This window comes from Rhamphochromis longiceps, linkage group LG22 (assembly GCF_057381845.1).
Source record: "Rhamphochromis longiceps isolate RC_006_pf linkage group LG22, R_longiceps_female_GT1.1, whole genome shotgun sequence".
NCBI classification, from domain to species: domain Eukaryota; kingdom Metazoa; phylum Chordata; class Actinopteri; order Cichliformes; family Cichlidae; genus Rhamphochromis; species Rhamphochromis longiceps.
The window spans coordinates 33313100-33384833 of NC_140577.1; the positions used below are offsets into that span (position 1 = coordinate 33313100).

The following is a 71734-nucleotide window of genomic DNA, read 5'->3' on the forward strand; positions in this document are numbered from 1 at the left end:
CCCATAAATATTTGATTGTAAATAAGGTAAAAGAAGTCTCATTTAAAATTCTACATAAATGTTATCCAGCCAGTCACTACATGGTAAAATTTAAAAGGGACATAAATACTAATTGTACTTTCTGTGGGGATCATCCAGAAACTGTGACACATCTTTTTTGGTACTGTTCTTTTACACAGAGATTCTGGAAGGAATTTAGCGGGTTTGTTATTGTCCATATTTTAAGGGAGTTTTCTTTACGATGGGAAAATGTTTTATTCTGTTTCTTTAAGTTCCCCAAGAAGCATGATAAATGTTTTTTTATGATAAATTTGTTAATACTTTTAGCTAAATTTTATATCCATAAATGTAAGTTTACTAACAAAACACCATATTTCTGTCATTATTTTAAGGATGTGGAAATGTACATACAATCAATATCAGACTCCACCAACAAAAAGGCTCTCAAAACAATTTATGTATGTGAATTTTTGCGTGTATTCTTATAATTGTTACCTTTTTCTTTTACCCCTGGCTTTGTGTGTTCATGTTCTGTTGTTTTGTATACTTCATCTGTTCGTATGTTGTATACTCATTGTTTGTTAAATAAAGTTTATTTAAAAAAAAAAAAAAAAAAAAAAAAAAGGGTGGACGTGAAATGTAGTTAACAAAAAGCTTTTTACTTTATTGACTCTTAGTATGTGCCCTGAACGCCTCTCCAGGTCGCTAAACTCGTATTTACGGTAAATCGGACATGACATCAAAGTGTGGATAGTGGTGGTGTTTTCCGCATTCCCCAACTGCCTGCGAGCTTCAGGGCCAAGCACACGGCGAAACGGCATTTATGTTCCAGCCTTTCCAGGATCAGGGCAGGAACACATCCGCGAGATACACCGCTTTTCCTGGGAACGTCTTACCTGGAAGCCGGACGGTGAACCTGGGCAAGGAAGCGCTGTGTTGTTAAGGCTGCTTGCAATACGTGTCGATGGTTAGTGAGCCAACAAATTTCTCAGCTGATTTTTTTTTCTTTTTTAGTGGCATCTGTCTTCTTTGAAATATTGAAAGCATCTGTAGTTATTTTTAAACTGTGCCATTTCGTGGGACAAGGAAGTTTTGTGTTGTTTCCCTCCTTTAGAACGGATGGATTTTAGTCTGTTTTTCTACATAAAACATGTCCCAACAGGCTGAGGTCGTATAGTGCCTTAGGCTGTGCAGTCTACACATTTTTTTTATACTGTTACTTGCAAAGAAGTTATTCTGTAAATTAACCAATGGATAGTTTTTATCGGTTAACTTCCTACAAAATACATTTTAGTACATTCAAAGGGCGTCAGATCTCTGTACCCACAGCGTTTCAAACTGTTTGGCAGGTATCGGGCGGGTTCTCCAAAACCAGCCTGATCTTATGTATGTTCATTATTTATTGCAGATTCTAGCTTGAAGGTTTGGTTATCGCAGGGTGGATTTAGGATGAACTAAATAGGATTCTAAATATGTGGCGTTCCCAAAACCACAAAGGGTGTTCCCTTTCTTAAAAAAAAATCTGCTCTGGGGGGAAAAACACTTAAACTTTAAAAAAAAAAAAAGGGGGGGGGGGGGGGGGGGTATACAATTTTTGGCTCTTAGACTGTTTGTCACATTTGGTGACTTTGTTATTGTGGAAAAACTCATAGTGTACCCTTGGGAACGTTTGGACAAATCACATTCCTCGAGCAAAGGAGTCAGAAGTCACATCACTTGAACAAATGACCAGTTGACAGGAAAGAAAGATGTTGAGGAGATTCTTTAGGGATAGCTGTCTTACAGTTAATGTGCGTTGATAGGTTTTTTATACTAGCATGATTTATAGCACCTATGCATTCGTGTAAAGTCATCTTTAATCTGTGGTAGCTGGCTCACCTTAAGAGGTATTTGGGTTTTAGATAAACACTGTACTAACTGTACTTTGTTTGCTTGTATTTGGTGGTGGTGTTTGCCTGCAGTGCACTACAGAACATGACCTCACATCAGTGTACTTCTGGCAGTAGATCAAGAAAATACTGTACATTTTCTTTCTGCGAAGTTGTGGATTATTATTTAGAAAACTGCAGATGTTTATTGCAGATGATGCATGGCGTCACTGTGGGGGAGCAGAGGATCATCTACATAGCGGTTTATCATATTGTTATTACTCCGACTCAGTGTGACAGTTGTCCACACTGTCTCTCTCAGCCACTCTCTGCATTGACTCAATGTCCCAACCTTTGCTCCACTTCACACTCTTTTAGCTAGCCGTAACTACAGGCGATTTGTGTGTATGTGTCAGTTTGCAGTCCGCTTTTGCCTTTGTCGGGATCTCCTGACTGAGGTCCATATCTAAGTCTCTATCTGGGGAACTTTTCCTTTATGTATATCATCTAAGTAATCATCAGTGAATTGTGCTCTGAAAAAAAGGAAAAGAAAACAAATGAAATGATGAAACAATAATAACCACTTTGGTGTTTACCAGCTTGCTGAAATGCGCCGTCATTGTGGGAACTCCTAGAGCTTAACTTGCTGCTAAGTCATGTGCAGAGAGAGAATGACTCAAGCAAATGGTCCAGAATTGCAACGGGTTGGACTAGTTCTGCTTGGTCAGTTTAGGCAAGGCGCAGTGCGACAGAAGCATCACTGACAAATGGCAGTCAGTCTGCTTAGATATCGGCTGAGTACTAGGGCTGCCACAAACGATTATTTTGATAGTCGACTAGTCACCGATTATTTTTGCGATTAGTCGACTAATCAGATCATCATCCATTGGACTAAAACTACAGCTTATTGCACCAGCAGCATCTGCTCTTATATAACTATCATTAGCTTACAGCTTTAAGTGTTTCAGGTCTCTGCTAACTAAAAATAAAGACAAGATGATAGTTTATTAAATTTTAATGAAATTTGCAGATTGTTTCGGTGAAGTTTAATAAACTCCTTGCTATCTAAAATATAACAGGACACCGGAGTAAATTCTCGAGCATCTCACACTTCTGATAATCAGTTGTCTGCTTGACGTTTATTCAGCTGTGTAAAAACTATAACTTTAATCTCAGACAAACTGATTTACTCAGGAAATAAAATACTAAAAAAAAGCCAAACAATAACATTTTAAGTTATCTAAGTGACTCATATATATTTAACCCGAGTAGCGAAAGACGGCGGTGGGTTTGAAAACGATTTGCGGGGAGTCCGGTGTTCTCACTGCGCTAGTGAGCCTAGCCCCCGGCTCGCTAACGAGCTAGTGGGTAACAGACGTCTCCGAAAACGTCGGAGCGCTTTTGAAAATATGTGGTGTCCTGATAAACTGAGCAGATATTTGAGGTTTACACAGCTACATTCTCGCCTGAAAATATGTTAAACATTTATTTTGTGACCCAGAAAGAATAATAAGAGTAATATTAAAACTAACTAGCTGCCGCCATTGTTGGAAACTGCGCTGGGCCGCGCTATGAATTCTGGGACACAGCTGCTGCTTCTTCTTCTTCTTCTTCTTCTTCTTCGGGGTTTAACGGCAGCTGACATCCTTGTACATGCAATGCTGCCATCTTCTGTTTCAGTCCGTTATTACACTCTTAAATCCTGCTACTTATTCCAGCTTCAAACGAAGCGTCGACTATTAAATCAGTCGTCGACGATTTTGATAGTCGACGTAATCGTGACTAGTCGACAAATCGTGGCAGCCCTACTGAGTACCCAATCTATTTAATACCAAAGCTGTACAGCGTGAAACCGCTTTACTGCTTTGCTATGTTGCATCTGCCGTAGATTGTTTGGAATTATTTACAGATCAGTTAACCAGCTTAATGAACTGAAATGTATGCATGTCTGTTCCTTTTTGCAAAATCGTCACTACATTTTCCAGATCTGCATGTGCTTTTCTGCATCCACTTAAATAAAATAACAAAATTGCTGTCACAGAATTTCTAAGACTGTAGAAAAACAAAACAAGTTACAGCAACTTTCTTTAATTTTAGTTTAATTTTTTCATTTTTTTTTTTAAAATAACATAGAGAATATCACAAAAACGACCATAATTCAGACCCTGCGGATTGAGCCTGTTGGGACCATAAATGTATTTTCTGCAGTGAGTTTTGAATCTTGTGCCTGCAGTGACATTCCTGTAGCTATTACCGTTCTCGTCATGCTTGGTGAAATGACCAGGGTCGGACAACGTTTGAAAGATTGTGATTGTTTCTTTTAGCCAGGAGACATGATGCACAAACTGACATCCACATTTTATTCACCCTTCCCTGTATGTTTCTTTCATTCTGTATCATATGGGGAAGTACATCAAAGTGTGTAGAGAGAAGTTTGCGACATGCATCTGATGTCATGGTTTCTAGTACAGAGAGTTGTGAGAAGAGAATCAATGGAAGTGCCACAAGCAGACGAGAGAAGTCGTTATTATACAGCACCTAATAAGATAAAAATCCTCAAGCCCAGAAATCGAACCTGAAATGAGGAAGTGCCTCACGTGTGACTTGTGCTTCTGTGAAAGCTGGTGATGCCACTAAGAGGCTTTCATTTTCTCCAGTCTTTAATCAGTTTAAGCTTCTACGTACGTAAAGTTATTATGGGAAACTGCTAAATTGTTTCTTGCTGTGCTTCCATTTTATGTTAATACATTTTATTTTCTGAAATATTGTAAACATTTTTTAGAATTGCAAAAAGTATGATGGCAGTGTACTGAATGAACACGTAAAATACTAAAAATATACAGCTGTAACATTAAAACTACCGAGGGTGTGAGGCGAATGTCACTGAGCTCATTCTTCTACAACAATACAAAGAATTGTAATCCTACGAATCCATGGCATCTAGTATACTTGTCAATGTTATCACAACACATTCCACATATACAGATTGGCTCAAAACTGTCAAGAAAAGAGGGAGACACATGAGGTGGTAACTGAGAAAATATGCATATATTTTCTGAAAATGTCAGTAACACAATGGAGAAGTAAAATATTAATGTTTGTATCTTTGTGTAGTTTTGTTGTAGTTTTCTTGTGACAATCCATTATCCCTGAAAAAAATTGTTAATGAGCTTAGGAACGCAGCTTGTTAATATATGAAACTGTATTAATAACAAACAAGCATAGCTGAATTAAAAGGCTTGAGCAGTGCACGACATGGTTAACTGTCTCCACTGGTTTAAATATGTAAATATTAGAGATGGCATGATACCACTTTTTTATGTCTGATACCGATATCATAAATTTGGATATCTGCCGATACCGATATGAATCCAATATAGTGTTTTTAATCAATAAAACTGTTTTTTTTTAATATCTTGTTCATACTCAAGTTTTAAAAAACAAAACACCAAAGCTATTCTGTTAAACCTGTATGCAAGAAATACACTGCACCCAAAATATTTCATAGTTCAGCAATACTGAGCTAATAAACTTAAACCTGCTCCGTCCTCCCTATTCTGGTATTTTAAAGAGTATTTAGCAGAAATATTAAACAACCTAACTAATAGGGTTGCCAACTCCCAGCAAAAATAATAGGAAACCACCCCCCACCTCATGATGCTTAATTGACGTAATCAACCTTAATTTAATGCATGTGTTTAAAAAAAAAAAAAAAAAGGACAGAAGTCAATTATTTTTCAAGAAATATTAAATAGATTCAACATCTTTCTTCAACAGAACTGCAGACTGCACAGATGGTTCCCAAAGGAAAAAGTATTATAGCTTACTAGGGTATGTTAGACTTAACAGTTACTATATACAGTAATGGATTTCTACACATTTTACATCAGATTAAAACTTTGGTTGTATTATTCAGATAATTATTTATTAAAAGCTCGACATTTTAACTGAGAATAAGAAAGAAAAGTATGTCTTTGTGCCCCCTTTTCCCTGTTCATGCCCTATCGGCCCCCCTGGCTAAACTTTGCTAGACCCGCCCCTGCAAAGTTACCAGCCGTGTAACTGTGTGGACCAAAAACAAGCAAGAGAGACTCGCACAGAAAAGCCGATCAGCTGATCATTAATCAGTTTCACAATTGAAGTAGCAACAGGAGAGGGAGGGAGAGGCAGTCGCTCCATATATTGGTTGTTAAGCTTAACGCGGGAATGCTTTACAAACATTCAGAGATGAACTTACACACTTGCTTTACTTCTTTCTTGGATAACTTTCTTGGAGATGAAATGCTGGTTTGGTAGCGAGGCTACAAATGCTCAACTAGACCACCGACAGGTCTCGCACGCCACAGTCGCTCTATGACGAGACGCATACTGCTCCGACAAGCTAAGGTTATGAGCTGAGTTACGCCATGTCGCAAGTTTTGTGATGTGCTTTTTTGATATTTAATGGATTGGATTACATTTTTTATTTCTCTGATCCAGTCATTTAGGTCAGTATCGGACCGATACCGATACATAATATCGAATCGGTCCATCCCTAGTAAATATGTGTGAAAAATGAAGGCGTCTGGACCAAACAGCTAGTTAAACTTACTAGTGATTTCTCAGATATACTAATCTTAATGTGCTGGTTGAGCCTGTGCCTGTTCCACTTGCCTAAGGAAGTTATTAAAACTTTTCACACTGCACTCCAGCTTGTATACACGTTTGTCGGGTTGGTTTGTAAGAGGAAATGCTTGCTCGTAATGATCTGTTACGATGATAAATTCCAGAAGCTCATCTACTGGCTAATGCTGATTCTGTTTCCACACAAACTGGGAATCTCAGAACTTTGAATGCAGAGCCAGTGGCAGCATACCTTGCATGCTAATCTCCCATTGGTCTCCCATCAATGGGAGCTCCATCTCTCAGCTTGTCAAGCTTCAGGCATAGTTAACGGGACACAGATATGCTCATGAAATAGAAGCACACAGTTTTCAGTAGGATCCAAGACAAGTAAAGCTTCCAGTAACAAAAGCCAACTGCAGTCAGAAGATGGCAGTAATGTAAAGGATGGGTGGAAGTTTGATGGCAGAACGCTGTTTCAGATTAAAAAAGATCTTTCACATTAATTGTTTCTGATTTCTTGATTTGACCGGGCAGTCGCTGCTTAGTCTGCTTGTCTGTTGGAACACCGCTGCGTTACAGTTTTATTTATGAGTAGATAAAGTATTCATCTTGAACTAGATGACTGGGAAAAGTTCAGCATAAACACATATTGAAGAACCCTGGAGAAATTATTACGTCTGATTTTTTTTTTTTTTCTTGCTAGCAAAATGTCGGCTGTATGTATCAGATGTATGCACTGTGTTTGTGTAGTTGTCACAGTACAAGACATTGTGTGGTCTTTTGGAGAACATAATTTTCTGTAATATTTTCTCTTACTCAAACTCAGGTCCAGCTTTGATGTTAGAGTTTGGAGGATCATGAACCCCTTGAAGCTCCATATTAAATAGTTGGCAGTAGGCAAACCTATAACCAAGGTGACCAGTGTGAACCAAAGGAACATGGCTGTCTTCAAACCTGAGAATGTGGAAGACTTCTATGAGATTGGGGAAGTTCTGGGAAGGTATGGATGCAACTGTTTTATGCTCTAGTGTGTTCCAATAGGTGCTCCGCAGTACAGTGATGTATGGTGAGGACATGTACAGATTTGTTTCTTTTGAATACCAGCATATTGGATTTGAAATAAGCAGGATTTCAGCCTTAATTTGATGGTGCTGATACCCCAAAAAGCTCTCTGAGTAATAAGGTAAAACAAAGAAGAAACGATAATCCTATGTTAACTCACAGTCATACAAAGTGAACGATTTACATGCATTTAATGCAACCCATACCAGACTATTGCAAAATGACCACAGAAACCTCTGTGCTTGTGTGCTTAACAAACTTCCCATTTTGAGCAATTATACTGCAATTCCACTATAAATTATTAATCACAATAGGAATAAAAGCTCTCAGAGACATCAGTCTCCCAGTCATGCCCAGTATACTGTAACAAGAGCTGTGTCCTCTGCTTTTTTTAATGCCTGCCTACAATAACCTGCAGCCTTGTACCACGTATGGTTGGTCTGAAACCATATTAACGAGGTGATGCGTGTGAAAGTAAAATTCCCTGTTCCCATAGTAGCAATCACGGCAATATCGCACTATGGGATGCAATTCAACTCAGAATCATTTATCTCATTCCACCACTCCTGATTGGCTGGTGATTGCAACAACTACGTCAGGCAGAAACTCCCACCCTTCAGTAGCTTGTGCTATTACATAGCCATTATTGAAACACCTCTTCAAGCTTTGGCGCATATCTCAACCTATATTAGGCTAGCTAGCTATCTTACCTGTCCATAGACAGGAGTGTTTAGCAAACTTCCTGTCGCTGGGTGCTTGATACCTTTTGCTCGTCTCTGCTGAAACCAAGTCTGCACCATAGATTGGGCGTCGTGCTCTCCACTAAGGCGGTTTAGTTAGTACGGTTTACCACACTAGCTAACACTGTTGTCCTTTTCTGCTGAAGTTAGTAAACCAGCTAACTCGTTGTCCTTGTTGTTAGCACCATAGATAGTGAAGGTGGACAGAAACTTGCAGAAACTCCGGGGCTTGACTCTAAGCCCAACACTGTGATGAGGAGGAGGGCATACCAACCTCTCCTGCTCAAAGCATGAATATGCAAAACATGTGCAAATACTCTGTGTGTCGGCTAAATATATCGTGGCTCAGCATCATAACAGAAACCACTGGATCACGTTATGCAGGGAAGAAATTGCCCCTGGCCACCTGAGCAGCAGAGCAGTTACTCAGAGTTTTTCCGAAGCTAATACTCTTGTGTAAGGACCACCTGTTCAGCAGCAGAAGGCTGTGAGGATATGGTGATTAGGCCTGACCCAAATGTCTGGGAAGACTATTTGTTTTTACTTTAGCAAAAAAAAAAAAAGTCATATTTTTCAGGACACGGGATTTTTGATGCATGCCAGGCTTGGTGTTTTTTGTGAATTCTGTCCTTCCCCTGTACAGTGGGCATTTTGGCCAGGTTCGCCAGGTTCGGGAGCGGACCTCTGGGAACTTTTGGGCAGGCAAATTCCTGAAGATTCGGAAGGTTGCATGCAGCCGTCTTGGCCTGGACAGGAGCAGCGTGGAGCGAGAGGTGGAGATCCTCCAGGCTGTCCAACATCCAAACATTGTGGCTCTCAAAGATGTTTTTGAAAGTCGCGCTGAAGTGGTGCTCATTCTGGAGCTGTGAGTTGACAAATATCTCCATAAAGCGTAAACACTTCACTGTTCTACCTACAAATTTAAACCTGTTTTCTGTTAATGCAAATCCTCCCCCTCCACCATAACATATGGGAAACAAACCATAGTATGAGAAAATATATATTTGCTACCCTATCCTGTTCTGTACAGGGAAAAAATGAAATGTTTAACAAGTGTCTCATTAAAACACTTCCTGCTTAGTGTCAGTGGAGGGGAGCTGTTTGACTTTATTGCTGAGAAAGAGAACCTGTTGGAAACTGAGGCCATTGAATTCATGAAGCAGATACTGGAGGGTCTGAAATTCATACACTGCAAAAACATTGCCCACTTTGACCTCAAGGTAAGTATACTTAGTTACATCTATCTTTTATATTGTGGAACAGAACATTTTCAAAGTCATGGTTTCCAACATAACAATTTTCGCCACATTCAGCCAGAAAATATCATGCTGTCAGACAAAGTGTCAAAACCTCCCAACATCAAACTCATAGACTTTGGCCTGGCTCACTTGTTTCACCCGGGAGAGGAGTACAAGAGCACAAGTGGTACTCCACAGTACATTGGTGAGTATTAAGCTGTATTAAAAAATGGTATTTGGCATTATGTTTTGGTGAAATGTTAATTATCAGTTTAGTTTTATCTTACAATGCATAAAACATGTTTTTATTCTCTGACCAAAGATCATCCAAATCTTTCTTTAGTGTGACTCATGTTTGCTGTCACTGGTCTGGTATAGCCTCACAATTGTTTCAACTTTTGTTGGGCTTTTTGCTTTTTCCCATGTTTTAAGGTTTGTGCCTTTCATGAAACTGCTGTAAAGATGACCAAAATAAACAGTTTTAGTTCAAGTAATGTTATCTTAACCTACTAAGAACTTTCCATGTGTGTTTTTGTGTAAGGCACACTGGATGCTTCCAATCAGTGACAGTCACAAGGTTTAGTTGGTCTTGTTGTTCATGATTACCCTGTCTTTATCCACTGAAATAAATCGTTGTTTGTTCTGATGAGCTTTGGTGCGACTTCCAAACCAGTTCAGCAGTCTGATCACCCAGCATCCCAATATGCTGATGTAGCGACATCCATATCTTAAATATAGGCTGTGGTCAAGCATTGAAGAATTATGTTTAAAATGGACCAAGACTCCATATTCAATTCAATTTTATTTATATAGCGCCAAATCACAACAAAAGTCGCCTCAAGGCGCTTCATAGATACAGAGAAAAACCCAACAATCATATGACCCCCTATGAACAAGCACTTTGGCGACAGTGGGAAGGAAAAACTCCCTTTTAACAGGAAGAAACCTCCGGCAGAACCAGGCTCAGGGAGGGGCGGGGCCATCTGCTGTGATTGGTTGGGGTGAGAGAAGGAAGACAGGATAAAAGACATGCTGTGGAAGAGAGACAGAGGTTAATAACAGATATGATTCAATGCAGAGAGGTCTGTTAATACATAGTGAGCGAGAAAGGTGACTGGAAAGGAAAAACTCAATGCATCATGGGAATCCCCCGGCAGCCTACGTCTATTGCAGCATAACTAAGGGAGGATTCAGGGTCACCTGGTCCAGCCCTGACTATATGCTTTAGCAAAAAGGAAAGTTTGAAGCCTAATCTTGAAAGTAGAGATAGTGTCTGTCTCCTGAATCCAAACTGGAAGCTGGTTCCACAGAAGAGGGGCCTGAAAACTGAAGGCTCTGCCTCCCATTCTACTTTTAAATACTCTAGGAACAACAAGTAGGCCTGCAGAGCAAGAGTGAAGTGCTCTAATAGGGTGATATGGTACTACAAGGTCATTAAGATAAGATGGGGCCTGATTATTTAAGACCTTGTATGTGAGGAGCAGGATTTTGAATTCTGGATTTAACAGGAAGCCAATGAAGGGAAGCCAAAACAGGAGAAATATGCTCTCTCTTTCTAGTCCCTGTCAGGACTCTTGCTGCAGCATTTTGGATTAGCTGAAGGCTTTTCAGTGAGTTATTTGGACATCCTGATAATAATGAATTACAGTCGTCCAGCCTGGAAGTAATAAATGCATGAACTAGTTTTTCAGCGTCACTCTGAGACAGGATATTTCTAACTTTAGAGATGTTGCGCAAATGGAAGAACGCAGTCTTACATATTTGTTTAATATGTGCATTGAAGGACATGTCCTGGTCAAAAATGACTCCAAGGTTCCTCACAGTGTTACTGGAGGCCAAGGTAATGCCATCCAGAGTAAGAATCTGGTTAGATGCCATATTTTTAAGCTTTTCAGGGCCGAGTACAATAACCTCAGTTTTATCTGAATTAAGAAGCAGAAAGTTAGCGGCCATCCAGGTCTTTATGTCTTTAAGACATTCCTGCAGTTTAACTAATTGGTGTGTGTTATCTGGCTTCATGGACAGATAGAGCTGGGTGTCATCTGCATAGCAGTGAAAATGTATGCTATGTCTTCTAATGATGCTGCCTAAGGGAAGCATGTATAATGTAATCCAACAACATTCAGTCTGGGACCACACCAATGGACTTTATAATAAATGTAGGCGCTTTACTTTGGCTGCCTTAGTGGAAACAATGCTGGAGGAAAAGGAGGGAAAAGAGCCAGGACCCTCTGAATTCACTGCACCACCCCTTCCTTGGAGCTGAGCCACACCCCACCATATACCCACCTCCGAACTCAGGCCGGGCATTTCCCATTCTGAGAGTTTTTGGCTTATGTAATCAACCCCCTTTTTGAAAAAGCCAAATAAAAGTGTGTGGAATTGGTAAAATCCGTACAGAGTGGAAACTCTGGAGACAAGGGAATATGCCAGTAGCACTTAGTCAAATCCAGTGTCATGAAAAAATGAGCAGTACCAAACCGGTCCAGGAGTTCATTGACCCATGGCATGGAATAAGCGATATGCTGTGACCTCAATCATCTTGCGGTAGTCAACACAGAACCCAATAGACCCACCTTTCTTTACCACCACGGAACTATGGAGGTATACCATTCGCTGTGTGACGGAGAGGAACCGCATTGAGCAACCAGATTTCCCAGGACATTTGTCTGGTACTTGGCCTGGTCCTGGGGCTTCCAAGTTGCTGTCGGTTGTCTGCTCCCGCTCCATGGCAGCCAGCTCTGCGACCGCACCGGCTGCATGGTTCGTGGGTCCGATATCTTGATATCTTGAATTAAACTGAAATGAAAGTGGGTGAATGAAGCAAGTTGTAAAAAGCGCTTTGAGTGCTCAGAGTAGAAAAGTGCTATATAAGAACCAATCAGTTTACACATTATAAAGACCATAGATCATCACAGGAATCACTGGTTTACATAGTGTAGAGGGTGCCACACTGAAGTTATTTATGTTTTGTGCTTAGATGTAGTTCCATATTGCTGTTTTTCTTTTTTTAGATATAAAACTTTTTGCATTCATTAAATGACAGAAACAAAAATCATAAGCTACACTGTTTTAGAGATGCTTGTGGTGGAGATGTCTGTTCATGACTCATTTTATCAGAATGTTGTTGACTTACAAAAGCAAACTTTTCAGTTTCCTGCTCATCTTTTACATTGCTGGCATGCAGCATTGTTATGAGTTTTTGCAGTAAGTTTCTAAAGATGGAAACACTTAACATCAAGTTGTTGGGAAACTATCCCTGTGATAAGATGATGAAGGCTAGATTCATATATATTTTAAAATCACCTGAGAAATTTTGACTTTTTTTGTGTGATGGACATTAATTATGGTAAATGGCCTGTATTTATATAGCGCTTTACTAGTCCCTAAGGACCCCAAAGCACTTTACACATCCAGTCATCCACCCATTCACACACACATTCACACACTGGCTACATTGTAGCCACAGCCACCCTGGGGCGCACTGACAGAGGCGAGGCTGCCGGACACTGGCGCCACCAGGCCCTCTGACCACCACCACTAGGCAACCGGTGAAGTGTCTTGCCCAAGGACACAACGACCGAGACTCTCGAACCGGCAACCTTCCGATTACAAGGCGAACTCCCAACTCTTGAGCCATGATCGCCCCATTACTTTCAAATGTTTACATTGGCTATTATTTTGTGATCACAGCCAGTCTGATTTTCAGTGAGGGAGATAAACGTACGTTTTGCAATTTATTAGCAATGTAGATGTATTATTATTATTATTGTTGTTATTGTTGTTGTTGTTGTTGTGATGCATGCACAAGCATCCAGCTAAGAAAATTCCAAAAAGTTGATTCTGTTAATCTGGATGTGGCATACACATACCATTCTAAATTCATATAAAACTGAGTTTCTTGTACTCGACCCCAAAAATCTGAGAAATATGGTAGGTGACCAGTTGCTTAATCTGAATGGCATTACATTGGCTTCCAGTAATACTGCAAGGAATGTTGGAATCATTTTTGACCAGGATCTGTCCTTCAGTGGGCTTATTAAACAAAGGTTAGGACTGCTTTCCTTCATTTGTGCAATATCTCTAAAATGAGAAACATCTTGTCTCGGATGGTTAAAATGCATTAAAATGTGTTGATGATGCACAATCATCCAGGTAAGTAAACCAAAAAAGTTGATTCAGTTCATCTGGACGTAGCGTTTTCAGTGGAAGAAACATTTCGTCAGTCATCCAAGTGACTTCTGTAGTCTCTGCTGACTGGAGGTTTGCCCAACTGTATAAACAGTACATTTGCAAAATGACTGAACCTAACACCATTGATGAACAATGGGCTGTGAGGTCAGATCGTTGACATGCAAATTGTCATGTGAAAATAAACAACAGATTCCTTATAAGGCTATCACACAAACTTAAAAGTGGAGGATAAGAGATCCTGTGTTTATATCTGACTTTACGTGCTTAAAAGCTGCCAACAAAAGTGTTTGTTGCAAGTTTAAGGAGCTTTACTTCTGCAAATATTCTACTAAAGTTATTTAGAATCGAATCATCTAAGTTAATAACCAACCCAACACAATTTCTCTATCTTTCTCCACCTCTGCAGCCCCTGAGGTCATCAGCTGCCAGCCTCTGAGTACAGCAGCAGATATGTGGTAAGCATTCAGCTCCAGCGTGTTCAGGCCTGTCGTGAGCATTACTCTCTGCACAATATTTGAGTTGGTCACAGCAGAATAAACACAATTATACAGGATTTAAACAAAACTGAATCACTGTGTTTTTCTTACATGTTGTCATACAGTAGTTTTTTTTGTTTTTAATTTACGCTTCATGTCTGCCTGTGCCTTGTTTCATGTTTCTTCAGGAGCATTGGAGTTATTACCTACATATTGTAAGTTGTAAGTGTTTGTATGTTGGGTGGCTTCTAAAGTACATAATTTATGGATTGTATACAAACATCTTTTGATTGTATTTGGGCCTTTAAAAGTAAAGGTAAACTTTTTCAGTTATACTAGATGGGAAATTGAAGAAAAAAAAAAGAAAGAAAGAAAGAAAGAAGGAAAAGAAAACTATTAATGTGTTTTAATGCTCAGATGAAGATGTCAGATGTTGACATGTTGTAGTTTCACTACTAAAGTGTATTGTCTTTTCTCAGATTGAGTGGTTTGTCACCATTCCAAGGCGACACTGATGAAGAGACTCTGGGAAACGTCATTGGCATGAAATACGAGTTTAATGAGCACTACTTCAGCCTGACAAGCCCCATGGCGAAAGATTTCATCCAGAAACTGTTGATGAAGAATCCAGAGTATGTCATAAAATACAATATTTTACTTGGGCACATTAGTCTGAAATTTAATGTATTCCTCTGTTCAGTGATTAGGGATGTAATAGTGAACATCAAGATTAGGACTTCATGTCAACTAGTCCCTTCACACTAAGCACCAGGTATCCAGAGTCTAAATGTGGCTGTCCAGCTCGTTGGTGTGCACTGTACACCAACTAATGAGACACAGAATGACAAACGGAACAACGTTTGTCAGAAAGATTGGGGAAAATTTTCTTTAAGCAAACATCCCGGTGTACTTAAGACCCAGCCACACTGTCAGACAAAAACTGGTTCATCCTAAGGACAAAACTCCAAAACACAAACTAAACAACGTAGTGCATGCTGTGCAGTGCAGTAAGGAGTGCTCAGACCTCTACATTGGTGAAACCAAACAGCCCATCCATAAACACATGGCACAACATAGAAGAGCCACCTCGACAGTGCAAGGCCTATCTCTCCACCTAAAAGATAAAGATCACTCTTTCGAGGATGCCAATGTTTACAGTTTGGATGCAGAAGACAGATGGTTTTAAAGAGGAGTAAAAGTAATTTTACATTTTTATGACAAGACAAATGCATTCATCTACCAAAGGTCATGTGAAATACACTTAAATCATTGTTATCTTAATATTCTTTAGTTTGTTTGACAGCATCCAAAAATCATGGAATGTTCTGCCAAACTTTGTTTTCCTGCTACTTTAGTTTAGTAGTTTAGGTTGTAGCAAAAATGCTTAAGGATTATTACAATATATTAACTAATAGTCCTTTTCCATTAGTACCTACTCGGATTAGATTGGCGTGACTTAGATTTTTTTTTGGGGTACCTGGTGCCGGGTACATTATTAGTACCTACCTAAGTGATCCAAGGCAATCCGAAAATGTGACGTCAACAGACTGCATTGGCTAGTCAGTATGGTCACTCTATGAGTCATGCGAGCATCTCGTTTACATAAATCAAAACCGCCGTTTTTGAAACCCGGCAACGAGAGAAATGGCCTGATAAAAAGCCATACATCGAGCAGTAGGTACCGTTGCCTCCATGTCCTCCGTTCATGTTGCATACAAATAACGTCATGGGATGTTCGGCCGTGTTGTACCTCATGCCATTAGGTGAGGTTGTTAGTAATTTAAAACGGATCAATCTGAGTAGGTACTAAAGGAAAAGGACTATAAAAATAAATAATGATCTCTCATCATTCCTTACACGTCAATGCATATTGCAGAGACAGAATGACAGCTGAGGAGTGTCTGCTTCATCCATGGATTAAGGTTAGCACCAGTCTGTCATTTCTTCTGCACTACTTTTGTTGTTGTGTTACCGTGTTGTCAGCCATACATGTTGTCATTGTTTCAGCCCATCACACCTAAACAGGTTGCCAAAAGAAATCGATCCTCAATTAATATGAAGAACTTTAAGAAGTTCAATGCCCGAAGGAAGTGGAAGGTGAGTCTGGATATTTATGTTAAGAGACATTTTAAAGCATATTTTTGTGCGTTAGACCAGCAGTAAAACCAAATTAATCCATGTATACACTTTTAAAGTTCTGTAGCTGGTGTGGGCGAAGTTAGGATTCAAATTTTATTATATTATATATTATATTTATTATAGGATAGCCACCTTTAGCTCTCGCCGAGCAGATTGTAACAAGCAGCCAGGAAAACAGACTGGGTGGGTTACCGTGAGGAGAAAGCGTAGTCCTAAACAGAAGGCCAGGGTACACTACCAACCTGTTCACGTCTCTAACAGTTTTTGCCCAGTCTGGGACACACCCACCGAGAAGAATTCTCTGGTTCCTGGTGATACTGTTTTGAGACACGTGAAGTTAGAGACACAAGCAACCATAAGGAATTGTCTTCCAGAGGCCATTCATTGTTATCAGGATGTTCTAAAATCTAAAACAAAATCTTATTGTCCAGGACCTCTGCTACTCCTAGCGTACCCTCACTATATATTTGTGTGCATTAGCCCTGTCTGGCACCCTCCTTAGCAATGGTTAAATCCTTATGTAATAAAGAGGACATATGTTGTACCGTAAAATACTCCATCATGGTTACATGTTACGAAAAAGTATTAAAAAAAAATACCACTTACGAGGACATTATTCTGCTACTTTTGTATCGAAATTTAAAACGAATGAATCAGGTAATTCTTTGTTTTTATATTCATCAGGTCCCAATCAGCCCAAATAGCAAAGAGAAATTAAAAATGCCATGAAAGAGTTTGGGTCTTAGGAGGTTAAAGTTCACATAATGGGTTAAAAATGAACGTTACCTTAGAAGATACTGAGCTGATGTTATTTGTGATGGATGTAAAACATTCTTCCCTGTCACCTTCTAGATGTCTTACAATATGGTGTCGGCATGTAATCGGCTCGTAAATTTGAGACTGCCGCGTAAAGACACCCTGAGTCCAGATCCACTACAGGTGAGACATATTTAACTGAAAAGTGGAGTTAAATTAAATGGAGAATCTAAATGTGAGTGCGAGTGGTTGTCTGTCTCTGTGTTAGTCCTGTGTCAGGCTGGTGACCCGTCCAGCTGTTACCCTGCCTCTCACACTGGTAGCTGAGATAGCCCCCCCCAAACCCTCAGTCAGCCCTGTAGTCCATATGTCAAAGTGTCCTTGGGTGAAGTAATGAACTTTAAAACTGCTCAGATGTCATCAGTGTGTGTATGGTACTGTTGGTACAATAAAATACAGAACAATACACTTTTTCAGTTCATTCCTCTTCCTCAAATTCTTCATCTTCAGGGTCTGAGTTTAACAGTTGGGTGATTTTGGCCCGTAAGCACGTCTCATTATGGGGTCCTTATACACACACCATAATGTTACATTGAAGCAGAGTACGTATGACTCCGCGAGGCTCCTGACTACGGTAGCCGTAATGCTCCAACAAGCGGTGCAGCTGTATAGCTTAGCAAAGTCGTACTAAAACATTTTGACAGATTTGTGAGCGTCGTGTACCACGTAAAGATGTTTCAAGGTCAGTAAGCACAACCAGAGTGTCGATTTCTGAGAAAATTAAAGGATTTTAAGTGTGCCTTATAGTCCGAAAAATACGGTAAGTACTTTATGAATAGGTGTATGTGGCTGTTATTGTTAAGTGCTATTGATAATGTGCATGAATACATTTCTGAGTTACAAAAGGTGGGAGTAGAAAATGTTAATACGTGGATGGAGTCAAAGAAATAACAAAGACTGTTTTAGAAGTGTAACGTCAGAGTTGAAGTTAGGTACATGTTCAAATGATATAATTCAAATCTGCAATACAAGCTTCATGAGGCACAGTCACGTAGATTTGTAAGTGAAAAGTGCTGACAGCTGTAATGATGCTTTTCTGCAGCGGCAATGTGAAAGCGACGTAGAGGACACTGAGAGCAAGCCGGCCTCGCTGCTACGGCGAAGACTCAGCAGCAGTTCATAGAGTTGAGCAGAGGAATGCAGAGCAGTCCAAGCTGAAGATGAAGATGAGGCTCCCTGAAACCAAATGATTTCTGTTACCTTGTTCGAGTGTAATGGGTGACCTAATGTTGTTACACACTCGACATTTCAGAAGTGCCTGGAACAGAAGCGTGTCCTCATTTGAAGTGTGTTTCTTTACGAAAGACATTTAAAAAAAAAATCAGTTGGAAACTTTGGGTGGGCTGTGTATTAATGTCTTCAATGATGCTTTATCAGCTGTAATGTATGTGGATGGTTACGGTTCTTGAAATGTCTCTGATAACAAAATGTGGCCAGAAAAGCTTTTTTCTGTGCAGAGCAACCTCAAACTCATGTTATACCCGTGTCTTCCACGCCTTATTCAATGACAGTAATGCTTCATGTCATCAGCCAAATGGAAATGCTCGGCCTGTTTTTAATGTTACCAAGTGATGTCCAACAACTATAGACTACAACATGACTTATACCTGATTTTGGACAGCTCATGGCAGCGCTGGCAAACACAAATACCAATGTTTTCATTACCTGTTTGTTTATGTTGAAACTGCTTCGCTAGTGTTAGGAAAGCATCCCCGTGTCTTTTCTAAAAGACTGCTTCACATAATTAACAAAAATGTGAAAGTTAGTTTTTCCTGTTTTAGCAACTGCCTCCATTTTTCCGGCCGTTATATCACAGTTTTACACTCGCTCATAAACAGCTGTTGTTTTTACAGTTTTCAAAGTAACCACTACTGTCATTTTCATGTTTGTGTAAGGCTGAAAACATTGGAAGGTTTTTAAAAATGTAATTTCTTACATCTCACCAACTACAACTACCCGAGATGAACAGACTTCAATCTACTGCTATTATTGTTAGGTTGTAAGTGTTTAAGATTTTGTACTGCAGATGAAAATATACAATCATACTCTGTTCTTAATAACTTATAAGCACTGCATTACTTCTCTTGTGATGTATCATTTTGAAATGGCTTAATCATACACGTGCATGTCATTACATACAACAATTTGTATTTTTAATGTCATTAAATGTCTGTTTAATGACATGTCTGCTGGCTTCATCCGAGACTTGAACAATTAGTATTTTTAAATACTGCCAAATTTCTCACTTTGTCTTTTTCTCAGCTGTGTCTGCCTATTTAGGAACTTTCTTTTAGCTGCTGACGTTACCATTAATACCGTTTCATGACAGTAATGAGCTATATTTGGCTATGTGACCCTGTCGCACTTCTTTTAACTAAGAATCAGGAAGTTGTCTTCTTCTGCGATGTTGTGTTTACAGACAGCATTTTAATCCTTTTTCTTTTCTGGGTGTAAATGTGACAGGGCTCGGTGCTGGTTCAAACTGTATAAGCTGCTTCAAGCATTATTTGTGAAGAGTCACATTAAATTACTAAAAACATTAACTAATAATGCTGAGATGTATTATTTTAACAAGCCTTAATTATTTTCTAAATAACTGAAAGGAATTAAAATTGAATTCATACTGAATTTACTGATGCATAACCAGAGACCCAGAAGAATTAGTTTTGTTTAGATAAGTAAGAAAAACAATCTTCCCCAAAATTGTTTATTTCTTTTTAAATCTTCTTTCTCTTAAAATGGGCACCAGGTCTTATTTTATCATAAAGTGATAAGATGGCTGAGTGAGACAGAAACACATTTTACTCAGAACTGTGGAAGTGAAATCAGGAGGTGACGTGGGGGAGGACTGTACCAGAATATACGGGTAAAATAAGTACAGAACATGTCACCAAAGGGGGGGAAGAAATGTTTTGAACACGCTTGCTGAAGTGTATTTAATATTTGGTACAAAAGTCTTTGTTGACCGCGTCAAAACACCTACTGTGTGGAGAAACTAGTCAGATGCTCAGGTGTGATTTTAGCCCGTTCTTTGTGGAAGAATGGGCTAAAATCACACTTCTTCTTCTATGAACTATGAGTTTTAGTTCTTTCCATAGATGTTCATTTGGATTGAGGTCAGTTGATTGGCTGGGTCATTCCAGGAGCTTTATTTTCTTATTCTGAAACCAATGGAGAGTTTCCTTGGCTGTGTTTGGGATCATCCACCCTTATTTCATCTTCATCATTCTGGCTGCAGAATTTTGCTGATTTTTCTTCCTTCACTTCCAAACCATGAAGTTCCCACCTCCATTGGTAGAGTGTGTTTTTTGGGGTGATTTGCAGTGACGTGGTGGGTATTATGCCATCCAAGGAGTTCCATTTTGGTTTCATCTGACCAGTTGATATTCTCCCAGTATCTCCCAGGCTTGCGTACCGGCCATGGTAGTTGAGTGCGTGACATACTGTTTGCTTTGAAACATTCGTGCCTGTTGAGGTCTTTCTGTAGCTCTCCCCAGGTGGTCCTTGGACAACTCTGATAATTAGTTTCATTCCTCTGTCTGAAACCTTGCAGCGAGCACCTGGTCGTGGGCGATTTCTGGTGAAATTATGTATTTTCCACTTCCAGATTATGGCCCCAGTAGTAATGTGACACACTGTACTGTACTGTACTCTACTGTATGTGTTGAGAAATCCAGGAAGTCTTTTATGAAGCACTTCTTGAGGTCGAGTGAAATTACTGATGACGTTTCAGAAAGTGGTTTGGGTGCTGGTGTGATTTATGAACATGTAAAGCAACAATGGATTCCTGCAAAATGTGCATATCAGCGTTAGTTTCACCTGTGATACAGAGGAACTTGCTTTTATGGAAACTGCTGAAAGGAGAAGGGTTTCCTACCGTATGACAACACTGTCAACTCATCTCTCTCGATAACATACTACCCATCACTACTATTCACAAGTCTGTTCTTTTTTTTATTCCAAGGTGAAGTTGTAATGTGCCAAGCAACGTGGGTACAACATCATGTGATCTATGGGAATCACTAGGCAGAGGTGCATATAGCCAAGCCTATGCAGGCTTGCTGTGTGATACTCGTGCTTCTCAGCACCATGTGTGAGGCTTTTCTCCAAAGCTGGAGATACTCCCAAATAGAGAAACTGGGTGAGTCGAGCACAGTTGAAATTTCTTTTATTTCTTAATAAAAAGGAATAAATCACACTGGAACTTTTTAAACATAAACCTATCATGTCAAAGGATTTACTTAAACATTGAGTGAAATCTTACTATAAGTGTCAAAAAACCTTCGACATTGATAGACCTTTATTACCATCACTTACACATCAATCACAAAAATTCGATGAAAAAAAAAATCAAGTTTTGTTTATTACATTTCTATTTGCCCTGTGAATATTGTGGGTCAACTGTAATCAGAGCACCACCTGCTTGGTGGTTGTGGTTGGTTGTTGGCATTGTCCTGTTTTCATGTTTCATTCTAAAAACTCAATTTCAGTTTGGGTGAAATTCAGTTGATAAAGACACTAAACACAGTTTATTCCACGTTAGGAATATATATTGTTAATTACATAAAGAATAAAAGAAGCACTCCAACTATTAGCATGTGAGTTAATTTAACTGAAAAGGTTCCCATCTAGATCCTGTCATACCTTAAAACTTCAGATCCCTGCATTAAAAGGTTCTTCATATTATGGATGGTACGAGCAATCGGTCACACTGTCCCTCCTCAAGCTCCTTTAAAGCTGATATGTGCTCCTCTGAGTTTTCTCTGAGGGACTCCGCTTCCACAGTTCTGCTTCCTGAAGTGTAGACAATGGTTGAAAGTGTGAGGTAGAAAACCCTGCTGCTACAAAGGACAGTGAATAAAAGTTTTGTTCTTGAAGGGATAAAATTCCTGTGCATTTCTGAAATCCTACAAAATCAATGTTAAGACTCTCAAACTGAAGAAATATTATAATTTATAATTGTGGCATCAATAGAAAGCCCAGGAGCGCAGCAGGAGTCATATCAATTGCATAAATTGCTGTTGGAAAATAATAATATGATATAATGTGTATGAGAAATGTATTTTACACAATACATGGGAGCGCACACTCGTGTGTGTTTGTATTTAGAGCCCATTGAAAAGACAAACATGACAAACATGTGACACTGATCCTCTATAATAAGGCACATTTAATCTTTTAACACTTAAGAAAAAAATAAAATAGCCCTTTATTGTTATTATAGATAATAACAATAAAGGGCTATTCAGAAAGAAATTGTCGGTGCTCCACACTGACTGTGCTGGATTCAAGCAAAACACAGAATTCAGAACAGAGGGCGAGAAGATAGGACAGAGAGAAAGAATACCAGATGGAATAGATCAGTGGTTCTCAAATTTTTCACAATAAGTACCACCTCGTAAAATATATGGCTCTTAACCCTTATGACCAACATTAAGGTACAGTAGTATAGGCCTATTTAACACCACATACAGTCTACACGAGAAAACTTTATTTGTTATATGAATGTTATTTATTTTAACTGTCATAAACAGGATGCGACAAGTGATAATAACACCAAGTGTACTGCATTAAAACATTCACAGCAGGTAGGATATCCGGTCTTCAAGTGATGATGTGATAAACCCTGCTTCCTGTTTTTAACACGTTTTAATCTTGTTCTATTTAATCTCAACAAGCCCCTAAAGAAAGTCAGTGATCACTGTCGGCCTCTCTCAGTTTTTATTACAACTATTACAACCATGCAGCAGTATATTAACGACTAACCTCATATTGTGGATGGATTTTCTCAGTTGTTCTCCTGACTGAAGTTTGGTCTGTTTACAGCATCCTGCCATGCGATTACATTTGTCTCTAACCATCGGGAACCCTCACGTTAACTTTTATGCAGTGGAAAAAAGTTAGCGTTCATTGTCCAGCCTCACTGTTTTTGTGTTATGCTAACCATGGCTGTGTGGCTAGCCACCACGTAGCCCATCATTATAGCTGTGTCCCAAAACGTAGGCTGCATCCTTTGGAGGCCGCATTTGTAGACCAATTACGTCACAGCAGCGAGACAAAGGCTGTCCCAATTCGTAGACTCCTCCAAATGCGTCCTCCTTTTCCCCAGATTTGAATGATGGGTCGGGCATATACTTTGTGGCCCACCATATCCCAGGATTCATAGCGCGGCCCAGCCAATTCCAGTTTCCAACAATGGCGGCAGCTGCTTAGTTTTAATATTACTTTTATTACGCTTTCTGGGACACAAAATAAACTTTGAAGATATTTTCAGGCGAGAATGTAGCTGTGCAAACTTCAAATATCTGCTCAGTTTAAATATCTGCTTGGTTTATCAAGACATCACATATTTGCAAAAGTGCTCCGATGTTTTCAGAGACATCTGTCACCCACCAGCTCGATAGCTAGCTGGGGGTTCAAGGGTCACTAGAGCCGGTGAGAACAGCGGACTCCCAGCTTCATCGTTTTCAGACCCCCCCGGTCTTTTGCTACTCAGGTTAAACATGATATATAAGTCACTCAGATAACTTTTGGTTGGTTTTATTTGTTCCGGAGTAAATCGGTTCGACTGAGATCACATTTATTAGATTATTAGAATAAATAAAACTTTATTAATCCCTCGGGTGGGTTCCTCCGGGGTTTTTATACAGCTGAATAAACGTCAAACTGAAAACTGATTAAACAGAAGTTTGAGATGGTTGAGAATTTATGGCAGTGTCCTGTTATATTTTAGATAGCAAGGATCAAGCGGCTGACTTTATTAAACTCCACGGAGACGGCGGTGACACAAATCTGAAGGCTAGACCGTCCCATTTCTTTCTTTTTTCTTTTTTTTGTGTCCCGTTTGGATCTTTAGCCGTCAGAATTGTTGTCTGAAGGCCAAGAAAGATGCCAAGCAGATTTATTTTACCAAGTGGATCATCATGGCCTTGCCATATTGGTCCATTTGATTGACCTTTATTATAATTATGTTAATTATTTGATTTTCGGTTGTTACAGACGGGACAGACATGACTGGGGGATAGGACAGGGAGAAAGAATGAAAGAGAGGGAGAGAAAGAAAAATAGAGGGGAGAAGAGACGGTGAGAAAGGGGGGAAGAAAAAAAAAGACAAACAAACAAAACAGCTGGATCACCTGTATGGAGATAAGAAAAAACAGAAGAGAAAACAAACAAGAAAGAGCAACATAATAAATACAACATCATCACAATAAACTAGCTAACAGTAGATAACAGTAGATACTAAATATTACATGGTATTGTGCAGCACGCAAGATTTACAGCGCACAGTGTGCTTTGAGGCAGCAGCCAAGAAAGTTGTAGTTTGTGTCTGTGAACACCTGTGTGGATCAGACCGCTTGTATTCAAAAGGTTTCTCCATGTAACGATCTGCTAGGGAGTGTGGGGAGCCATAGGGCATGAAGCAGGTATGGAGGAGATCCAGGTCCCAGACATCCAGAGGCCCCAGAATACAAGGACCTAAGGAGGACCACCACAGGGGCAACCGTGCCACCCTCCTGGGAAGAGCTGAGGAGAGCCCCAAACGAGAGGTCACCCAGCAGCCACGGAGCAGAAGCCAGAGGGGGTTGCAGTGACGGACACGTGGGCTCTGCCGGCAGCCAGCTGGCCTGAAGGCACCCCACCCCCCGGAAGGGACCCAGCCGAGCCACAGTCGCCAGGCCCCGTACCCGGACCCAGGAGATGTAACCCTTCTCTCTGGGGTGGAGGAAAGCAGACCGCCTCCTTATCTGCAGTAGCAGGGAGGCCCCGCATCCCAGACCCCAGTCTGATGGCCAGCACCTCCTCCCAGCCCCCCAGACGGTTAACAGAACGGGTGTGAGTGAAGACCCCAAACCTCCCTCCACCCGCTCAAATGTAGTGTTGCTGTGTGCTGTTCTAGACCGTCCCATTTCACAGCCTCGCACCAGCCTTCTTGGTCTTTGAAGGACCCGGCCGATGTAGACTGCAAAGGCCGGATCCTCTGAAGGATGCAGCCTAGGTTTTGGGACACAGCTTATATACCAGCTAGCCCAACTTCAGTAACCCTACAAACATCACTGCTGTTTAGTTTTCTGTCTTCATTTATGTTGGAAGTGATAACAGAGCTGTACGTTTGAATATATCAGAAATCCCTCAATCAGAAATGGTATATTATTTAGTCTTAAAATTTTTTTGAGACTTCCTGCGTACCACTAGAGGGATCCATGTACCACCAGTGGTACACATACCACAGTTTGAGAATGACTGGAATAGATAACCAGACAGTCAAAGGAAAGAAGTATTTAGACATGTGTTCTTTGCTTATTCACAGGTCATAAATCATATGTGCTATAACAATATTGTCATGTTCTTGCATTAACAATGTTTGATATATTTGAACATTTTTCCAGCCTGCTTTCACACAGTCTGGTAACTAGATGGAGATAATAACTAGATACCTTGTGCTCCACGTAAGCTGCACATATTCTTTCTTATTGTAATTGCCATTTGTTCTGTTCCAGCTGTATGGTGAGTCAGAGTTGTGCAGTTTAAAGGATAATTCAAATAATTTCAACATGCTTCTCTAAAGGCTAGAGTTCAGTTTTACTCCAAAAGTTTTACAACCAAAAGAGTTTTACTCTTCAATATCAAATTCTCCAGCGAGTCCTATACAGTTAATATTTTGTTTGTTTGTTTTTGTTTAAAACATTTTGTTTAGTGCTTGTATGAATTTGCCAGGTGGAAAGGTGATCGCAGCTGTTCCCAGTTATGGTAACATTATATATACTTATATATTTATTTTACAAAACAAACTGCTTATGACAGCTACTGAAGAAACAAACAAACGAAAAAGCCCCCAAGCATAAACATTTACTTGCAGCAAGCATAGAATAAAGCTGTTTGTCTTCACTGTCCACTTTTAACTTTACAACCCATTTTTGTTTTGCTTTCTGTCCCAGCCAGATTTACTTTTTCTTTTCTTTTTTTAGTTTGTGTTTTAGTCATTTGACTTTTTTAATTTGTTTGTTTTAGTTATATTTTATGTATTTTTTTTATTATTAAGCTTAATTGTACAGCACTTTATGTCCGCTTTGGTTGTTTTAAAGTACTTTATAAACAAAGATGCATTGATGGAAAGCGACTGTGGTCTGACGATCTCATCACTATCAGTCCAATGTCGCCACCTGGTGGTATGCAAGGAAATAGAGCCTGAGCACTGCGTTTTTTGAAGCCAGTATTTCTGTACACATTATAAATTCCTTGTACCGATTTATTCACACATCTACAAATTTGATTACACACACGTGACTATGAGTTCAATTCAGTTGAGTTTATTCATATAAACTCCCTCAGTATTGGTGCCCCTCAAGGATGTGTCCTCTCACCACTACTGTTCTCCCTCTACACTAACGACTGCACCTCCAAGAACTCGGTTGTTAAACTCCTAAAGTTTGCAGATGACACCACCGTCATTGGCCTCATTCAGGATGGTGATGAGTCTGCATACCGGCAGGAAGTTGAGCGGCTGGTACTCAATCTGGAGCTGAACACGCTGAAGACAGTAGAGATGACAGTGGACTTCAGGAGACATCCCTCAACTCTGCTCCCCCTCATCATATCAGACAGCCCTGTGTCGACTGTGGAGATCTTTAAGTTCCTGGGTACAACCATCTCCCAGGACCTGACATGGGAAACCAACATCTCCTCCACCCTCAAAAAGGCCCAGCAGAGGATGTACTTCCTGAGACAACTGGGGAAGTACAGTCTTGCACAGGAGCTGCTGATCCAGTTCTACACTGCGGTCATTGAGTCTGTCTTGTGTTCCTCCATCACAGTCTGGTATGGAGCAGCCACTAAACAGGACAGGAGCAGACTGCAGCGGACTGCACGGGCAGCAGAAAAGATCATCGGTGCCCCCCTGCCCTCCACTTAGTACCTGTACCTCTCAAGAACCAGCAAACGGGCAGGGAAAATCATCACAGACCCCTCACACCCTGGACACAGACTTTTTGATCTGCTGCCCTCTGGCAGACGGTACAGAAGCCTGCAGACCAGGACCACCCGACACAGGAACAGTTTCTTTCCCCTCGCCATCTCCCTTCTTAACAGTTGACCTGTCACACTGCTCACGCTGCTAGACTGCACTTCGCGTACATTCAGTGGTATTCATCTCATTTCATTTCTGTAATCCTGTAATCCTGTAATCCTGTATTTTACGTATATATATATATATATATATATATATATATATATATATATATATATATATATATATATATATATATATATATATACACACACATTTCATAGAGGCGTTGTGTGCTTTCCAATAGGACACGTAAAAATGGCAGTGGACATTCCAAAGAACATATTTATTGATATTTATTGAATAGTAGGATTTGGTTCATATAACACTAAACATGGCTTGAACAGGATGGCTGCCACTATATTAATGTGACAGACTATAAATCTGTTCTCCACTGTTGGATTTGATGCTGCCACACACCCTTCTCGGTCTGTGCTTCGAGTACTCTGACAATTAGTATGACTCAGCTGTTGTTTCATGTAAACTAACATAATCATTCTGTTGTAAACAGGTTTCTGTAAGGTAGAGTAAATTAGTTTGTTTATCAATTATTAATTCATGTACTACTACTTCAAAGAGAGAGACCTAATGTTTAACAATTCCCATTTCACTGTTTTACTCTTTAGTGCAGTTGTGGAAACTCTTTTCTGTCAGTGGAAAGAAGTTACATATTTCCCTGTTTCTATATATGAGAAAGAAAAAGCTCCATTGACAAAGAAAGAACTCTATCAGCATGAAACTTTGGACTTGAACTGTTAGAAATAAATGTGTAAGATTACATAAAAGCTTCTTGCAGCTCATTGCTCATCAAAACCTTTCCATAGTAGAAAGTGAAAGACAGTTTTCAAAAAAATGTCTCTCGGTCATTTGATTGTTTATTACTTAATTACTTTGTGTAGTATGAATGGTCATATGGGAGGTTTTTAATCAGTAGAAAAAGCTGTAAAACTTTACACTACAGTTAAAAGTCCAAAGTTTCTGCTTGTGCTTGTTTGTGGTGAGCAGCAGATGAAACAAGTTAAGAATTATAAATGGCTACAAGTGCACACTTAGGCCTGTGAGACTCACTGAGACACTCTGAGCCATGGCTGTGTGCTACATGCAGACATTTCTGAAAATCTGCCATTCAAAGACACTTTGTATATAGTTTCTTTTTTGTAATACTCAAAACTAAACTGTAAATTTAGTCTTTTTCAAGGGAGCAGTTTTTTGTTCAGTCTTTTCTAAAAAAAAGTATTTTTATGGATTCACTACTAGTGCTGGACAACTTTTATCCTCCACAATGGAAAATGGCTGGAAATAAAAACAGATATCACTTTAACCAGCTCAAAATTGTATGAATTCCACACATTTGTGGGCCTCGTTGCCTCACTGTGACGTAACTGGCCATCAAATATGGCCTTTGAAGGATGCAGCAGCTGAATTGGGACAGCTTCTGTCTCTCCCCCAGGTCCCAGTGTCCTACTGAAATAGGGGAGGTGTGATTAGAAGATGAGTACTGTGTCAAACAACCTCCACCAACACCGCACCCTGAACCCACTGCTTCACCCTTCCCCTGCATCTGAGTCACAAACCACACACCACCAGATACCCCCATCACCCAGGCTTTTCCTGCCTGGCCTAGCCTACCCCCTATGTAAGCCTTTAGTGAAGGGCATCCCAGAAGCTAATAACAATGGGAGTAAACTCCCTGTGGCGGGTCTCACATTCTGATAGTTTCCAGCTTATGTACACCACGGGTCAGCTGACCCCACCTGATGGGACAAGACGGCCCTCAGCCCTCTTTGAGGCATCAGTCTTCAGGATAAAAGAGAGGGAAAAGATCGGCATGTGGCGCAGGGGTTCACCACAGAGGGCCTTCGTCACCTGCACAAACACTGGCTGACACTGCTCCATCCACCGTACCAGATCTAGGGCACCTTTCCAGATGAGATTGGTCAAGGGGCTGGTCAGGTCTGCCAAGTTCAAGTATTAGCCAGCCAGCCCCAGGAGGGTAAGGGTGCAATGGCTCACCTGCCTACCTCCCACCGAAGATGCCTACTTGGTGAGGTGTTCCAGGCATGTCCCGCCGGGAGGAGGCCCAGGGTAGACCCAGGACACACTGGAGAGATTGTATCTCTTGGCCAGTCTGGGAACGCCTTGGTGTTCCCCCAGACAAGCTGGAGAAGGTGTCTGGTGAAAGGGAGATCTGGGCTTCTCTGCTAAGGCTGCTGCCCCCCTGCCCCGGCCCCGGATAAGAAGATGATGGATGGATAGGGAGTTTTGGTATTTCATGATATACCCAATGATAGTTGTGCTGGCTATATACAAAAACTGTGCTGAAGATTGACTGATCTTAGAAGTGTTTTTAGTCCCTCAGACTTTCGTGTGAATATAGAAATTAACATAAATGAATATTATTTATTGAGGGTTCCTTTGTCACTTTAATAGTCAAAGTTAATGCTCAATCACTTCCAAGATCTCAAACCTCAAACCGTTTATTCCAATAAAGTGAAGTGCAATTTCAGAGCAGAAGACAGCATCTGTGGTATATTTTAGAGAGGAGCCATTTTACAGCTTCTTTCTCAGAGCTTAATAAAACTTGTCAGGACAAAACCTGCAACAGTATTTGATTATATCACAACACAATTTTCAAGTATGATGCAACTTTGCATGCAGCTGCAGTGTCAAGCTAGAAAGGAACAAATGCACAGGATTTTGAACATGACCTTCAGAATGAAAGCCTTTGGAAAATAAACGCTATAAAAACCAAGACTGTAGTGCGGCTGGTATATGGAAGCAGCGTTTAGCTGCCTGCACTTTCATTACTTTATTAATTAATACATTTTGTTTGTTTTTATGGGTACAAGTGTTCATTATGAATCATACCACACAAGCATTCACAGCATGAGCTAGTTTCCATTGGAAATACATTTACAAAACTAGATCTGCAGGTAGATGGGATCTAAGCGGCGAAAAAGACCAACTTTGCTGCCAAATCAGTTTCCCACCGTTTGTGACAGACTGCACAAGAAGAGAAGCCATGTAGGTGGTGCAGAGCGCAGGTGTGGCTTTAGTGTTGCAGGCGGACACAACTTTGTCAGCTACTTCGTCAAACAACCCGTTGCTAGAAATAAATGAATAGGGAATTTATCAAAGTAAAGCTCAAGATCTCTACCTAGTTTTCACTTTATCATTTTGAAATCGTCTAATTTTATGATTTAATAAATTGCCTACCATGTCTATCATATCTACCAAGCATCCATCCAATTATTATTTTTCTAGTTTGTGCTTTTCATAATACATTCTATTTTTCCACGTTTTTCCAACATCTTGATATCATTGTAGAGCCATTATTGTGCCGTGGCTCTTATTTTGAAGATGCGGTTACTTATCCGGTTATTAAATGCCTTCGCGGTGTAGCTTTTTTCTCCCTTTTTTCATTGAAACGTTGCGTCATCTTAGCCACAAGTATTCAAACAGTCTATGCCTTTCTTTGCGGAAGTTTTAAGGTGAAAACGGTAAGCTGCATTGCGTTCTTTGTCTTCATCAAAAGCTTGTGCCCAGGAATGAGGCTTTCCACTGGGAAGCGTTCACAGCAAAAACATGCTGGGAAAACTGCCATGTGTAATTTTACTTAAATATATTACAATTTTAAAAGTATATCTCATATGCTATGTGAATGTTGAGCACTGTCCAACTGTGTACAGTGTTAATAAAAATTCAGCGTATCCGAGGCACCCAGCAGACTGGTTGCTATCACCAGTTAATCTGGAACACCGGTCCGACTACAACACCGCAGCTGGACGAATGGTTCAACTGAGCACGCGGCGTACGTTAGAAAGCCACAAATAGTTTCCGGATATTAGTTGTTGTAGCTGAGCATATTTTTAATTGGTAGGATTATGAATAGCGCTTGATGGTAGTTGTATTAACTGAAGACCGTTTCTATCACAGATAGGTCTATTGTTGTCTACTATCTAATTATCCAAAGCCCCCCAGTTATTTCGTAGTAACTGTTAAAGTTTATATTACAGATTGAGGCAGGAAAGGTGCGTCCGAAGCAACCAGAGACTTCAATTCGTGGCTTATTAACTCAAACGCTCCCAACGCACACACACTGTGTTCAGCAGCACAGTCAGTTGTACAGCGCGATCTTCGTCCACCTCACATGTTTAGTTTAAAACGTGATTGAAGTCAAATTCGAAAATCAGTCTGCTGTGTTCATGGAGCGTGGGAATTCTGTAAAGCATGATAATGTCCTGTTACTTAAAACCCATTGTACTAGGAACAATGAAGGATATTTTGTTAGGGTTACGTTATTGTTAAGTTACTGTTTGGCTGTGTTAGAGATCCGAGAGGTAGACTCTGAGCTTTTTGAAGTTTCATTTTGAAGCTGGTGACCAAATCCTCCAACTCACTGCGTTGTATTTGCATATCATCTCTTTTATGTAGGCATTTCTAGAAATCTAAACTCTGTGTAATCTCTTTGTAAGCTACATGCCTCTTTGTTTTTGTCCACAGCTGCAAAATGTGTGGTATCTGGGCTTTGTTTGGCAGCGACGAGTCCATGTCAGTTCAGTGCACCTGTGCCATGAAAATTGCTCACAGAGGCCCTGATGCTTTCCGCTTTGAGAATGTTAATGGCTTCACCAACTGTTGGTTTGGCTTCCATCGCCTTGCCATTGTGGACCAGCTGTATGGCATGCAGCCGCTGCGCATCAAGAAGTTTCCTTACATGTGGCTCTGCTACAATGGAGAGATTTACAACCACCAAACAGTAAGACTTCTGCTCCTTTCTGTTCTGAAACTTTAGTGGTTGTTTAAAGAAGTATTTTTCTCGAGCAGGGGATACATCCAGTTATCACATTACTGCAAACTAAAGTCTCTAGTAGAACATAATACGCTCTAATATAAATGATAAAAGGACTGATTCTTATTTAGCGCTTTTCTACTCTACCTGAGCACTGAAAGTGTTTTACACAACATACAAGTACTTTTTTTCCCTATGCTTAAATGCTATCTGTCTGACATTCACACACACTGACAGTCTGATGAATGTACTGGAGAGGAACTTGGGGTTAGTATTTTGCCCAAAGATATTTGGCATGTAGATTGGAGCAGCCTGGGATTAAACCACCAACCTATCCAATTAGTAGATGACCTGCTCTACCTCCTGAGCTACGGCCACTGCATACATGAACATGTCATTTAACAAAGAATTGTCTGGGTGCATTTATAAGATGACACCCACTGTTCAAACCAGGTCCATGTTCATTCAGAAGATCGTGTTCACTAGAGTTTCTTGATTCAACAGCATATTGTCTCCAGATGGTGATAAAGGCCTAGGCTTTCTGTTCTTTAATGTGTCAGAAGTGTCACCCAATCATCAGTGAGAATATAGAAATTCCTTCATGCTTATAATACTTCCAGTTCTTTACGTGTGTGACACATACAACAGGGATTTATATGCTTGATTTTAAATACAAATTTTGCTCCATTTTCAGAAAGCCTGTCTGATAACAGCTGGGTGGTATGGTTGCCACCAATAAATAAAACCAATCTCATCTTTTGTGCATGTTAGGAATGCACTATTGTAACTCCTGTTCTTTCTATAGGCTTTGAGTATACAGTGGAAAAGTATTTGCCTCTTTCCCAGTAGAGCTGGGCCATATCATACCGTTCACGGTAATACCGGTATAATGTTGGGCAACAATAAGAAAATGAAATATGGCGATAGAATATGGGTAAAACGATCATGCGCAGTGCCTTTGTTTTCATACGCACATGGTGGAAAAAGCATGGCGGCGACGGAGAATGAGAAGAGCGAAAGCAGATCGTTGAGTGAAACGATGAACCAGAACTGGTTTGTAAAAATGCTGCAACTTCAGTGGTGTGGAACTGGTTTGGCTTTCATCTGTCAGATACACAACAAAGCACTATTTTTGGTAGAGCATGCTAGCGGGCCGTCGTTATTACCGTGTTTTTTGGAAAATACGGCGCACTTAAAATCAATCCTTTGATTTTTCTGAAAGTCGACAGAGCCCCTTATAATCCCGTGTGCCTTATGTATGAACTCTGGTTGTGTTTACTGACCTCGAAACGATTTTATGTACACGGTGCTCGAAAATCTGTCAAATGTTTCAGTACGACTTTGCTAAGCTACGAAGCCGCACCGCTTAATGGGTTGTCGGAGCATTACGGCTGTCGTAGGCGGAGCGATACGTACTGTGCTTCAACATAATGTTACCGTATTGTGTGTGTATAACCTCTTTTTAAGTTTTGTGGATATTATACATGCTGAGGATATGTCGGCCAGTTTCCACTGGAAAGGCCTTTTGGTTAAACTGTCAGCAAAGAATTTGCATTTGCACTGTTACATTTTATATAACTTTAATGCACATAAAAAAACAGCTGCTTGTTTAAGTGAAAATACATAAAGTTGTGGAGTTGTAAAGCATTTTGTCTAGTGTCAATTATATCGTCAGTTATATCGTTATCGCAAATTTTCAAATGTATATCGTGATAAATATTTTGGTCATATCGCCCTGCTCCATTTCCCAGTTTATTATTTGTTTTGCATATTTATCAAACTTGCATGTTTCAGATCATTAAACAAATTTTAATACTGGACAAAGAATAGAATGGAATAGTTTTTTATTGTTATTGTAAATGTATAATGAAATTGTGGGTGCTCCACACCAACTGTGCATGGTAAAGAGATAAAGTGTTATATACAGCAAGAATAAATAACAAACAAGAGGAATATATATAAAAACAGGAGAAAGGCACACATTAGAAGACAGGTTGCAAAGTGCTTGAAAGAAGCGCAATGGACTTGGTCTGACTAGAGTCTGTGTGTGAGCGGCTCAGTTATGAGGGTTACTCAGACTATGGCTATGAGTGGGTGTGGGGTTGGATGCAAGGGGTATCCTGCGATGGCCTTGGTTTCAGAGGCCAATGATTTTTTTTTTTTTTTTTTTTGGGGGGGGGGGGTGGCAGTTTCAATTGCCCTCTGCGCAGCCTTCCTGTTCTGAGTTGTGGCTGCTGTGTACCAGACACGCAGGCAGTAGCAGAGCACACTCTCCAGTGAGGAGTGGTAGAAGGCCAGGACCAGCTTCTGGTCCAGGTTGTTCCTCCTCAGGACATGGAGGAAGTGCAGCCACTGCTGGACCTTCTTTACCAGGGTGAATGGTGTTGTGGGTCTAGATGAGATCACCAGAGATGTTTGTGCCCAGAAACCTGAAGGTGGTGAAACATTCTCCATTTATAATGAGAGGGGAGTGGACCTGTCTATGCCAGCTACTGTCATGACAAGTTCTTTTGTTTTAAGGATGTTTAGTTTATTTTTGGGGAACCAGAGGTACAAATTCTACAAAGGGCGACCATGGCTCAGGGGGTTGGGAATCTCATCTGTAACCGGAAGGTCGCCGGTTCGATCCCTGGGCTCTCTGTCCTGGTCGTTGTGTCCTTGGGCAAGACACTTTACCCTACTTGCCTACTGGTGTTGGCCAGAGGGGCCGATGGCGCGATATGGCAGCCTCGCTTCTGTCAGTCTGCCCCGGGGCAGCTGTGGCTACAACTGTAGCTGCCTCCACCAGTGTGTGAATGTGAGAGTGAATGAATAGTGGCATTGTAAAGCACTTTGGGTGCCTTGAAAAGCGCTATATAAATCCAATCCATTATTATTATTATTATTATTATTATTATTATTATTATTATTATTATTATTATTTATAAGCCCAACCACTGTGGTGTCATCAACATACTTGATGATGATGTTGGTTGGGTGAGTTGGTATGCAGTCAGAGGTGTACAGGGCGTACAATAGGGGGCACCCCTGTGGGGATCTGGTGCTGAGTGACAGTGGGGGTGGGGGGTCTGACTGATTGAGGCCGGTTGGTGAGGAAAGCTTTGATCCAGTACCAGGTGGCAGGGGGAATCTGAGGGTGGGCCAGTTTGGTGGTAAGGATGTCTGGAATTAAGGTCTTAAACGCTGATTGATTAAATGATTGGGGAGAAAAAAAAGTTATCCAAAACTATCTGGTCCTATGTGGAAAAACTGTGACCTATTCCTGTTTATGCCATCTTTGGCAGCAAGAATTGTAATCAAGTCTTCGAGATAGTGGGGCATTAAAGTGTTTGCACCCTTACCGATTTCTTATTTTTTTATGTTTGTCACACTTCAATGTTTCAGATCACCAAACAAATTTAAATATTAGACAAAGATAACACAAGTAAACACAAAATGCAGTTTTAAAATGAAGGTGTTTATCATCGAGAGGGGAAAAAATCAAAACCTACATGGACCTGTGTGAAAAAGTGATTTTCTCCCCTATAACATAAATAAAGTTGAGTTACATTTCTCCAGCCACACCGAGGCCTGATTACTATCATACCTTCTGAATAAAGAAATCGCTTAAATAGGACCTGCCTGACAAAGTGGAGTAGACCTCAAAAGCCAGACATCATGCCATGAGCTAAGGAAATTCAGGAACAAATGAGAAACAAAGTAATTGAGATCTCTCAGTCTGGAAAAGGTTATAATGCCATTTCTAAAGCTGTGGGACTCCAGCAAATCGCAGTGAGAGACATTATCCACAAATGGCGAAAACAGTGGTGAACCTTCCCAGGAGTGGCAGCCGACCAAAATTACCCCAAGAGTGCAGCACGACTAAGAGGTCACAAAAGACCCCAGAACAACATCCAAAGAACTGCAGCCTTCACTTGCCTCGGTTTATGTCAGTGTTCAGGATTACAATAAGAAACTAAGATAAAAATGGCCTGAATGTCAGAGTCCAAAGACAAAAACCACTGCTGAGCAAAAGGGACATGAAGGCTCATCTTAGTTTTGTCAGAAAACATCTTGAAGATGCCCAAGACTTGGGCATCTGCAACTTCAGATAAATATAAGAAGTTGAAATGTTTGTAAGACGTGTGCCCGATTACATCTCGCGTAAAAGAAAGGCAGCATTTCAGAAAAGGAGCATCACACCATCAATAAAATGTGGTGGTGGTAGTGAGATGGTCTGGAAGACTTGCTGTGCTAAATTCTGCTGTCTATCAAAACATCTGAAAGGAGAATGTCTAGCCATCTGTTCGTGACCCCAAGTTGGTTGTGGGCAGCAGGACGATGGTCCAAAACACACCTGCAAGTCCACCTCTGAATGGCTTAAGAAAAACAAAGACTTTGGAGTTTGGCCCAGTCAAAGTCCTGACCTGAATCAGATTTAGATGCTGTAGCATGACCTTAAAAAGGCGGTTCATGCTCGAAAAACCCTCCAATGTGGCTGCAAAAGATGAGTGGGCCAAAATTCCTCCACAGCGCTGTAAAAGACTCATTGCCAGTTATCGCAAATGCTTGATTGCAGTTGTTGCTGAACAGATTCTGTTCATCTGGACAGAGCGTTGTTACGGCCCTAGCAGGGCCTCCTCCTGAAGGTGCCTGTGTGGGAGTGTCCCACTACCTCTTCTGCCGGAGGTGCCACCTTTCCCTTTTGTGCAGCTGACTCTCATCAGTAATTAAAAGTATTTAAGCCCAGGGAAAGGTGAGCTCTGGGCCAGAGTGCCATTAGTGTGGTTACAGCTAGTGAGCTGAGTGTTTTGGGGTGTTTGCAGCTAGTGAGCTGCACTCTTTTTGACTTACTTTGTGCTTTATTGACCAACGCCTGAGTTTTGTTTGTTTTCTTAAATGGTGATAGCGGCTCGTCCGTCTCGTTTAGTTAGTATAAATTGAAACTTTAATAAAACTCTTTAATTTACCCTTTTGCCTCCTTGACTCCTTTTTCTGACCCAGTCACTTTTGTTACTTCCCCCTCCCTGCCTAGACCCCTCAGGGGAACGTAACAAGTGGCGGCTCATCCGGGATAGTTGAAAAGGGAGTTTTGAGTTGGAATTGGTATTTGATTATCTTGCTTTTTTTCACCTTTAGAGATTCAACTTCCCAGTTAAGTTAGGTGAGTGTCCAGCTGAGCTTATAAAGTTCTTCCTTCGGGCACTCTTTTGTTATTTTGCCTTTTTTATTTTCGGAGTAATCCTGGGCGGGGATTCGTTCCCTGTTGGGGGTAGGCAATTCAGGGCTCCAGTCGCTGAAGTTTCGCCTTTCAAGTCGCCTCGAGCCCGGCACGCTCCAGAAGATAGGTAAAGTTTGTTGTGCTTAGGAACTGGGTAAGTTGTGTTTGTTTAATGTGTATACTGCAAGAGGTAAGTTGGTCAGTTAAAGTAAGTTGTGTAGTTTTCCATTAATCGGTTAATTATTGGGTAGTCTGAGTGAGTTGGCAGACGGGTGTGGTTGTGTCTAAATTAGGGTGTGTTTTCTAACCCTTCTCCGGCCCCCAAAATGGCTGATGCAGCCATCAGTGCACAGGTGTCTAGAAGCTCGTTTGTAAGCAATAACATCCACCTGGTTCCCGTTTTCTGTGAGTCCAGTGTTGAGAGCTTCTTCAGTGTGTTTGAAAGCATAGCAACTGCATTACAGTGGCCTGAAGACGTGTGGGGGGTGATGTTGCTGTGTAAATTCACAGGTAAGGCTCAGCAAGCTTGCTCTGGTCTGTCTAGGCAGGGCAGCCTAGTTTATGAAAAGATTAAAAGTGCCGTCCTCCAAGCCTATGAAGTTGTGCCTGAGGCCTATAGGCAGCATTTTCGAGGTTTGGAGTTGGCACAGGGTCAGTTCTATCTTGACTTCGCTAGGGACAATGCGAAGCTCTTTGATAGGTGGTGCTCTGCAAGCCAGGTTAACAGTTTGGGGTTGTTACGTGAGCTCATGCTTGTGGAGGATTTTAAAAACTCTGTTCCTGAGTGTATTGCTCTTTATTTAAGTGAACAGAGGGTTTCCACTTTACAGCAGGCTGCCATACTGGCCGATGAGTTTACCCTAACTCATAAAACAAATGCGGTAGAATGTGACATCCCTTCTCACTATAATACATCTTGGAGAGCTAGGAGGGAGCCAGCTAACGAAGCTGAAAAAGTTGTGGATTCGAGACCCAAAACGAAGCTTTGTTTCTTCTGCCACAAACCTGGACACCTTGTTGCTAACTGTTTGAGACTGAAACTCAAACAGAAAGCAAACTCAAAGCAAAAAGGGCCTGCTTTGAGAAAAGTCAGTCGTGGCTCTCAAACCGACAAGGTTGCCAGGCCTATTAAGAGGCTACACTTGGAGCATAATTGCTCAGTAGTGTCATGTAGTCAGTGTAAGAGGTCAACTAACCCTGAGCTGCTGCTGGTTGACAATGTCCCAGTTCCTCAAAATGACCTGCAGGTGGACAGATCATGTATAAAACCACCAGTAAGACCCGCAACCCTGGCTAACAAACATGCCTGTACCGGTGACTTGAGGAATAGTCTGCAAAGTGTTTCAGTAAGGCCCACTAGCTGCCTGCTGGGTTCTCCACATATGATGGTCCAAAGCCCTGGCTATCACATGGGACACTGTTTCGAGGGTCTGGGGCCACTCTCTGTCAATGTTGTGAACCCACTGAGATGGGGTTGGCAGTTTCCGCAGGAAATGCCTAACCGTTGCTATGGGGTTTGGTAGGTGGAAAGCCTGCAATTTGTTGATGCGACGGTTACGGACTTGATTTGTGGTTTTGTTTATCATAATCATTTGACAAACAACGGGTTTGTATTTATGTGGGGGGGGGGGGGGTGTTACGGCCCTAGCAGGGCCTCCTCAGGGGAACGTAACAGCGTATTCAGAAAAGGCTACATCTAAGTGAACAGAATCAACCTTTTGGGGTTACAAATGATCTTCTTGTGGACAGTGCACTCCTCTGTATTGTTGTTACAGACATTAGAGGATGCAGGAATTAGACACACTAATACTTACATCCTCTCATATACTCCCATTTATTCATGTAAATGAGGAGTGGTGGAAGCAAAACCGCAACAGTAAGAGGGAATGTTTATGTTTTTGTGAAGCGTAGTTTGGATCTTTTGCTGCTGATTTGGTCAATATTGTTTGGAGAGAGATAAAACTAACAGCTTTAGAATCAGCGCAAAAAGGGCGTAAACACAAAGTGCGGTCCCGCCGAAACATCAGAATCAGCGACCTGTCGGCTTTCAGCCCCGACCGTGCCGTCGGGTGAGAAAGGCGACATCTCACTGATTCTGATCTGGCGGGTCCGAGCTGTGTGTTTACATTTATGTGCAGAATCCGTGTTTCTGCTCTCATTCACTGTTTTAGCTGTTTGGTGGTTTTTTTTGTGAGGTTTCACCTGAGTTTCTGGCATTTTGGGCAAAATAAATTTATATTAAAAAATCGATTCAGGATTTTAATGAATCTATATCACGTTATCCGAGCTAGAATAGATTTTAATCGATAAATCGATTATCAAAACCCACCCCTAGTGCCAAGTCATTAAAGAAGCAAGCATGCTCATTTGCTCACTGTTCACGCTGATTTGGTGCTATATAAACAAAACTGCCTGACTGTATCCTCATTTGAAGTCAGCAGCACTCTATTCCTGCTGACAAAGGTTTGCTTCATGGCCTCACTGTGTTCCTCCAATGCCTGCGTTTTTGCTTCAGCTAGAGCCACATCCGGCTTTGCCTTTTGCCATTAGCTTAATAGGACTCGTACTTCAGTTTAACTGCTCCCTTCGCTTACGGTGTCTTCCATCTTGTTTGGCGATAACTGCCATAACAGGCACCAACCACCTTGTGGCTGCAGCACTGTACTGCAGCTCTGGCAGTGGGGTGCAGAACATGACTCAATGTCCCTAGCCTCACTTGGGATGGAGCTCTGCCAAATCTGGGAATTAAAGATCGGGGCCTCACACTCCCATTGCACCCTCACTGCACAGACCTGGGTGTGCCAGGTACCACAATCCTCCCCCACCTGTTTCTTAACCTAAAGAGACAGAAGCAGTTCTCATGGCCATCTGGGGAAATTCCAGAGTGGTTAAGGGTTCAGCCCTACTAATGAAAGTTAAAATGATCATTTTGTTCCCATTTGTTCTTTCAGCTGAGGAAGCAATTTGAGTTTGATTGCCAGACTAAAATGGATGGTGAGATTCTGCTCCACCTTTATGACCGCTTTGGCATTAAGAAGATGGCTTCTCTCCTGGATGGTGTATTTGCTTTCATTCTTCTGGACACTGCCAACAGAAAAGTGCATGTGGGAAGAGATACGTATGGTGTTAGGCCTTTGTTCAAACTCCTCACAGACGATGGATTCCTTGCATTGTGCTCGGAGGCCAAAGGTAATGGGATGGTTTATATTGCTTGAATGTTGCTTCTTTATATGTTTGCATTACTAACCTTATTCTGATCACAGGCTTGATAGACATTACCCATGGCATGGGTACTCCTGCCAGCATTGTCCCCTTCCCCCCTGGGCACTTTGAGGTCTTTGATTTAAAGCCAAGTGGCAAAGTTCAGTCTATTCAGATGGAACAGTTTCACTGCTGCAGACAACAGCCTTCTCATGCCATCTATGATACAGTGGAGAAACTACCTATAAGTAAGAGTCTATTCACCACTTTAAACATCAAGCATTTCTAGTGGTAGATGGTATTTGTGAAGGACATTAAAGAGTTTGTCTCCCTAGGTTTGGATGAGGAACTGGTGAAGAGCAACATCAGAAATCTGTTTGAAAATGCTGTAAGGAAACGTCTCATGGCTCACAGGAGAATTGGTTGTCTTCTGTCAGGTAACATCTGCTGTGTGTGTGTGTGTGTGTGTGTGTGTGTTAATCTTATGTCCTTTTTGAAAGGGCTTGCATTTTCATTTGGCTTCTGTGCCTTGAGACATGCTATTCTGCTTTAGCGCCTAAGAGTAGGCGTTCATACATAGACATATTCTGTGTGAGTAAGTCGACCTGTCTGACAGTAACATTAACTTCACTTACATGTGATGAGCTTTCTGTTCATTCACAAGTGAAGAAGTGTTTTATTTGCAATTCATCGCAATCCAATTTACATATAGAGTTGTGGTTAAAAGTTAACATACACTGATCATAAGCATTAATGTCATGGTCATTTTGTACATGCAGCTTCTCAGCTGCCCTCTCCAGCTTGCGCACAAACCACACAGCTCTCTCCTCTGGGCCCCGGCAGCTACTGAAATAGGGAAGGTGTAGTAGATGGGATGGATGACAGCTGTGACAGCCTCTTATGGCACTGCCCGCTGAAGTTAGAATCATCCCAGAAAAGTTGATTCTGTTCATCTGGACGTTGCGTTTTCAGTGGGAGAAACGTTTCGTCACTCATCCAAGTGACTGAATGCAGATAAACAGGACATTTGCATAATGACTGAAACTACAGCCAATGGCAAACAGTGAGCTGGGAGGTCAGTTTCTTGATCTTTAATATTCAAATTCTCATGACCATTGATCATCAACCACTGATCAAAGATCATTAATCAATGGCCATAAGTACTATTCACAGAGAGTTGGGGAATGGCTGCAATCACAGCATTGTAAGATGGCGAAAGATGCACCCTTAGGCCCCCTCCTCGATTCAGAGATGGTTCTTCCCTTTTCATGTAAATGACGTCCTTGGCTCCCCGCTCAAACCTGCGTTCCTCCCTGTCCAGGAAGTGGACATCCTCATCAAGAACTGTATAGTATGCTCAACTGCACCAAAGAGTAAAACGGTGAAATGTGGATTTGTAAACATCAGGTCTCTTCCTGCTAGTACACGAGTTTATAATTGATCAACATAGTTTACTTTGCTTTAGAAAAACCTGGATACAGCAGGATGATTGTGATCATTTAAATCAGGGGTGTGAAACATCTGGCCTGTGGGCCGAATACAATTACTTTTGGCTTGTGAGATAATTTCATATGTCAGTTATTAATGGCCCATCTCTAGGTGGGAGCCGAATCTTTTGGTATTTATTTTAATGGGCACACCATGCAGCCAATCACATGCAAAGACAGACTGAGATCGTGCCATTATGTGAAAGAAGGAAGTGGGGCGGACGTTCTGCAGACAGCAAGTGTAGCAGAAAGAAACGAAAACTTAAAGTGAGCAGCATCTGGCTGTATTTCAATGATACTGGAGACTGCAAAACTGAGTGTGGAATTTCTAAAATTAGGAGCTGGCTAAAGTGATATCAGCTTATATTTTCAGCCATGTTCCATTGTTAATGAAAAAAGGTTTCAAACTTGTCCAGGCCTTAAACCTTATGTGTGTTCTCCCTAGTACTGAATGCATACCACCCCCTCAAAACTGGATTCATTTTATACATTCATTTCTTAAAATACAACTCCAAAGAGTTGTTGACAGATTCCTTTCCTTTGTCACAGCAGCTTTATCTGTATCATGTAGAAAAACTGAACTTCTTTACACTGACAGAAAGGTTTCAGTGGTCTGACCCACTTAAGGTCGAAGTGGGCTGAAATGACTTTGACACCCCTGGTTTAAATGAATCGACACCTCTGAGCCATATTGTTAGAATCCTTGGAGCAGCTTCCATTCCATCGTATTAAACAACCAAAGACCAAACAGTTCCCAAACTATTGTGATTTTAGCATCCATGTGGATACTGTAAATCAGCGGTCTCAAACCTTTTTTGCACCACGGACCGGTTTATGCCCGACAATATTTTCACGGACCGGCCTTTAAGGTGTCGCGGATAAATACAACAAAATAAAACTAGTACCGGTACCGAAAAAAAGATTTATTCATAACACACATGAAAAGACCAAGGAAAACTGAGTAAACGATAAAAACCCTGGAAACTATACATTTCACACCTGAGCCTCAACTCTCACGGCCCGGTACCAAACGACTCACGGCCCGAGGCCCGGGGGTTGGGGACCGCTGCTGTAAATGACAGCCTCAGAATGGGATTTAAACTGTTATTAAACTCAATGGGCTTCTCTTAAAATGTAAAAAAACCCCCCCACTACTTTAATTACACTTTAATCACAGGGATGAACCAATCATGACCTCTGTTTAACTATGCTTAATATTAATTTTCTCCAACTGTACAGAGCAGTAAATTATTTAATTTGGATTATGTTACTGATAATTGAAAGATGAAGGATATTGTATTAAGATAAAGATAAAATTGTGGAGTAAGTCGAAAATCCAAGTCATAAACAAGAAAACAATAATTATTATCAGTACTTCATTTTATATTTAACACATGGCTAAAAATACTGAATAGTTCTTTTACAAATGTAAGCATTTAATCAACTCCATAGAAAAACGATAAATGCTTTAGATGTGTTTCAGTTCACTTTTCTCGTTCAGCAAAAAAGCTAAAGTCTGTTTTGGGCTCCAACTGATTTATCCACCCAGCTCTCTTTAATAAGCTCTCCATCAGAAAACAGTTTGTGTGGGATATGAAACAACTTGCCTTGTCAGCTGCATCCCTGGATGTGTGTAGATTTGTAACAAAAATAAAAATAAATCATTGTTGGCTTTGCAGTGTAGCTAGCAAAGCATCCGACTCCTTGACCCGCAATTCATCAGACAAGTTCTTGTATTTTTCTGCATGTTTGGTCACACAGTGATTTAAATCGTAGTCCTTAAAAAACTAAGCTCACAGCTTTTTCTTTGACTTCTGTAAGTAAATCATTTTCCAGTCCAAGCCTTGTTAGAAATGCAGCATTTGTTATACAATCTCTTGCTTTTTAGTCTTGTTCTCCAATCGATCTTTTTGAGTTAACTTCACTAATTACTTTCTCCAAACTTTAAAAAACATTTTTTGTGTACAAGTACTGCTCAAAGAAGACCTATTATTAAATAATGCTTCGAGCTTAAATGCAATCAGCTTATCTCTGTTAACGGGCTACATACCACAGGCCTTCAAGCTTGCAGTAATTAAACCACTACATCACTTGATTCATCTTTAATTTTTTCTCAAAAATTCTTGAAAGAGTGGTTATAAAACAGGAATGGTTTAGAACTAATCTCTGCTTGTCCTCCTAATCCTCAACCAGGTATTTGATAGTGTTGACTATCATATTTTATCACAGCGATTAGACCTTCTGTAGGTATTAAAGGTACCGTGTTTGAATCATATCTAGATATGACGTAGATATAGATTCCAATTGTTCCCATAAACGAGGAGTCCTCTTCACACACACATTTTAATTTTGGAGTTCCACAGGCTTCTGTGCTAGGTCCTTCTGTTTACATTATAGTAGCTTTTCTTAGATGGTATCATTAAAACACACCGCATGCATTTTTACTTCTATTCAGATGATGCCCAACTTTATCTATCCAATTGTTCTCAGCATAGAACCCTCTGGAACTCCAGATATAGAATATAAACGTATATTACTGTTGTTCAGGTGGTCTGGACTCCAGTTTGGTTGCTGCTACACTTGTAAAACTGGCCAAAGAGGAGAAGCTGCCATATCCCATTCAGACATTTGCAATCGGATCAGACGACAGTCCAGACATCGTAGCTGCTCGCAAGGTTTGTCCCTCACTTATAAGACCTGTTTCTAACTTATAACTTAAGCTTATAACATTGGCGTGTGTCACGGATCACTTAAAAAAAGGTCTTGGTGTGTTTTTAATCATCAATTGGTGTTTTGTCAGGTGGCCACTCATATTGGTAGTGAACACCATGAGGTGACGTTCACTGTAGAAGAAGGTATTGAAGTTGTGAAGGATGTCATCTTCCACCTGGAGAGCTATGACATCACCACAATACGTGCCTCTGTGGGTGAGTGGAACACAAAGCACTTTATATACAGTGCTGTGAAAACGTTTGTCCCTTCTTGATTTTACTTTCTTGCTTATTTGTCATACTTAAATGTTTTACATTGTCAAATATGTTTTAAAATAGTTTTTTAATTATTTTTTCACTTATTAAGGGAAAAAGTTATCAAAATTTACGTGGCCTTGTATCAGGGCACCACCACATGGGCGTCGGACATGTAGGATATTAACTGTAATGTAATCAAACATAACAGCATTCTAGTTGTATATTATACATTCAGTAGGTTGTGATTTGTTTTTATAAGGGTACATGAGCAGGAATGCACTTGACTCTACACTCTTTTACTATTAACTGTACAGGCATGTACTTGATTTCAAAGTACATCAGACAGAAGACTGACAGTGTGGTGATCTTCTCTGGAGAGGGTTCTGATGAGCTGACGCAGGGATACATTTACTTCCACAAGGTGAGTTTGATGGTTTACCTTTGTTTTTTCAGGCTGATTTATCTTAAATGTAATAGAATTGTGACAACACATAAACTTAGTACAAAAATTAATGAAATTTGTGTAACAGTGCTTCATAAACCTTATACTATGGCCATCTCAAATCTTCTCTGCCAATGCCAAACTGCTTACTGGGCTACTGATAATTGAAGTCTGAAGAATATTGGCAGTTTAAAAATGTATTCATTTAATAGAGAGTTGCTTTAGTAGAATGTAGAAGAGACATGCACAACACCCTGGCACCACCAGCTTGGTCACACACTTCTGTGGGATGGCGTCCCATTCTTTGTCACAAGTAAGCCAGTCTGGTTATGTCGGTCACTGACATGAGCAGCAAACCTAAGCACACCCACAAGTGTTCAGTGGGGTTGAGGTCAGAACTGCAGGCAGGCTACTTTATCGTTTCCACTTCCACATAAACCCTTCTCTGTGGGATCATGTGTTGTCACTGGTCGTAGAATCTTATCTTGATAACTCGACGCATTGATATATCTTCCTCTGGTGAAAAGCATTGTTTTTCCATTGAGGGAAATGCCACCCCATACACTTCATCCTCCACACTTGGACAGCACAGGCTGAATCTAGACTCATCATGTAGCATAACACTCTTTGTGGTCCCGGGGAAAACCAGAGCAACACAAACATGACTCCCATGGTCCCTGCTCCCAAGGAATGACTCCTGCTACCTCAAAGTTTGCATTCCCAAACAGAATAGTTAATTTATATTCAGAGATAGAAACCATCAGGTGAACACAGTCAAAACAACAAACACAACAATGATGCACTGGTTGTGATATTGTTTCCCCCTCTTAAAAATAAACAGTCCTGATAGCGACTATCACGACCACAACAGGCATAAGACAGGATTGTTTCCAGTGTTACATTTCTTGCAATTTGCAGCAAATCATGTGCCACAGACTTTAAATAATGCAAATGTGAATTACAAATTTTCATCTCCTGAAAGTGAAACTCTTACCAATTCATGAGTTATAAGACCAGCCACAAAAATACTTTGAGTCACAAAACTGATACTGAGCCTCTTTAGTAAACCTAGCAGCCACTTTATTAGGTACACCTGTTTTCACTCTACAGCAGTAAGCTATTTGCTGTATGTCATGAGGTTGCAGACTGAACTACTTTCCAGATCATTTTGATATTGGTTGCCTGATTTCATAATTATTTCTGTTATCTTTCTTTTGCCTGCTGAAGATTGTCAGTTCGAGTACAGCGTGGGGTATTCATCACCTTTACATTTCTTCTCTTTCTCACTTTGTTAGTTTGAACATACAGTAATGGGCATAGGTGGGAAGTAACAAAGTACAAATACTTCCTTATTGAACTTAAGTACAATTTTCAGGCATCTGTACTTTACTTATACTTTATTACGAGTTATTGTTTTGGGTTTTTTATTTTTACCCCCTACATTTTCAAAAAAAATATCTGTATTTTCCACTCCTTACATTTTAAAGCAGGCTCATTAAGACATTTGAGGGAAGTTATTATTTCATGTTACTGCCGCCTTCACACATCAAACTGATTGGAGCGTGAATAGTAATGCATGAAAGGCAGGATGTAGCATAAAAAGAGATCAAAGAGGCACAATTGTGGGCCATTGTCAGTGGTTAAAGTGGATTGTTTTCTTTTTCCTTTCTTTCTTTTTATTCCTGTCACAAAACTGGAACGACTGCAGGTGTCCATAAGTTGCGGTTTGGGCACCTTGGCATCTAGCGTACCTTACAAAAGGGCGAGCATAAAGGGAGTGACATTTTTTAAGTGACAGGTCATTTCAAATGCAGCGTTTGTATCAGCCCAACAAACATCAAACTGTTTGTGTGCAGTTTGTCGTACAGTGTGTTGCAGCTAAAGGTACAGCTGCTGTTTTTCACAGGGAGAGAAAAGAAAGAGCAAACTTGACTCAGGACCGGAGAGGAGGAAGAGAGATTGGATTTAAAGACAACGGCTGCTCAGTGGTGTTTGATAAACTAGTTTAAATCTTATATGCAAGTCCTCATGTCTTTAAATAATTTCCACAATTTTTTGTACATGTGCAATGACAATAAAGGGCTATTCTGTTCCAAGTCAGATATTGGGTCTGTACATGTCACACTGGTTTTTTTTTTTTTTTTGTTTTTGTTTTTTTTTTTGTTTTTTTTTTTTGTTTTGTTTTGTTTTGTGTTTTTTCTTTTTTTCTTTTCCATGTTGTTTAATGTGCTGAAAAACTGACTGTTATTTTGAGGCTCAGTAGAAAATCCTATGTAGGTTAGTGTAGGATAAACAGGTTTATTTGCTGTACTGTGATGCACAGTGGCCATCTAGTATTAAGTTAATATAAACAATACTATCAGTGTAGAGGATGGAAATTGGCCAGGACAATTCATAAAACATCTGCTCACATCTGGTTGAATCCAGGTGTATAAATCCACAAAGAGCTGCAGGTCTGCTGATCACAGCCTGCACACTAAGAAAATCTACTGGAGCTCTCAGTAGAAATTGTGAGTTGTGACTCTTTTCCCTGTGCTGAGCCATTAAAACTGACTTTAGGGTTTCCACCACCTGCTGAAAATCACTGTAACTACTTCTGTAGTAATTTTCCTGTTTAGAGGCAAAATCTGTCTCTACAATCTACAGAGAATAGATATTTATTATTATTATTATTATTATTATTATGTGGTCGCTCACAGTGGACATTGATGGCTTCTTAGAGGATCATCAGGGGTCCTTTTGTCCCTCTGTGGGGGGGATACTCCCACTAGATTTATATCTGGGACTCTCCACCATTTGACCTTAGAACTGAAGAAGCTTCTCGGATGAGAGGTGAAACGTCTTCAAGCAACTTAAAGAAGTCCAGACGCTTTTCTTTGCAAGCTCCTTTGACTACGATGACCTGGATGACTGAGAACCTCCACAGACATATTTATACAATGCTAAATCACAACACCAGTTACCTCAAGGTGCTTTATATTGTAAAGACCCTACAAAAACCCCAACTGTCAGATGACCCCATATGAGAATGCATTTGGCAACAGTAAGAAGGGAAAAGCAGGACAGAGGCTTAGCCTTAACCTTCAGCCTGTCAGACAGATCAGACACTGATGTTGGATGAACAGGTCTGGCTGGCAGTCTCCCCTCTAATTCATCCCAAAGGAATGCTGTCAGCTTGAGGTCAGGACTCGGTAGGTCAGTCAAGTTCTTTCACACCAAACTCACTCATCCATGTCTTGCTTTGTGCACTGGTGCGCAGTCATGTTGGAGCAGGAGGGAGGCATCCCAAAACTCCCACAAACGTGGGAGCATGAAATTGTCCAAAATGTGTTGGTATGCTGAAGCCTTTAGAGGTCCTTTCACAGGAATTAAGTTGCCGAGCCCAACTGCAGTAAAACATCCCCAGACCATAATGCTCCCTTCACCAACCACTTCTGTGGCAGGTAGGAGGCACGACAGGACCACGATCCAGCATTCAGTGACTTTTTACTCTTTATGTAACTCGGCTGCTGTTACAACATGCCTCGGCTGCAGCTCCCTAGATGCCAGCCACAAGAATACACAAACAAAAACATGACGTGACCCAGTTTAGTCTATTAACCTGGCGAGGTGTGATTTTGGATGCCCTGCAGGTGCATTCGCCTATCCTGCTGCTGCACCGATTACCACGCCCCGCCACAACTTGGCACAGTGCAGGCAGACAAGTACTGTTCTCCTGGCAACTGCCAAACTGCTGACCCCGCTCTGATTTTAAACAATCTACCACTTTGTAGATGAGCTGCTATCGTTCACAGTCGCTTCCACTTTTTATAACACCACTAACAGTTGGCTGTGGAATATTTAGTGGCAAGGAAATTTTGCAACTGGACTTGTTGCACTAGGGATGGGTATCGAAAACCGGTTCTTGTTGAGAACCGGTTCCCACTGTTTCAATTCCTTGGAATTGTTTGCCATTTTTGCAAATGATTCCCTTATTGATTCCAGTCGCCCCGAATGACGTCACCACGTTGCGGAGCGTCATTTACCTGGGAGGAAACACGGCGCCTAAGCGGCTCAAACGCTCAAAAATTTGATTATACAGTGGGGCAAAAAAGTATTTAGTCAGCCACCAATTGTGCAAGTTCCCCCACCTAAAATGATGACAGAGGTCAGTAATTTGCACCAGAGGTACACTTCAACTGTGAGAGACAGAATGTGAAAAAAAAAATCCATGAATCCACATGGTAGGATTTGTAAAGAATTTATTGGTAAATCAGGGTGGAAAATAAGTATTTGGTCAATAACAAAAATACAACTCAATACTTTGTAACATAACCTTTGTTGGCAATAACAGAGGTCAAACGTTTACTATAGGTCTTTACCAGGTTTGCACACACAGTAGCTGGTATTTTGGCCCATTCCTCCATGCAGATCTTCTCGAGAGCAGTGATGTTTTGGGGTTGACGCCGAGCAACACGGACTTTCAACTCCCGCCACAGATTTTCTATGGGGTTGAGGTCTGGAGACTGGCTAGGCCACTCCAGGACTTTCAAATGCTTCTTACGGAGCCACTCCTTTGTTGCCCGGGCGGTGTGTTTTGGATCATTGTCATGTTGGAAGACCCAGCCTCGTTTCATCTTCAAAGTTCTCACTGATGGAAGGAGGTTTTGGCTCAAAATCTCACGATACATGGCCCCATTCATTCTGTCCTTAACACGGATCAGTCGTCCTGTCCCCTTGGCAGAAAAACAGCCCCATAGCATGATGTTTCCACCCCCATGCTTCACAGTAGGTATGGTGTTCTTGGGATGCAACTAAGTATTCTTCTTCCTCCAAACACGACGAGTTGAGTTTATACCAAAAAGTTCTACTTTGGTTTCATCTGACCACATGACATTCTCCCAATCCTCTGCTGTATCATCCATGTGCTCTCTGGCAAACTTCAGACGGGCCTGGACATGCACTGGCTTCAGCAGCGGAACACGTCTGGCACTGCGGGATTTGATTCCCTGCCGTTGTAGTGTGTTACTGATGGTGACCTTTGTTACTTTGGTCCCAGCTCTCTGCAGGTCATTCACCAGGTCCCCCCGTGTGGTTCTGGGATCTTTGCTCACCGTTCTCATGATCATTTTGACCCCATGGGATGAGATCTTGCGTGGAGCCCCAGATCGAGGGAGATTATCAGTGGTCTTGTATGTCTTCCATTTTCTGATGATTGCTCCCACAGTTGATTTTTTCACACCAAGCTGCTTGCCTATTGTAGATTCACTCTTCCCAGTCTGGTGCAGGTCTACAATACTTTTCCTGGTGTCCTTCGAAAGCTCTTTGGTCTTGGCCATGGCGGAGTTTGGAGTCTGACTGTTTGAGGCTGTGGACAGGTGTCTTTTATACAGATGATGAGTTCAAACAGGTGCCATTCATACAGGTAACGAGTGGGGGACAGAAAAGCTTCTTACAGAAGACGTTACAGGTCTGTGAGAGCCAGAGATTTTCCTTGTTTGAGGTGACCAAATACTTATTTTCCACCCTGATTTACGAATAAATTCTTTACAGATCCTACCATGTGAATTCATGGATTTTTCTTTTACATTCTGTCTCTCACAGTTGAAGTGTACCTCTGGTGCAAATTACTGACCTCTGTCATCATTTTAAGTGGGGGAACTTGCACAATCGGTGGCTGACTAAATACTTTTTTGCCCCACTGTACTTTATGAGAACGGATGACAACAGGGCAACTTGCAATACTTGCAAAGTAGATATTTCATTTAAGGGAGGAAACACTACGAAAATGCAAAAGCATTTGCTCAAAAAAAACCACACGATAACCTCAAATGAATGTCGTGTTTTTAATTCCGCTCCGGACTCGTGAATCTCAACCCAGCAGCAGCGGTAACGTTTGCACGTCCTCTCCCGTTAATGCGGCAGGTAAATAATCAACAACAGTGCATATTATGTTAGCGCGATCTGCCTTATTACAAAACCTGCCATTACTGTGCATTTAGGTGACCATGATGAGACAGACAGAGGCTGGCTCAGATGCTGGCAGTTCTCGCTGCAGTCTACCGGTAGCGTCTCCTTTCAGGCCAGGATAGACGAATGTCACTGAGCAGTGACTCAGTTTGTGGTAAAAGGCTGCCACAGCAGATGCCCCCGATTTTCCGTAAGTGAATGTGTTTAATTGTAGGCAGGGACATTACTGGATATTCTTGTGTAATTGCCACAGAACAATTTATGTTATACTTTGTTATTGCTACAGAAGAATATTTATTTTATTATTTTACATTTACAATTTTTTTTCCTGGGGATCCTGTGACACCACATTGAAGAGCCGTAGGCTGTGGATCTCTTAAGATCTCACTGTTGGGTTTGTAAGGCCATGTTACTCCTAAATTTCTATCTTGTTCAAAGAGAAGATATAAAACAAAGTTCTAAGCTAATCGACCTTAGTGTTCTCCTTTTTAAAAAAAAAAAAAGAATCGATAAGAGAATCGAATCGTTAAACAGAATCGAAAATGGAATCGGAATCGTGAAAATCTTATCAATACCCATCCCTATGTTGCACAGTTGGAATCTTATTATGGTACCACTATGGAGCTCCTGAGTGCGACCAATTCTTTCACAAATATTTCTAGAAGCAGTCTGCATGCCTAGGTGCTTGATTTTATAGTGACTGGAGCACCTGAATTCATTGATTTGGATGGGTGAATGAATACTTTTGACATGCTTGGATCACTTCTCTGGAATTCCTGTTCTGACTTGCATGTGGCTTCTCAAACTTGTGCAGAAGAAAGACTTCTTTTTTTTAAACTGATCTGAATACAGAAATCTTTATGCTTTGGGATGATTATACTTCTCAAAAAATCTGGACAACCTTACAAAGTAGAGCAAATCTAAGTTCATTGCATTTGTTTTTTTCTTTTGACGTTTCATTGCTTTAAATAAAAATGATTTTAAATGATAATTACAGACAAAATATACGAAGCACTTTTGTTAGCCAGAATTGTCAGACTTGTGATCCAGAAATATTACAACGTCTGAAGGAAAACTTCAGACTGAACCTAAAGTTAGAATGCCAATCGAAAAGGATTCATTTAAACATGGCTTTATTTCTCCTCTAGGCTCCAACACCCAAAGCTGCAGCAGAGGACAGCATTCGTCTGATGGAGGAGCTCTACATGTTTGATGTTCTCCGTGCTGATCGGACCACTGCTGCACATGGGTAGCCCTTCTTTGTTACTCACTAGCCCTGCCCGAAGAATTAAGACCGGTAACTGAAAGAATCTAGCAAAAAATAAAAAGGGAACATTGCACTTTGCCTGTTGTTGGCGATAATTTTCTGCTGAAAAAATGTCCTGTAATTACAATTACTTCGTTCAGAATTGGCTGTAATTGTTTGTGCAACAGCTTTTCAGAGCATGTAGTGCTCATGAAGCATCTTTAATTTGACCATAAAAAGGGGGGAAAAAGGATGGAGGGTAAAGTGGACAGCAGGAATTCAGCTGGAGAGCTTTGGTGGTAAAATAACTAATGCATTCATTTTAACCATTGCCAAAATGTCAGTGATTAACCAATAGTGGTCACCAAATAATGCAACCAACCAATAGGGTGACGCTGACTATTATTCAAATATAGTAATAAAAATTAATGACAGAGTTCTGATTAATAGCATAGACCTATTAGTAACCCTGTCCTGTACTCACACAATTTGATAGAAATTGATTTTGCAATGGACTATTTCAGTTCAGGCTCATTTCGTGTCGCTCTCTTTCAGCCTGGAGCTGAGAGTGCCTTTCCTGGACCACAGATTCACAGCGTACTACCTCTCCTTGCCTGAGGAAATGAGGGTTCCTAGGGTGAGTCTGTACAATATTGGTGTCCACACTATCATGCAACTTTGCTTTGTAATAATAGTGTATTGTGTCCTGTGAAACCAGGATGGAGTGGAGAAGCACCTTCTGAGGGAGTCCTTCAAAGGTCTCGACTTGATACCTGATGAGATTCTCTGGAGGCGTAAAGAAGCCTTTAGTGATGGCCTGACATCTGTGAAGAAGTCCTGGTACACGTACCTGCAGGAGCATCTGGAGTCAATGGTAATATTTGGTAGAGAAGCCTCTGACTCGGTCCCATTCACAGTAAAGTTTTTATGTTAACATTGATTTCGGCCTTCTCACAATCTAGTAAATCTCGACTGATTTCAGGCAGATTTCAGGTGGTGCAGACACCCAGGTTTGTGAATGCAATAACGCAAGAACAAGGCAACGTAGGAAATTTTCAAATTCATAACACAGGTGCACTTACTAAAAATCAGAATTCCAAGCTCAGTGCAATGGCACCACTTTGACAGAATAAAAGATTTACTTTAACTTAAAATTTTGCATTTAAAGTAAATTTAAATTAGAACGGGCCAAGAATCCACAGAAAATTGATCAAATACACTAATCACGACAGCGTTAAAATCTTTAATTAAACCGCAGAGAGAGGTTCAGTAAATTGTAGGTGTTCCTCTTAGCTCTGTATTATGACATTGCTCGTTAGTTGATGTTGATGCTTTGATTGATTGAACAAAGTTTGCGAGTGACCCGTCTGTTTTGTTTTGTTTTGTTGTTGTTTTTTTTTAGGTGAACGATGATGACATGGAGGAAGCTTACAAGAGGTTCCCTCACAATCCCCCACGCACTAAAGAGGCCTACTACTATAGACAGGAGTTTGAGAAGCACTACCCAGACCGTGCTCAGTGGCTCTCCCATTACTGGATGCCGCGCTGGATTGATGCCATCGATCCATCAGCCCGTACCTTGTCCATCTATAAACCTGAGAAAGACCAATGATTTGTGTGTTTGAGGGTGTAATTACAGTTAAAATTTCTTCCGCTGAGCTGAGAGAACGAAGACAAAGCTCTTCTGCTTTTAAGATTAGGCTTCAAACTTTCAGATTTTCCTTTCTGATACTGACTAGCTGGAGATGGATCAGGTGAACCTGAACCATCTCTTAGTTACCCTGCTATAAGCTCTAACTGCTAGTGGACTTTCATTGAGCACTTCCTCACTTTCCTGTTTTCACTTGCCTGGTGTTTATATGCCACTGTTGTGCATCAAACTGTCAAACTAGAGCCGCTACTCCACCACGTCGAAAGCAGCCAGTTCTGGTGGTTCGTGGATCCGACTAGAATGCCTCCTTGGTGGGACCCCGGACACGCTGGAGAGATGATATATCTTTCCTGGCCTGGGACCGCTTTATTGTTCTCCAAAAGAGAGGTCTGGGTTTCTCTGCTTAGGCTGCTGCCCCTGCATCCCAGTAGAAGAAAATGGATGGATGGAATTGGATCTTTGGAGTGCATACTGGAGGATCAAACCGCCAACCTTCTGATTAGTAGATGACCTGCTCGACCTCCTGAGCTACAGGGTGTAAGGGTGGTATCATGTTTACACTATAACTGACTGAGGTCAGTAAGTAGTGTTATCATGCTGCTACCTCCCAGCTTTTGACAGCTTTGGTTGATTCTGGTAGTTTGAATTGGTTTGGTTTGCTTTGGTTTCAGTTTGTTTGGCTCTTAATCACCAAGCTTAGAACTGCAGCATTGTTGGCGCTAACTAGCATATTATGCAAGTGTTTTGTAAAAGGATATTTTTCATGTTTGGCAGAAGTGAGACATGCGTAAAAGATCTAATCCTTTTTTTCATGCTTGACTATGAATGACTATTCAAACAGTTTGGGAACTAGGAGTTAGACATTTCATATAACTGTCCCACCCATGGTCACATTTGAAAGTGGATTACAGGAAGAGATCACTAATATCTGCAGTCTAATGTAATTTAATAACCATATGCTACAGCAAGGAAATTGTATCCAACCTTAGTTTATTGAATCATGTTTGCACTAGGCAGTATTGCATTTGTATTTCTCTCTTAACTAATCTTTTATCTGTCTCTATTTTTCTGTGTTTTACATTAATTGACGCTAAAATAAAATTTCCTGTTGCAACAGAAACTGTTTTACTTCATTTATATTTCATGCAGTACCACTGTTTACCATCAGAGTCTGCCCTAGCACCATCCATCTAGATTAACTGAGTACTGATTTGCACTGTACAAGCTTAAGACTGAACCAGTGATAAAATAATTTTAATACAATTTTTAACATTATTTTAATACATCACAACATATGCAGATGAAGAACAAGGCAGCTTCTATAAGTCACTCGAAAGCCAAAATGAGCACCTGTGCTATTTTGTTGTATTAGCAAAAAACAATCAGTTGTGAGGCACAATGAAGTGAAACTATCAGCACATTGTTCAGAAAACTGGCAGGTGGTGGAAATTAACATTTATAATGACACTTCCTCAAACTCCACTCTTTCTTCTACCGAAACAGATCAAACTGACACAAATACAGAACTGCTATTTCACTACAGTATGAAAAATGCAATCTTTTAAATGAGCTAACAGCTATATGCGGTTTGGAGAAAAACAAAACCAACATCCGGTCCCCGTGCCGTGGCTGAAGAATATTTGATGAGAAGCAGAGAGGTGACAGCTGTTTAGCGGCGCTTGTCATACATCTCTATTGTGTTCCAGTTATAAGACTCTGCTGAAAAAGGGGAAAATGCCATCTTAAGGATTCAGTTTGTTTTTCAGAAAATGAAACCTCGTTAAGTGAACTGACCTGGCTCCTCTTGGCTCCTCTTCCCCATCAGTCCAACGAAGGAGTTCACTTTATGTCCTTCATAGGAAAGACATTGAGATAAGACAACACTGAATGTCTCATTCATCTAACTACAACAAGAAAACTGTAATGTCTCTTGAGCCATCGACAAAACAATGAATTGTGTCTTTCTGGTTTCTTTCTGTTAGTATTAAAGACTTTCTGTTGAAACATGAACAGTTCAACTGAACGGCCACATGTCCACATGATTGTTTTACAGCAGGTCCTGCATAACAGGGATAAATTAGCTGTCTGCTTACTTACGCTGCACTGAGTGCATCACTGAGTAGGTGACTAATTCAGATGAAACGCAAACCATGACAGAGGAAAGAGAAAATCCCCTCCTCCTCATGGCTCTTTATCTTTTCCCTCTTTGTCTCACACAGGCGTCTCCCCTGGACCACCTTCTTTACTCACTAATTAATGAGTTCAAAGAACATTAGGAAAAAAAATCTTTGGTGGGTGTATGTTAATTAAACCCTGGGAAAGTGTGCATTTCTTGCCCACAGACACAAACACGGTGGGCAAGTGGAATTTGTGCTTTTTCTGCTCCATGCTCTGTTTGTGGAACAAAGGCCTTCCACTTTTGTGGAGCGAGCTGATATCTGTAGAGCTGTCACAGCTGTGTACACCTCTCCACCCACTGTCTCCGTACATTTATAAACTCAATGTATTTTCTTTTGCCTTTAGTCTCAGTCAAAATGCACATTATTAGAGAAAAACACACAAGTCCATCTGACCCTTGCACACTTGCCTTTGCTTGTGTGTCTGATATTAAAGAACCTCGTCCCTTCACACACTGAGGAAAGTTCCTGTTAAAGCTTAAACACTGACTCTCCCACAGTTTTCCTGGCAGTAAAAATGTATCTGGGCTTTTATGGGTTAATGTCCTGAATGCTTTTTAATGCCCTTCCATCCATTTAAAAGGGTTTATTTCATGGATGAGACACGAAGCAGAATCTGTGCGACCTGTATCTACTAAAAGGCTCAGGACGTTACATTTGTAAGGCTTTGCTGTTTACATCACTTGCCATCACTCTGTGGTGGCAAGTGTGGTGTTCTATGCAGGAGTGTTCGGCAGGATGAAAGCTGCTAATGTCAACAAACTGAACAAATTAATCTTAATCAAGACTGATTCTGGGAGTAAAACTTGAAGACTCAGGTAGAGGTGTCTAAGAGGAGAATGCTGAAGAAATCCCTCACCATTATGAGTAATACATCCCACCTGATGTATACGTCTCTGATTGGTCGCCACAGAGCAGTCTCATTTTACCACATGGGAGGATTATTACATTATCACTAGTAATTTATTCTCTATTAAATTAAAAGTGATACTGTAACAGGATTACTTATAATTCACACAAGTGATATGGTGGTAAATTCAAAGTGATTATTTAATTCTTGTTAACTTATCACTGTAATAGATGGTTGTAGCTATTCATCAATTTTATTTGGCAATAATATTCATATTTGCCTATTTCCACTACTGTACATACTGATATTTATATTTGTTTTAAAATCGTAATTTTTTATTTAGCTTTATTTTTACCTGAGCTTTATTTTGTTATGTTAAAATTCATTTTTGCGTTGTGCATGCTGATTTGTGCACAAATGAGCAGCGTACCAGCTTGCGCCAGTCAAAGCTCTGAGGTAACTGGCCACATATCTCGAGCTATTGGCAAAGGGGTTAGGTCTTTTTGTTCCGAGTTTTAATTAAAGAGCAGGAAAATTGCTCTAGCTATAAGGACTTCAGGACTTACTTTTGCGGGTGATCTGTGTGTTTGCTGTGGGAGGATGAAAGTAAAAATGAAAGGTTAGCATAACTGATGCATAGGAGAAGTACTTTTATTAAGAAATAGCTCTTACCCATAGAGCGCCTCCCCATCAGACCGATAAACTGATGTGGCTTTGGCTTTCTTGTCAGTCTCAGCAGGGCTTCTCTGAACGGGTTGTCGGAAATCCAGCCATTCTGAGTGGAGGGAGAGAAGCAATGCTTACACTGAGAGGCAGAGTGGAGTGAGAGTGGATCTTATCTTTATAAAAATTTTGCGTCATCAAACTATACCTCAACTGTGTTAATACCATATCTACCTGCTCGTGTCATTATAACAAGAGAATAAAGCGGAATTCTGCCAGAACCTTATCTTAATCAATATTAGCTGAAAGACCCACCCACCGGTCCACCCACATAAAATACACTGAGTAAAGCAGAATGTATTTGGATCTTTTCTTGCCATTTTCTGTTTCCATCTCAGGATTATATTCGTGCAGTACGCATCATTGTGACTGGCAATATGGATCTTTGCGCTACTAATGTCCCGCACAGAGTGACGATGCCCATTATGACAAAGTGCCGACAGTCGCTCCTAAAGTGTGATTAAGCTAATATATAAGCCTTTATATACACCTGTTCAGTAAATTTGTGTATACATGTAATTTTAATATCTTTTAAAATACAAATATGCAACCTACAGTGTGACGCTGGGGTTTAACATACTTCTGTAAAGGGATGTCTTTGTTCTCACAAAAAGCAAGAAAAAAAAACTTAAGTCAAACTAATTTCCTTATGCCTGTTAGGCGGTACATAAATTTATTCTGCTTTCATCCACTGAAGGAGACTAAAAGATGAGCTACTTAAATAGTAGTATTTATGAATTATTAAGGAGAGAGTATAAGTCTGAATAAATACCTGGATTTGATTAGTGCTCGTCCAGTAATCAGTGTCCTCTTTTGGGTCATTTTCTTCGCCGGAAACTTGGGCGGCGGTGATGAGAACCATTAAAACTGCTACAAGCAGAGACTTCATGATCTCGCAGGTTTTCTCTCACTGTACAACAACAAGCACTCTAATGCCCAATGTATCACGATAACAGTTATCAGCAGAAATAAAGCGAGGTGAATGAAACAGGTGTGTGAGCACCAGAAGGAGCTGGAGTGTGCGCTGTTTCTTCCTCAACAAATCAACAGTAGTCCATAGCGCGTAGCCCGTGTCACAGCACTATCTCCAGCGCTGTCTGCGCACTCAGCTTCTGGAGCTGTTTGTTTCGTACGGTCTCCGATCCGTACGCTCCTATATACCAGTGTGAATAGTGTTGCTAAGTAACGCCTTAACAGTACTATGATTACTTGAGTGAAGTTTCGGTAAGCAGCCTGTTAAGCGCAGTGATCAGAACCTGTTGTGCGTCACCGGACTTCACCGTCACTATTATGAAGAATGGCGGTGACGTCAGAAAGTACTGTTATCCAGCTTTCAGTCACGGTGAAAAGTCCGCTTTTCCTTGTCACAGAGCCAAAAACTTCAAAGTAGCTCCAACATGTCTGGGCCATTTGATTTAACGTTTTTTCATTGTTTGAATACTTTTGATGGAGGCCAGTGTTGCAGGGATATTTCTACCTAATGCTCAGTTTAAGAACATTTGTATTTAACATTTAATTTATCATTTATTCATGAATTTTTATTGCACCAAAGGAGGAGAGTGCGTGAGTGTAGTGCAAAAAGCATCTGCATTATGCAATAGAACTCCTAGCAAGCATCTCCACAGACAGCATGCAAACGCTAAGCTAGCCAAGAAATGGGAGTAATGTAAAAGCTGAGTGTTTGTCAACCCAAGCCCAGCCGCCAGACCCTGAACTTCAGCACGTAACAAATGGATGAATAGACAGACTGCAGCCTCCGTTTCTACAGTACAATCACCGTGGTGATCGTTTGAAGTCTTTCGGGGCTGGTTTTCATCTTTCCCAGAGAGCAAGATGAGATTGAATTAATGTTGATTTTTCATCTGAATCCTCATTATGGCACAAATATGCTAAAATCCATATTAAAACAGATGACACATGGCAGTGTAACAGCAATGACAGTGGAATAACATTGATTCAAAGTTGTCGTGTTATAACTGAATGATTATTGATCTGTTTATAGTTGACCAGGCGACAACAAAGGCATTGAAAAGTAATGGATTCATAGTTGACCGGGAAATGAAAACTATTATCAACTGTTCCATTGGACCCCTCTCAAAGTCATTCATCTATGGCTGACTGGGAAATTATATTGAAATTAGGTGAATTTATAGTTGACTGGGAAAATGTATTGAAATGCCATTGACTTACACTTGAAAAGTTGCAAAAAAACCCCAACAAGATGGCAGTGTGTACGGACATATTCAGCAGCACAGCGCACCCAACTACTGTGCACCTTTTGGGGTTTTTGTGTTTTTTATGCCTTTTCACTGCGTCCTCCTGCAATGCACTGAGGACTTTGTATTGTTGCCTCTACTTTTAAGATTAGGCTTAAACTTTCCTTTATGGTAAAGCATATAGCACCAGTCCTGAAGCACATAAGCACAGAGTCCAATTCAGACCTGATCCAGCTCTAGCAGCAGGACCTGGAGACCTTCATTCACTCTGTCCTTTTCTATATTAAGTGCTGTGCAGAGAATGTGACAGTGACTAAAACCATTTGGGTTTTTCCGAAGCGAAAACCTTGGATGATGAGTGAAGTAGAGGCTCTGATCAGTATGTTGGATGTGCCACGCAATGCTCAATTACATTGGTGGGAACTACTGCGTTAGCGCAGTTAGTTCGTTAACGTGTTGACGCCGTCCAGCCCCACGTACGGGGCGATCCGCGGTAGCTCGTTAACGGAGATTTGCCGCGTTATGGCATTAACGTCATTTTAATGAGATTAACGCTGACGGCACTAGTGGGAACACAACGAATATGACTGCACATTTACGCCGACATCATCCTAGTGCAAAGACAAGTGGAAGCAGACAAAAACAACAAGCAGGCATGCTACAAACTTTACCCGAGTCATTTAGACAGCCGTTAGCACAGGATTCTCCTTATGGGGACCTGATATGTTTAATATGCTGCTGAGAATATAGCCCAGAAGAAGCGTATAGTATAGCTTTTATTTTGAAAGAGCCATTTCTCTGTAATAAACTCTCTTTTCCAAAGATGAGTGATTCCTCAATCAGATACAGGGCTCGCAAAATCGCTAGCCCGACGTCCTGGGGCTAGCGATTTTTCCAGTCAGGCTACCAAAATCTATCTCTGCCCTGCCCGTCGGTGAGTGCATTTTGAATACAAACCTTGAATGACAGAAATTATTACAACCACTGAACTTCAGCTCTTTGGAAAACACCTGCAACACACAGCATGTATACTTAGATAATCAAGAGTGGCATTACAGCTGAGTGAATGCCACCCCCAGCCCAACAGCCACACTCTGAACACTCACTCTCAACATAAAACAAATGGATGATCAATCAGGCTGTTTCTTCCTGTTCATGTTTCTAAAGTAGCGATCACTGTAACAATCACTGTAAGTCTCTTTATGCTAGTTTTCGTCTTTGCTTTGTGCTGTGGGCTTTGTGTAATACCAAGAGAAAGCTCATATGTGTGGCCTCATAAGTACAGGGATAAATTATGAGACAATGCCTTTTAGGTCATTTTATGGCATCACATTAAAGTAATTTAATGAGTAATATAAGGAATTACTTTCTCCTGGGAGTAATTAAGCACTGTGCTGCATTATTTTTGAGAAAAGTGTTCAATGCAATATGTGCAATAATTACTTTTTTGGGTAATGACCCCAACATCCATCACAACAAAGAGTGGAAATACCTCCAACACAGAGTCACTAAATTCTTATCAGTCCTCATCACTGGGTAACTCAAACATAACTCAATTTTAAGACCACTGCCACTTTACTAGGCACACCTGATGAGCCATCACATCATTAGTGAAGCTACAGACTGAATCTGCCAGTAGCAACAATCCCAATGCCATTTCTCTAATTGCATGTTCTACTTTGATTTGTAAAATTTGGTTTACTATGTAAGAAATGCATGTTGGTATACATATGTCAGAAGCAAGATTTTATAAGTTCAGAATGGGTAATAATTTATAATTTACATAAATTACACATTGAGAAGGCAACTGACTGAGTCACATAGGTGTGTATCGCAATTTTTATTTTATGCACCAGTGTTTCACACTTTATTTTTTTAGTTGTTCTTATTTTTGTTGTTCAATATAAGAACCTTGTTCCTTACATTAATATCATAAACTTTTTTTTTCAGGAGTGGATCCATTACCAGATCTCTGCATGTTCAGAATAACAGAATCATACACAAAATGTAATATTGAGGACACGCCACTTGTGACCATAATGATGGCCGGGTGCAGGAGGGAAGTGTTCTGTCTTATGAGCTGGTAGCCTTGACCAGAGATGGCAGTATTTAAGACCAGTGCTAACAACTAGTCCTCGCCAGTTTGTCTTCTAACCCATTTTGGATTTTGGCCAACACATTTTAAGTTCCTGTTTTGCCTACCTTGTGTCTCCTTGTATTTTCTCCATTGCTCCAACCTGGCAAGAACCTAACTTGCGTCGACGCTGGTCACTCCTGTGAATCTCACACCACTGGCTCATGCTCTGTTTCCGTTTCTCTTCGTCTGCTTACCCTCTTGCCACATTCACCTTGGATCACTTTATCTCTCAGGCTGGACTTTCACGTCTCATGTTCCCTGAACTTAAGTATTTACCTTGTGTTTGTAAACAAAGCTTTGCTGAAAATCTATTTGTTGTGCCTCCGCCTGAATCTGCATTGGTCCTCTTTTATGCACTGGCCCTTTCCGCTATGATGGTTTTGTGAGGTGTGTCATGTCAGAGGGCAGAGGTCTTCACTTGCAGAGTGCATCATGAAAGGAATAAAGTAGAAAGCAGACACGAGAAGAGTGCCGAAATAAAGCCCACAATAACCGCTGAGTATAGTAGGCTAAGGAATGTTAACTACTCACTCTGTGGTCTATTCGTTCACCCCACTGCCCTCGCCTCCCTGCATCTCCTGATGCTTACAGATATTTCTTGTCTTGTTGAACTGAAATGCCTCAGTGTACAAAACATTATTGACTGCAAATATGTGCAGATGGAATCTGGTTTGCCTACACTAAAGAAGAGCCATGCGTATTACTGGCAAGTGCAAGGACAACTGCTCATCAGTGGGATGCAGTGGTTGTGTGAGTGTGTGTGTGTGTGTAGGCACAGGAGAACTACTATGTGCAAAAATTATACACTGATAGACGTGCAAAGACCAATCAGAGAAAAAGCTGATCATTTTTTTTCTGCATATTTATGCCAAGCTACCTGTCTGGCTTATGTAACAAAAAGTGTTTTATTTTATTATAATTTTGATTCATATTTTTTGCATAGTATGCATCTGCATAGTAATATAGTGCATTAGTATAACATTTCCAATGAATTAGAACTATCAATAGAACTCAACTATCAGCACTCAAGTATCAATTGTGCAGTTAGGTTTTGTCAGCTGAGGGGCGGAAACGCTACAATATTGGCCTCAGCTGCAGGCCATGTGGTTTCACTAAACTAATTTTTTAAACCTATGCTGTGTTCTGGTAATTTGACAGCATATATGCAAGCAGTTGTTTATATTGTAGGCATGTGATAAGGCGACGATGTCATCAAAAAGTTTGTTCTATTTTACCTTCAGAATGACTCTCTTCACATGTACTCTCAGTTTGACTATGGCAGGTGTATTCTTAACCTGGTATGCTGGCGTTTGCTCCTGTTTAAATAGAAAAGGTGGGCAGAGCACCTTGCATTTACAACAGCTACTGATTAGAAAGAAATTATCTAGCATCAGTGCCATGTCAACCTCTCAGCAATGCATGATTGCTTGGATAGCTCCTTATCACTAAGCGAACCACCATATAGATCAGAGATGAATGTCACTGTAGCTATGTCAAATAAGGCTTTCACGGTGCAGTGGGATTTGTATGAAAAGTACATTTCACTTGGTATGAGTGAATCAGATTGTGTTTGCCACCTCAGCTCTGTACAGTCTAGGATCACCTGGGTATGTTGAGGTGCATAGTGCGCAGAGTTACTTTCGGCAGAGTCAATTGCTACAGACCTCCAAACTTCATATGACCTTTAGATTAGCTCAAGAACAGTGCATAGAGAGCTTCATGGATCCAAGCCTTACATGACCAAGCACAATGCAAAATGTCAGATTATTTAAAGCACACCACCACTGGGCTCTAGAGCAGTGTAGACATTTGGTGGATGGAGATGTTATGGTGTGGGGCTGTTTTTCAGGAGTTGGACTCCGGCTTCTAGTTCCAGTTGAATTCTGAAGGCCTCAGGGTACCAACACATTTTGGACAATTTCTTCAGAACTGCTTCAGAACTGTCTTGTGAAAATTAGCTGTTGCAGTGATGACGATGTAGCATCTTCTTGGTTTGAAACAAAGTGTTTTGTGAAAGCACTGGAAACTACCTAACATGGGTTCTATCAGACTCTATCAGCCTCCAAAACCAATCTTGTGGTTTCTGTATTCCTTAGCAGCCTTAGCATAATCTCCTTAAACATTAGAAAATGTTCTCTAAATCTAGTTTTGCCAAACTGGTGCAGCAGGTCTCTTGGTTGGTACTTATGCATTTCAATTTAACCAAAAGACTACGCTATAGATAGCTAATGAACTGGTTTAGATCAGCGGTCCCCAACCCCCGGGCCTCGGTCCGGTACCGGTCCGTGAGTCGTTTGGTACCGGGCCGCGAGAGTTGAGGCTCAGGTGTGAAATGTATGGTTTTCAGGGTTTTTATCGGTTTTCAGCGTTATTTTGTTATCGTTTTTATCGTTTACTCAGTTTTCCTTGGTCTTTTCACGTGTGTTATGAATAAATTTTCTTTTTTTCGGTACCGGTACTAGTTTTATTTTGTTGTATTTATCCGCGACACCGTAAAGGCTGGTCCATGAAAATATTGTCGGGCATAAACTGGTCCGTGGCGCAAAAAAGGTTGGAGACCGCTGGTTTAGATTATTGCCCATTAAAGTGATCACAGACCATACTTGGACTCCAGAAAGTCTCACACAATATTGTCTCATATTTTATAGGTTTGCTGAGCACACACAAACACACAGTTCCATAATCAACTACTGTGTGTTGCATTTAGTTCTGCTTCCTTTGTATTATTTCCTTTGTTCTTTTTCAGGTCATTTATTAACCTCCTCTTGTGTGCTCCCTTTTCTAAAGAAGTTTGGATTTTGTTGGGTTTTTCCCCCCTCTGTGGATACTCTGCATGCATCTTAATTAAAGGTTAGTTTTCAGTTTGACTGCTGGTTTCTAAGTAGTCACACCCAGGTCTGACTACTGCCACACCTGTTCTCAATAAAGAATTAAAAAAATCACTTTAAAAGGACATGCCTGACAAAGCAGGGTCGACCAAAAGATCCTCAAAAGACAGACATCATGCAGCGAACCAAGGAAATTCAGGAACAAATGAGAAACAAAGTAATTGGGAGCTCTCAGTCTGGAATGTATCATAAAGCCATCTCTAAAGCTATGGGGACTAGTAAAGCGCTATACAAATACAGGCCATTTACCATTTACCATTAGAAATATATTAAGGCAAAGCTGGCCTGCATGTCAGAGTTCCAAGACAAAAACCAGTTCTGAGCAAAAGGAACATAAAGGCTCATCTCAGTTTTGCCAGAAAATATTTTGAAGATACCTAAGACCTTTGGGAAAATACTTTGTGGACTGATGAGACAAAAGGTGAAGTTTTTGGAAGGTGTGTTCCATTACATCTGGTGTAAAAGCAACAGAGCATTTCAGACCATCAGTCTGATGGTCTGGAGCTGTGTTGCTGCCTCAGAACCTGGAAGACTTGGTGTGGTAAATGGAGCCATGAATTCTGCTGCCTACCAAAACATCTTGAAGGAGACTGTCTAGCCATCTTTTCCTGACCAGAAGCTGAAGCACACTTGGGTTCTGCAGCAGGACAATGAGCCAAAACAGACTTTGGAGGACCTAGTCAAAGTCCTGACCTGAATCTGATTGAGCATGACCATAAAAAGGCGGTTCATGCTCAAAAACCCTCCAATGTGGCTGAACTAATTGAATAACAAACCCCTTCATTTAGAAGCTGTGTTTTGTGCTTACTTGTTTTAGTTTTGTTTAGTTTTTAAATTTGTTTAAAAACTGTGACAAACATAAAAACATTTTCACACCACTGTATTAATGTGAGCAGGCAGCTGCCGGTATTCTTCCCTAAAATTATCCAAACCTGTTCTCATCTGCATGCTAGTGGCAGACCAGCCAGTTTTGATTGGTACTGAACAGTGAACACAAGTCACACCAAAGGACTGGCATTGTTTGTTCTGTTCTGTCCTGAATTGATGCCTTTCTACAGTCCTATCCTGATTTCCTCATGTCTCTTGTAAAGCCCAACTAATTGTGGTACTTTTCTGCAATTTTAGGTCCAATTAATTGTATTATAACAGTGTTTGGCCATATTAGTAGGTCATTTCAATATTTTTCACATGTAACTATATTTAATGTCACAGTGTGTAGTAGGACTCAGGTGCAGAGCGGTGTTCAATGCAAGGAACAACGTTTATAAAGTCACCAGGTGCAGATATATACAGTGGGGAAATAGCGGGGGTCCAAAGTCCAAAGGGAAAGTCTGGGAAGGGACTCCTCCTCACTCCTCTCTTCACACACGTTCACACGTCGGGTCGGTCATGGGTCCAGGGAAAGTGTCTCGCACAATCATCCAGCGATGAGACTGTCTGCGTCCCAGCCTTAAGTGTCCAACCCGTAATTGGAGCCTGATGAGACACAGGTGTGTGCGCGCCGAGGGCAGGAGCCTGCAGTGGGCTCCGCCCTGGCGGGGAGGCAAGAGGAGAACGTACACAAAAACACATGTGGCCTTGTGGGGCTGGCCGGGCAGCCAACGCGAGCCTCCGGCGACCCACCAGACTTACCTGGATCCCTACGATGAAAGCATGAGAGCACGCCTTTGTCCAGGATAGCTGCCCGAGGCACCCAGGAGCGTTCCTCTAGCCCGTAGCCCTCCCAATCTACCAGGTACTGGAATCCCCTACCCCGGCGTCAGGAGTCCATGATGCGTGAGATGTTGTACACCAGCTGGCCATCCACGAGCCAGGGGGGCCTGGATGGAGGGCACAACGGGCTGGTGAGCACCAGCTTGATCTGCAACACATGAAACACATTGTGAATGCGCATGTTGCGAGGAAGCTTGAGGTGTACAGACACAGGGGTGATGATGGCGTCAATGGCAAAGGGACCAATAAACTGAAGTGACAACTTCTTTGATTCAGTCCATAATGGCACAAAGCGAGTGGACAGCCATATCTGTTGGCCCACAGCATACTCTGGAGCAGGCGTTCGACGGCGAGCCGCACGCATCTTATTCTGTTCTTTGGTGCGGAGCAGAGTCGCCCGCCAAGCCCGCCGGCACCTGCGGAGATGAGCCTGCACAGAGGGGACGGTGTGCTCACCTTCAATGGTGGGAAGCAGAGGCGGTTGGTACCCCAAGGATGCTCCAAAAGGTGACTTGCCTGTGGCGGTGGAGGTGTGGCTGTTGTGTGCGTACTCTATCCAAGGTAGCTGTTCACTTCAGAGGGACTGGTTGTGGGAGTAGACACAATAGAGGGCAGCCTCAAGCTCCTGGTTTGCTCGCTCAGTCTGTCCATTGCTCTGTGGATAAAACCCGGAAGAGAGACTGACCTTGGCCCCCAAGGCAGAGCAGAATTCTCTCCAAACTCTGGAGGTGAACTATGGGCCTCTGTCCGAAACTACATCCTTGGGGATCCCGTGGAGACTGGAGATGTGAGTGGTGAGGAGTCGAGCCATCTCCAAGGCCGTAGGCAGTTTCAGGAGGGCGACGAAGTGAGCTGCTTTGGAGAAACAATTGACAATGGTGAGTATAGTGGTGTGACCTGCAGAGGGTGGCAAACCGGTGATGAAGCCAAGGAGATGTGTAACCACGGCCGAATTGGTGTGGGGAGGGGCTGGAGAAGTCCTGGTGGAGGATCTGAGGACAGACAGCGGAAGGCACAAAAAGGCATCCTGGAGGGCTGGTTCCTGGATCCGGCTCCAATTCCTGTGCCTCATGGATAAGAGATTCTAAGAGACAGCCCCAATCACACAGGCAGCCGGGAGGATGGTCCCGGGGTCCGATTCCCACTCCGAGGTGGAGAACTGCCGTGAAAGGGCGTCTGGCTTCACGTTTTCGGGAGTGTAAGTGATGGTGAAGTTAAAGTGAGTAAAGAATAAAGCCAACCTGGCCTGCTGGGAATTGAGACGCTTGGCCGAACGGAGGTACTCCAGGTTCTTGTGGTCTGTCCACATGATGAATGGCTGTGCTGCCTCCTCCAACCAGTGTCTCCACTCCTCCAGGGAGAGTTTGATAGCCACGAGCTCATGGTCACCGATGTCATAATTGCGCTCTGCAGGAGAGAGACGTCGAGAAAAGACAGCACATGGATGGAGCTTACCCTCCTCCTGCTGGGACAGGACCGCTCCAACCCCGGAGTCCGATGCGTCCACCTCCACAATAAACTGCCAAATGAGATCCATTGATGGAGAATGGGTGCTGTGGAGAACTTGTTTTTGAGCAGAGTGAAAGCACGCTGTGCGGCAGAATCCCACTGAAACGGAACTTTGGGAGAGGTAAGTTTGGTAAGCAGAAGAGCAATCCTACTGAAGTCACGGATGAATCGTCTGTAGAAATTTGCGAAGCCCAGGAAGCGTTGCAACTGCCGACAGTTGGGAGGAACCGGCCATTCCACCACTGCTTGCACCTTCTCCAGGTCGGTCCGTAGGTTCCCCCGCTCGATAATGTAGCCCAAAAACGCCACCGAGGTCACATGGAACTCGCACTTCTCCCCCTTCACAAAGAGCTGGTTCTCCAGAAGACGTTGAAGGACCTGCCGCATACAGCTGATGCTCAGCAAGCGTTTTCGAAAAAATGAGAATGTCATCCAGATAGACAAACACACAACGGTTAACAAAGTCACGGAGCACATCATTAACCATGGGCATCACAAGATATTCAAAGTGGCCCAAGGGAGTGTTAAACGCAGTCTTCCACTCATCTCCCTCCCTAATCCGGAGGCAATGCATGTGACAGTTAACACTCTACCCCATCACTTTTCCTTTCTCCCAGTCAATATGCGGGTTATGGAGCACGAGCCAGGGATGACCCAACACGAGCGGCATGAGTGGTGCTTTGAACGTGAAAAAACAAATCCTCTCAGTGTGGTTGCCGGATAGGGAGAGGGAGAGAGGCTCAGACACATGAGTTATGTCGGGCGGGCGTTGACCAGATAGCGCGTGAACACTGAGCGGCTGGGCAGTGTCTCTAAAGAAATTTAGGGGAGGGGAGGTGTAGATGAAATTTTGCTCTGCACTGGAATCAATAAGCACAGACAGAGGCAGAGACACAGACGGTCCTGAAGCAGCTGCATGATATAAGCAATTTTAGTCCCATCATTAGAAAACGCTTGAGGTTGCTGTCGAAACTGAATTGAGTGAGAAATCCGGCACATTTACCAACTTCTCCAGTAAAGGGTCTAGGAGTGGGAAGGAATCTGTCAAAATGAACTGGTGTGGGTGTGGAGGCTGACACACTTACAGTGGGAGCTGGTTTGGCCGGTGGAGACATGGTGGCAGGTGGAGATGCCGGCAGAGGTGTTAACTGGGCCATGGCTTGTCTAAGGCTTGTAAGCTCACCTCTGATGTGAGCAAACATTTGCTCATGGCGCTCCAAGATTGCTATCAAGGTGGCGAGAGTAGGAGTGGAAGTCGCTGGGTCTGCTGAGTCCATTTCGTGGCTGGATGATTCTGTCATGGTGTGTAGTAGGACTCGGGTGCAGAGCGGAGTTCAATACAAGGAACAACATTTATTTACAAAGTCACCAGGCGCAGATATATACAGTGGGGGAATAGCCCAAAGGGAAAGTCTGGGAAGGGAATCACATTCACTCTCACTCCTCTCTTCACACACGTTCACACGGGGAAAGTGTCTCGCACAATCATCCAGCGATTAGACTGTCTACGTTCTTGCAACAAAGATTATAAATCTTTGTTGCAAGAGAGAGATTAAGAATCTTTTTTGAAAGCGTGTGCATGATCATGACAGGCAGCAATAAACTAGAATATTTTCTGATGACAAAGAATAAGTCAAATTCCCAGAGAAAATCTGTGCAAGCACCAGTAACAAACTACTAACAGACAGAGGCGTGCGGGGTTCAAACCCAAGACATTTCTGTTGTGTGGCAGCTGTGACAACTACAGAGCAACAGTCTTCATGACACCTATTAGAGTCCTTGACTCAGTAGGTCATAACAAAACACACAGTTTTGTTGTGTGCTGTGAATACAAACAGTGGCTTTACTTCAGTAAAATAATTTCTGCAATGCACTTCTTTTCCTTTGTGGCTAAATTGCTTTCAGTGCTGAGTTTGCTTGCATGAACATTGCTGTGACCTTCTGATGGAGATGGTCCCCTGGGCTTCATCTAGATAATGGATGCTCACTTGTGGGCGGGGGAAGATGTGAAAGGAATATTGATAATCCACTGTCTGGGATAAAGAGGAAATGAGCTTCAGCTCAGACACAGAATTTGCTGCATGGACAGTAAATATCAAGTAAATGGTAATATTTTGACTTAATGTGATTTCAATAGGTAAATTTTTTTATGCCAAACTGAAAATATTTGTACAAATGTATATTGTTTTGCAGATTAGCACAACAGAATATAATCCTGCCATTAGAAACAATTAGAAAACCATCAATGAGTGATTGTTTAATAGCATTTTTAATTTGGGAGTGTTGTGCTGAGTTAAACTGACCATTCAAAGTGTTTATATCACCCATTTTTGTCTCTGCTCTCACAGATGTTGATTGTCCTGTTATTACAAATATTAAGGCTTTGCAGCTAGCAGATCATCTGCAGAGGAATGGCTTATTTGAGGAGTTTTAGTCAGGTGTCAGAGCTCATCACAGTATAGAAGCAGCTTTAGTGAAGGTTACAAATGATCTTTCTATGGCATTTGAAAGTGGACTCTGTGCTTGTCCTGTTAGATCTCAGTTCAGCATTTAATAAAGTTGACCACAATATTTTATTGTAGTGTTTATAGCATGTGGTAGGTATTAAAGGTACTGCGCTGCAGTGGTTTGAATCATATCTAACACTCTCAATTCCATTTTATTTACAAGGCACCAAATCACAATCGCCTCAAAACGCTTTATATTGTAAGGTAGACCCTACAATAATACATACAAAGAAAAACCCAACCCAGTGGGAAGGAAAACCTTTTAACAGGAAGAAACCTCTAGCTGAACCAGGCTCAAGGAGGGATGGCCATCTGTTGCAAATGGTTGGGGAGAGAGAAGGAAGACAGGATAAAGACATGCTGTGGAAGAGAATGCTGAGCTGAGGTCTAGCAGGACAAGCACAGCGTCCACCATCAGAGGCCATAAAAAGATTTTTTGTAACCAATGTTCCCTCTAAGCTGCGCGCGTGCGCAATTGAGCACTGCTGGCATGAAAATCTGCGTTGCGCACAGAAAAAAAATCTAACCTGAATTGAAATTAAAATTAATACTTTAACAAATCTGTTTTGCAGTGTCAGTCAGTGAGTGACTGGCTGCTCCCGTATGGGATCAGAACGATGCCACCTTATCCCATAGTCCAGCCAATAATGCAATTCACATTCGTATATACGCAGCTAATCAACGTGGTTGACAGGCTATGACAGCGTCCTTATGTGCCGACACCGGTGGCTGTAGCTCAGGTGGCAGAGCAGGTCAGCCACTAATCAGAAGGTCGGTGGTTGGATCCCAGGCTGCCTCCTGGCTGCATGCCAAATATCCTTGGGCAAGATACTAACCCCCCGTTTGCCTACTGGTGGTGGTCAGAGGGCCCGG

At 41.4% G+C, this 71734-nt stretch overlaps 3 protein-coding genes across 7 annotated transcripts; 2 read left to right on the top strand and 1 right to left on the bottom strand.

The window, feature by feature from the left end:
* Positions 1-630: 630 nt before the first annotated feature.
* Positions 631-19688, top strand: LOC146644370 (death-associated protein kinase 2). The gene is made up of 12 exons (XM_085395502.1): positions 631-967; positions 7300-7473; positions 8919-9140; positions 9357-9495; positions 9589-9718; positions 14114-14162; positions 14372-14398; positions 14663-14815; positions 16060-16105; positions 16191-16280; positions 17175-17261; positions 18181-19688. Exons 2-12 carry the CDS (start codon positions 7412-7414, stop codon positions 18259-18261), a joined length of 1086 nt encoding a protein of 361 aa, XP_085251628.1. The 5' UTR covers positions 631-967; positions 7300-7411; the 3' UTR covers positions 18262-19688.
* A 10877-nt stretch (positions 19689-30565) lies between these two features.
* On the top strand, positions 30566-54370 carry asns (asparagine synthetase). Of its 2 annotated transcripts, none has more exons than XM_085395601.1 (12): positions 30566-30704; positions 31708-31963; positions 40148-40385; positions 40460-40645; positions 40733-40834; positions 44432-44559; positions 44685-44811; positions 45168-45274; positions 52393-52493; positions 53046-53127; positions 53209-53364; positions 53893-54370. In XM_085395601.1, exons 2-12 carry the CDS (start codon positions 31715-31717, stop codon positions 54100-54102), a joined length of 1686 nt encoding a protein of 561 aa, XP_085251727.1. In that variant the 5' UTR covers positions 30566-30704; positions 31708-31714; the 3' UTR covers positions 54103-54370. The 2 variants fall into 2 exon arrangements, with proteins under 2 accessions (XP_085251727.1, XP_085251728.1); XM_085395602.1 differs by lacking the exon at positions 30566-30704 and adding an exon at positions 30959-31015.
* A 739-nt stretch (positions 54371-55109) lies between these two features.
* tac1 (tachykinin precursor 1) lies at positions 55110-59156 on the bottom strand. 4 transcript variants are annotated; one of them, XM_085395605.1, is made up of 5 exons: positions 58664-59156; positions 57841-57943; positions 57735-57758; positions 55936-55992; positions 55110-55857 (listed from the first exon to the last, which is right to left on the bottom strand). In XM_085395605.1, exons 1-5 carry the CDS (start codon positions 58778-58780, stop codon positions 55811-55813), a joined length of 348 nt encoding a protein of 115 aa, XP_085251731.1. In that variant the 5' UTR covers positions 58781-59156; the 3' UTR covers positions 55110-55810. The 4 variants fall into 4 exon arrangements, with proteins under 4 accessions (XP_085251731.1, XP_085251729.1, XP_085251733.1 ...); XM_085395603.1 differs by having other exon boundaries at positions 55110-55860; XM_085395607.1 differs by lacking the exon at positions 57735-57758.
* Between the last annotated feature and the right edge of the window lie 12578 nt (positions 59157-71734).

Coding starts and splice junctions, on each gene's coding strand:
- tac1 (XM_085395603.1), bottom strand. CDS start 58,780: ATGAAGTCTCTGCTTGTAGCAGTTTTAATGGTTCTCATCACCGCCGCC. Junction 57,759..57,840: donor GATGGGGAGGCGCTCTATGG/GTAAGAGCTATT, acceptor ATCCTCCCACAG/CAAACACACAGATCACCCGC. Junction 55,993..57,734: donor CACACAGATCACCCGCAAAA/GTAAGTCCTGAA, acceptor TTTCCTATGAAG/GACATAAAGTGAACTCCTTC.
- LOC146644370 (XM_085395502.1), top strand. CDS start 7,412: ATGGCTGTCTTCAAACCTGAGAATGTGGAAGACTTCTATGAGATTGGG. Junction 14,816..16,059: donor CTGTTGATGAAGAATCCAGA/GTATGTCATAAA, acceptor TGCATATTGCAG/AGACAGAATGACAGCTGAGG. Junction 16,281..17,174: donor ATGCCCGAAGGAAGTGGAAG/GTGAGTCTGGAT, acceptor GTCACCTTCTAG/ATGTCTTACAATATGGTGTC.
- asns (XM_085395601.1), top strand. CDS start 31,715: ATGTGTGGTATCTGGGCTTTGTTTGGCAGCGACGAGTCCATGTCAGTT. Junction 40,386..40,459: donor ATTGTGCTCGGAGGCCAAAG/GTAATGGGATGG, acceptor TTCTGATCACAG/GCTTGATAGACATTACCCAT. Junction 53,365..53,892: donor AGGAGCATCTGGAGTCAATG/GTAATATTTGGT, acceptor GTTTTTTTTTAG/GTGAACGATGATGACATGGA.